This window comes from Hemitrygon akajei, unplaced genomic scaffold (assembly GCF_048418815.1).
Source record: "Hemitrygon akajei unplaced genomic scaffold, sHemAka1.3 Scf000128, whole genome shotgun sequence".
Classification (NCBI taxonomy): Eukaryota; Metazoa; Chordata; class Chondrichthyes; order Myliobatiformes; family Dasyatidae; genus Hemitrygon; species Hemitrygon akajei.
Window position 1 is genome coordinate 1,670,781 of NW_027332014.1, and position 66,057 is coordinate 1,736,837.

Here is a 66,057-nt window from a genome sequence, read left to right on the forward strand (position 1 = left end):
GAGTTTTAGAACAAAACAGTTTGAATTATTCATTAGGTTTGACAAAATATGTCATAAATTCAAGCAATCTTGTGCCTGGTCATCCTAAAATTAATAACTTCCAAGCTATCACAGAGACTTGAGAGACATCCGAGAAACGGTACCACAGTATAAAAGCCGGGATCAATAGGCTTCGGGACAGCGTCATCTGCCAGGCCATCAAAGTGATAAACTCAAGCTGAGTTGAGTGTTTTTTTAATGTTATATGGACTGTTCTACTTATTATAAATTACTAGGATTGCAAATTGCACTTTTAGACGGAGACGTAACTTAAAGATGTTTATTCCTCATGTCTGTGAAGGATGTAAGAAATAAAGTTAATTGAATCACAAGGGGAGGAATACTTCCGGGATTTTCGTGTACAGATGTTTCAAAATGCTGATAGTCGGTTCAACGAGAGTGAAGGAAAAGCCTTTAAAACACAGGACCAGCGTGATAGTATCACGTCTGTGGAAAAGGAGGACACTGTGGTGGGATTGTATGTTAATAGACTGTGAGTGGAACTCCGAAGTAGGAAGAGAAGAGACACTCGTTTGAGAGTATTCTGTGCAGAACTCGCATCTCCAAAACGAAAGCAACACACAGTAACAGTGACAGATCGGAGATCGATATTCGACAGGTGCCATTTTCACACGGCTGTTGTCACAGGCAGCTGAAACTTCTCTGATACTCATCGGCAATTTCTCTATTTGAAAGGTTTAGATGTGACAGAATTCCTCAATTGTCTACAGGAAGGGGACCTCGCACAAGTAGCGGGCCAGCGGACTAGTGAACAGACCATCTTGTGATAATACTAGAAAGTAAAATGGGTCAGGTAACCCTGGTTGAGAAGAGATATGGAACACCTCGTTAAGAAGAAGAAAGAAATATATTTAAGTGTTTGGAAGAAATGATCAGGCAGGGTTACATAAAGTCACAATATAGCCTGGAGGGATTTAACAATGGACTCGGGATCAATTAAAAGAGGAATGAGAAGACATGGAACAGCCACATTAACGTAGGTGTAAAAGAGGAGGATGACGAGAGAGAGAGAGTGTGAGAGATAAGAGATAAAAGAGGAAACATGTGTCTGCACTGTAAGGAGGCAGTGAAAGTCCTTATGATACGTTGCTTCGATATTCTCCAGTGAGTGACATCTTGATGAATGTGCATGCAGTGAAAAAGGCAGGTGTGCTGAGGCATGCAGACGTTTAGAATTCCGAGCTGGAAACAGGGAATACATGAATATAAACCATGTCTTGCTACTGGCAGGTATGCAATCCAGGTAATCAGAGAAAGTAAGCAGAGATATTGTTGAGCATTTGGACATGACATTTGCATCATTACTGGACACAAAATTAGTACGGGAGGATTTGAGAATTGCAAATGTTTTTTTTGTTCAAGAAATATAATAGGGATCGTCTTGAGAACTACAGGCCAGTGCGACTTCAGTCAGTAGTGGGCAAGGTACTGGAGAAGCTTGTTAGAGACAGAATTTAAGGAGAAACGTATTCTGCTTGGTGCTAGACAGCATGGTTTTGTGTCCCTTAGGAGCGAGAATAAATTCAATGAAAAAGTGAAAAATAGGTCGATGAAGCAGAAGAGTCGATATGGGGTATATTAATTCTGTAGGGCATCAGAATGGGTTCCCTATAGTGCACATTTTTCAGAAGGTCAGTGGCCTGGGATCTTGTAAACCTTGGATGCATGGATTCAGAACTGGTTAACCAAAGAAAGACCAATGAGGCCGTGGATGGAGTGTGTTTTGCCTGGAAGACAGTGTGTAGTGATTTTCCGCAAGGAATGTATAATCTTCAGCACACTTTACAACTATATCTAGACTCTGATATCATAGTGGTCTAACCGACAGACTTTAATTTGACCATCCAGCAGGACTTGTATAATTTACGGAGTTAGGGTTGATTTTGAAAGCACACTGCTGAATTCACACAGAAACTGCACTCTATCTAAACTGAAATTACGTTTACTTACTGCAGGGCAGATGTTACGATAACAACAAAACAACTTTTTTTTCCACTGGAACTCTGCAACTCAAGATGAGAATTTCAAAATATTAAGTAGCATCGTTTGTTGCTTTCCAAAGGAACCAGTCTCCCGGAAAGCGAATTTCAAATTTCCAATTCAAGTACACAAATTTGTCATATATCAATTTACCGTTGAACATGGGTTTATAGTACCCGAAATAGATACACACAGAACTCGATCAATTTAACCTTGATTTTACATGGCCAGTGTGGAGTCCGTGTATCCCTCTGAAATCAACACCACAGCAAACAAACACACAAATGCAATCGAAATACGCAGGTAAGGAAAAACAAATATCGAAGCTCCGACGTTTCCTCCTTCCATACTGTCGCTGGTGACTGTCGTATATAGAATAAACAGTTAATTCCTAGAGTGAAAATCCTTATCAAATACTCTAAAGAACAAAGGGAAACCAGGTGTGGGTGATTGCGACCCCTATACACTGAGACCTTATAAAATTTCGGAAAAAAGAAACTGTCTCTGCTATTCACATGTTCCCGCAAATTTATTTCAACCAATGAAGCAGAAATTTGCAGACAGTGAGATCCTCTTGTTAAAGAAAAATAAATTATTCAAACATCCTTTCAATAGAATGCTAACAATCACATGACTACTCTCTGTTCATTCACGCAAGAATTACCGCTGTTGCTCTTTCAACTGAACTCCCAAGTGTGTAATATTTTACATTCTCAATGCATTCACACTTTAAACTATCTCAGTCCTTTTATGTTGAACAGTAAACAAATAATCTATAATAAGAATCATACAACATTTAAGAAATCCTTTCGAGTCTAAAGCAAATGGACGCTAGAAATTATATATCGTCACCAAATTATTATTCAACATATCTACAGGATGACGTCACGACGTGTTCAAAGATCCAACGACCTACACGTTTCTCACCTCCAATCACTGACCAAAGGTAATATTGAGATTAAATGAACGTTTCGTTGTATATTATCAGGTTTAATAATCCCCATCACCGCCGTTAAGGTAACAGATTTGTACACTGTACTTACGCATTTGCCACACGTCCCCACCCGCACTCCGGAACTATGGTTCTTACCGCCTGAATGATGGAGTGAAGGTACATCCGTTTATTGCGTTACCTCCCTTATAATCGCAAGGAGGAATTTTGGATGATGGCTCCTAACGGAGACTCATTTGCTTGCATCTTCTGATTGAGTTCTACTTCTATCTTTAACATCTATTTTACTTCCTTTTCTGAGTTATTTTTAAGGTTGTGTCCTGGAGCTACAGGACATAGAAACATATAAAACGATGAACGGGATGGATAAGATAGAGGCAGGAAAGGTGTTTCCACTGGAATATTAAACCAGAACTAGGAGATACAGCCTCAAGATATGACAATGTAGATTTTGGACGGAGATAAGGAGGAAATATTTTCCCAGAGAGTGGTGAATCTACAGAATTCTCTGTCCAATGAAGCATTGCAGGCTACTCCAGTAAATATACTTAAGACCATGTTCGGATAGATTTTTGTAAAGTAGGGCAATTAAAGGTGACGTGGAAAAGACAGCTATGTGGAGATGAGTCCATGTTCAAATTGGCCATGACCTTATTAAAAGGCCGAGAAGGCTTGATAGGCCAAATGGCCTACCCCTGCTCTTATATGTTAAGTTCTACTGTTTTTATTCTTGCGTTTCCTATGGTCCGATTTTGTTAACACGTCCAGCGGTATCCTCTGATAATATCCAAAAAAAACTTAACGGATTATTTAATTATTCACTTTCTCCTCTATCTTTGTATTTATGAAATTTCGAATGTTAAGAATGTAATTCTGAGGCTTCATAAAGCTGCTATGCGGTTTTTTGATATGTTCCCTTAAAAACACAATCTAATCCAATTTCTTTATTTTGTCGTACCTAGACTTTACACTGTTCTCTGATGATCAGTTGCCTGCAACAGCTTACTATGATTATCAATGGACAATAATCTCCCTATATCTTGATCAATATTTCTCAGGTACAGAGGTACAATGACGGTAGGGCATTTTGTAATCTTCATTTGGATTCCTGGCCCTGTGTCCTTTCACTGTGATTTTCTCTCTGGTCACAAATAGGGAAGGGAATCGGAGTAGTGTCAATAGTAATGGGTTCTTTGTATGCTGGCAGGAAATGTTTGGAAATAGGCTGAGTTTCATCGCCATAACCTTATGGAGCTGCGTCGCTACGTCCATTAACCAACTCCTGTTTCAAGCCCAGCACCTGTTTAGTATTTCTCTGTGAATGAGGATGTTAGCCCAGCAACTTTTCTATCGGCTGTAGACAGTGCATTTGATCTCCAGTGTTAACGTTTCTTCGCTGATAAAAATTCCATCATGACATTCAAAATGTGTATAAATGATTATACATTTTACTCAATCCTTCCACTTCACTACAAACAAAAGTGCTTCTTATCACTCACTCTTTTCTTTCACAGGCCTTCTAAAACTGATTCAAATGTATTAGTTACACGCTCCTCGCACGCACCTTCCACGCAAATATATTGCCTTCCCATCAAGGCTGACAGCTGCTCTTCAGGACGGGTCACCATATCATGGAAAACATGATTGTTTCATCTAATCAGTCCCTCTATGCTTCGCGGTGCTGCCGCGATCCTACTAAATTCTCAATTAAGCATCCTTTTGCTCAGGCTTCGTTTAAATTCCTTGCCTCAGATCGTCCCATGCGTAATCATCCAAATCTTTATCACAGTGTTTTTAATTTTCCTTCATTCATCCAGGACCAGCGATATCTCCACACTGAGGAGAATTCCACGTGACCGTTGTTATGACTGATGAACAGACCTGGTGGACAATGGTGTGAAGGGTTAACCATTCCCAACCCCGCCTCCTGAGAACCACGAACTATTACTGTTGTTATGCTGCTCATGAGAGAGAATGATGAAAAACATGCAAGAACATCTGCTACAGATAAGAGAGGGGACAGAGACTGTTGATTTACTGTATTATGACTTCTGCGAGGGTTATTTATCTTCTACCATTTTGCTCATCAACATTCCTCAGTGGACTGTAGGAGTGGACTGGTTTGATAAACACAGTCATTCAAAATTGATGTATAGCTGAGCCCCCGTTGATGGGGATAAAGACAGGTCTGGAGAGACACCCTTCAGACACGCCAGTGGACACTGATTGAGTGTTGGAACCCACAAGAAAGGCGGGTTCTTCGAAGACCGAACCAGGAGGTCGGTCAGTAAGGTTATCAGTGTAAAAACAGGGCCGGTGGGGGCTTGTGTGCGTGTCCACTCATGCCAGTGTGACGAGTCCACCACAGAAGAACGGTCTAGCAGAAGGACGGAGAGGTCATAACTGAATGACCACAACGACACGACGGATTAAGAAAGCAAAGGAAGGTTTCGCTGCTGTAGCTGTTACAGTTCGCTTGCTCGCTCTCTCTCTCTCTGCAACGATTACAATACAACAACCATAACTACATCAGCACTCATGAACTGAACTGAACTTTTTACTTTTCTATGACAATTCATTTACCCCTAGACATCAATACAGCTTGTTTTTTTATTGATTATTATTATTCCTACACTTCTAGGTTTATTACTGCTAACTTGATTTATATGTATCTTTGCATTATTGATATGGTTTTGCTTATTTTTATTAATAAACACCTTTAGTTTGGTACCACCAGACTTCAACGGGTTCTTCTTTCTCTGCTGGTCTGACACCCAGTTACGGGGTACGTAACACAGTGTAACAATCAGGATTAAATTTTGAGTACGGAAGTTGTTGAGCCTTTCGGAGCAAGTTATCATTTCATTATTAATCTAGAAGTTTTGTTGATAAAAAAAAGTGTGTGCAGCTGCAGCTGGGTCTTCAGAAGGTAAACTGAAAGGAACTGCCTTACGTTGAGTCAATTGCGGAACAATGGTGTCGATTTAAAAAGTGTACATACGCTGTGGAGGAAGCTTTCAAACCCAAGGTCGAGAGAAGCACAAAAATAAACAATCAATTATTGTTGAAAGTTCAAAGTAAAAATTATTATCAAAGGACGTAAAATATACAACAATATATCTGCAGGCATATTTAGCAAATCTATAGACGAGTATATGGATGAATAAATACATAGATAAAATATTGAAGAAACGACAGTTGCAAAAAGAGCAGAGAAAAGAAAGCAATGATCTTAACCGTACAGCATATGATGAGAGAGCAATAGTCAAGAGTAAAATTCGATTTGCCCAAATATATGTTGAGAATGATAATGCCGTTAATGCTAAGATTGAACGCAATAGATATTCTTTCTTATAATTGAGCAGTAAAATAAAAGTTAAGGAAGAAGTTAAGTATATTAGGAATAAAAGAGTAGTGCATTATTCAGAGAAGGACATAGTCAATACTCTTCCCTCATATCTTGTCACCTTATTCATGTTGAAAGATCATAGCAATATGTCAGTAAGAGTAGAAACACATAAGGTTGCTTTAATATTGGCCAGCAGAAGTTAGTCTAATGAAGGACAGGAGGAGCAGTCAGACCAGTTGTACTGATTTACAGCCTCGTCACCCACCTCTTTTTGTGGATTTTGAACTGATTCCTGCTCTTGGATAACCTAATTAGAACAATTGAATGCCGATACAAGAAGCTTCAGGTTATGAGCTGGTAAACATGTGACCATTCCCAGACAAGTCAGGTAAAGAGCGTGGACTCTGAACTGAATCTGGTTCTTGGACAATCTAATCAGAGCAATTGAATGTCGACACAAGGAACTACAGATCATAAACTGCTAAATGAGACCATTTCCGGAGGGGTAGATACTTATTATGTAAAATGTCAGAGAAACAATCTGTGATCTCGTTAGACAATATCTGTTTTGCCTTAATTAATTAGCTTAGACCAGTCAGAGTTAGAAGGCAAATGGCACAACGATGGTTGTAGTCCTATATAATAACCAGTAGGAAGCTGTCCTTGGTCAACTGACCTTGAGACAATGCAATGGAGATCAATTGATGAGGAAAACTATAAGAGAAAGGAACTCTAAATACACTGGGGCAACAACTCTCCAGCAACCAGAAACCCACCATCGCGGTTAAGAAGGACCCCAGGGAGAGATGAAGATTGGGACCACCAGGAACGTATGGGCAGTGTAATCAGTTTTCTCTTCATTGACTGTCCAGGGAGGCTCGGGAATCCTAGTAGGGTGCACACAAGTACATAGTTTGTAAACCCACGTGCTTTTTAGTTGGGAAATAGAAGATACTTCTCAGTAAATGCAGGTTTTCTCTGCCTCACAAATCATTATTGCAAGCGGTGATACTTGTAATAGAATTGTCATCCCTGCCTGGTCTCGATTGTGAATCTCTTTGTTTAGCTGGTCACTCGAGACTGACCATGTGCCTGAAGTATTTAGAGATCTGGTGCTAACACAGGATAAAGAATTCAGGGGATTGTGCAAATCCAAAGTACTTGGATTGCTTTCATTAGAGTGGATACTTCGAGAAATAGGTGTTGAAGAAGTGGCCGGAAAAAGACGAAATTGTCCCTCACAGAGGTTGGTAAAACTGGGAACTATGTTGCCACGAGCGGCTGTGTATGCAAGGTCATTGGGTGTGTCATTGGGCAGAGACAGTTACGTTCTTGGTTAGCCAGGACGTCAAAGGGTATGTGCTGAAAGCAGGGGAAACGGAATGTCTAAAAGAATTAGATCAGCCCATGATTGAATGGTGGAGCAGACGCGATTGGCCGAATGGCCTACTTCTGCTCCTATACCTTAAGATCTTACTGTCTTGTGGTCTAACACAACAGCAATAATATCAAAGATATGAACATTTCGCGCTAGAGAATATCCCTATACATTTAACTACATTTTTTCTCATCAGAGATCGATAGAAAAACCCTGAACATTAAATTAACTAGGCATCTTGTTTTTCAGAGTGTTCTGCTGGAAAGTTGAATGAGTATCAGGACATTCGACCCCTCGGTTCTTTCCCCCCATTTTCCATCATCACAACTGAACTGTAATAACAGCGGCCTTAGACTTGCTTTAGCGAATTTAAACAATGAAATTTAATGGGCCCTAACACTGGGTGAAAACACGTTGAGGTAAGTTCAGATAATAACACACTCATAATCTGAATTTCACCCTTTTCAACATGTACGCTGCTCTCTGTTTCACGATGCTGTTCTTAAAATACGCAAATACTCATTTTACTTAAATGAATCTTTGTTACATGTGTTCCCAATCAGAAATATTAATTCAGTGCACGATAACAAAGGCCACGTTTCTCTAGGAAGTTTTATCTGCTGCAGAGAGTAATCACAACCTGCTTTCTGGTTCAGTTTAGTTTGTGGTCGGCGCTTTCATTTATTGGTCTGCTGGTGTTCAGTTTATTGTCAGACTACAATCTCCAGAGACTGTAGAGAGCAAATACCGCTGTGACTTTCTTGCACAGACACAGACAGAAAGAAAGGCTCTGTGAATTGTGACCACATGTTATGCCTTTGGAATATATGTTTTCATGAACTCTAGATACTTCCCCTTCTTCAGATTTAACTGCGTTCACATTGAGTAGACCTGCACTGAGTTCCAGGTGACCTGCGGCTGCTTAGGAAGATTAGAAACCATGGAATTAGAGAGGAGTTACTAGCATGGATGGAAAATTGGCTGGTCGGCAGAAAAAAGGTAATTGGGATAAAGGGATCCTATTCTTGCAGGCTGCTGATTACTAGTGAAGTTCCACAGAGGTCGGTTTTGGGACCGCTGATCTTTACAATGTGTATCAATGATTTGGTTTCCGGTATTAATGAGTTTGTGGCAATATTTGCCAATTATACAAAGATAGCTTGGAAAGCGTGTAGTGTTTATGAAACAGAGAGACTGCAGAGAAAATTAGATAGAGTAAAGGAATGGGTAAAGAACTGGCAAATGAAATACAATGTTGGAAATTGTATGATCGTGCACTTTGGTGGAAGAAGTAAATGGGCTAATATTATTCAGATATGGAGAGAATTCAAAGTGCAGGGATTCAAAGGGACTTCGTAGTCCTTGTACAAGATACCCTGACGGTGAACGTCCACGCTGAGTTGTAATGTTGGCTTTCATTTCTGGAGGTATAGAATATAAGAGCAGGGATGTGATGTTGAGGTTCTATAAAGCACTCATGAAGCAACCCTTGGGGTTTTGTGTATAGTTTCGGGCTTCTTATTTTAGAAATGATATATTGGCATTGGAGAAAGGTTCAGAGATGATTCACAAGAATGATTCCAGCAATTAAGCGGGTTACCGTAAGAGAAACATCTGCCAGGTCCTGAGCTGTAACCACTGGAGATCAGGAGAATGGCGGGGCGGGAGCGGGGAATCTCATAGAAACATTCTGAAACTTAGAAGGCATGAACAGATTAGATATAACAAAGTTATTTTCCATGGTAGGGGATTCTAGGACAAGAGGGCGCGATATCAGAAATGAAGGATATCCTTTTAGAAATGAGATGTGAAGGAATTGCTTTCGTCAGAGGGTGGTAAATCCGTAGAATTTGTTTCCACGAGCAGCTGTGGAGGACAAGTCATTGGGTATGTTTACTGCAGAGATAGATAGGGACTTGATTAGCCAAGGCATCAAAGAGTACGAGCTGAGAGCAGGGGAGTGGGGATGACTGTAAGAAATTGATCAGCTCATAATTGCATGGCGGAGCAGTGTCGATGGGCCGAATGCCCTGCTCCTGCTCCTATATCTTATGGACCTATTGCCTTTTGCGTCTGTGACAGCAGCAATCAATTCAAATCACGACCATTTCGCGCGGGTGAATATCGCTAATGCCGCATCTATTTTACAAATGCAACTACTGTTCATCATCAGAGATCGATAGAAAAACCCTGCACATTAAATTAACTGGGCCTCTTGTTTTTCAGAGTATCAGTAACCTGCAGCTGACCGGTTAGATTCCATGTCTTGAGCACAGACCAAGTACGCTGTGACGAGGTTTCGGATGTCTTCTCCCATGGAGGGTCACCAAAACCGCCGACTGTTGAAGGCCTGATTACGCCTGATACCAAGGTGACAGGATACCGTAAATAATGAACTTGCTCTGTTGAGCAGCTTGCATAATGGATTCAATGTCCCATTGCGCTACACCCACGAGACTGTGAGCAGCGACGATGATATCGTGTACCTCAGGGGTCTGAGAGGAGGGAAATCTTCGGAAGAGGGCATCAGGTTTTCTATTCTTGGAACCGGGGCGGAAGGACAGAGTAAAATTGAATCTTGAGAAAAACAGGGATCAACGAACTTGACGGGAGATTAGTCGCTTGGCTGTACGGTTATAATCCAGATTCCGGTGATCAGTCCAGACTAAGAATGGCACCTTGGCTACCTCCAGAGCTAGCTCCACAGCCAGCAGCTCACTTTTTCCGACATCGTAATTCCGCTCCGTGGCAGTGAGGCGGTGAGCGAAGAAGTCTCAGGGGTGTACCTTCTCATCCTTGGCCGAGCGCTGAGACAGAACAGCTCCTAAGGTCAGACGCATCCACCTCCAAAATGAACTGCCTGTCGGTGTCGAGTAGAATCAGGATGGGGGCAGAGGTGAAACGTTCCTTCAGGGCAGAGAATGCGTATATATTTTTAATTGAGTTTTTAAATGATTACAGAAAGAAAGTGAAAAAAACTATCAACTGTTCCCCTGTCCCCCTAACCCCTCCCCACTAACATATCCCTATAGAAAGAAAGAAAAAGAAAGAGAAGAAGAAAGAAAGAAAGAAAGAAAGAAAGAAAGAAAGAAAGAAAGAAAGAAAGAAAGAAAGAAAGAAAGAAAGAAAGAAAGAAAGAAAGAAAGAAAGAAAGAAAGAATGCCTGGATATCAGAAGATCCCCACATGCTCCACGGAGTTCAGAATAACTTTAGTATATATATATTTATTTATTTCCCCAAATAACCAATAATTTTATCTTCGGAGCACCTATATATTTAATCCTGTCTTTTGTAAATAAGGGTGCCATATTTTGAGAAATGTTTCATATTTATCTCTTAAATTATAAGTATTTTTTTCAAGTGGAATACAGCTGAAAATGTTATTCTTCCAGCTATCTATACTTAAGTATGAATCCAATTTTGGCTACCGCCAATTCAATTTTTATGAATTCTTTCTGATATTTATTCAATTTGGGTTTCGGTTTTGTCCCTTCAATATCACCTAATAAAAATAATATTATGTGGAAGTTGTGTTCCAATAATTTGTTCCAGTAAAACTCTTAAAATTGTCCAAAAAGGTTGAATTTTAGAACAAGACCAAGTAGAATGTAAAAGAGTACCAATTTCCTGATTACATCGGGAACATTGATCAGATAAATTAGGGTTTAATTTTTTTTTTATTTTTTGTGGTGTAATATATAATTGAAGTAAAAAATTATATTGCACTAATCGTAACCGGACATTTGTTCCATTTGTCATACTGCCAAGACATAGTCTTGACCAACTAGTTTCTTCAATTTTAATATTAAAGTCAGTTTCCCATTTTTGTCTTGACATGAATTCCTTGTTTAATTGCCTGTTTTTGAATCAAACTATACGTACAAGAAATACATTTTTTATTTTTTTTTCCTTTTTGAATTAATTCAAAACCGGCAGAGAATGTTTGTACAGCAGCAGGGGACCAGGAGAATCTGACAGCCGACGAGGAAAGAGCATTGAGTGGTGCAGTCAGTGTACTGTAATTTCTGATGAAGCAGCCATGGAAGTTAGCAAAGCCCAAGAGGCGTTGCACATCCCGAGGAGTCGAAGGCTGGGGCCATTCAACCACCGCCTTGACCTTCTGTTGGTCCATCTGAATGGAGCCGTCTGAAATTACATACCCCAGGAAGGAGACATTGCGATAAAACTCACATTTCTCAGACTTCACAATGAGGTGTTTCTCTGGAAGGTGCTGCCGAACTCTACGGATGTAGCCTGTGTGTTCAGCAAGGCACTTAGAAAAAAATAAAAATATCGTCGAGATATACAAAAGCAAATTGGTTCAGCATGTCCCAGCGAACGTCATTTACCAGGGCTTGGAAGACGGCGGGGACATGGGCGAAACCGAATGACATACCCTGATACTCATAATAGCCTGAGGCAGTTTTGAAGGCCATCTTCCACTTATCCCCTTCGAGGATATGGTCAAGATGGTAGGTGTTACAGAGATCAAACCTGGTGAAAAATGAGTCACCTTGCAGTAGTTCAAATGCCGAGGTCATGAGCGGAAGAGAGTAATGCTTCTGAACAGTGACTTCAGTCAGTCCCCGGTAATTAATGCGTGGACCTAAAGAGCCGTCCTTCATTTCCGCGAAGGAATAACCGGCACCAGCAGGGGAGGAGGACGGCCGGATGATGTCTGCATGCCTGCAGGCAGAGGATGTTGAAAGTACTTCCCCTTGCTTCGGTTTCAGCTATGGACAGGGAGTACAGGCGGCCCCTTGCGGAAGATTCAGGTTAATGAATTGAGGAGGGATGGCACTAAGGTCCGAAAATTCCTCTCGGATCTGGGTTTGGAGACAAGGGGATCTGAGCATGGCGGAGAGAGTAGGAGTGAGAGAATGGGTTCTAGGCTACAATCTTGCGACTCAGCCAGTCAATGTGGGGGTTGTGTTCAACTAAACAGGGATGGTCCAGGACAAGGGGAGCGTAAAGATTCATTAACATAGTTAAATATTCATGATGGTTGCCAGATAAACTGAGACACACCGGAACCGTGACAACGGCAATATTAGCCATTCTATGGTCTTTAAGGGGGTCGACCATTAATGGTGACCGGAGGGCAGACGTGGATACTCCCAACCGGGCAGCCATGCCAGAATCGAAAAAACACCCGTGCGCTCCAGAATCGACCGAGGCGGAAACTGCTCGGCGTTGCACGGCAGAATGCAGAGAAGCAGGAATGAGGGTGAGTGATGTCGAGGAGGGCAGGACAGGGGTCACTCTCAGCAGTACCCCTCGTTCTGCTTGTGAACGCTTGTCTTTTACTGGACAGGTGGATATGAAATGGCCTGGATGGCCTTAGTACAGACAGGAACGGGTGCCGATTCTTCTTTCTCGTTCAGTCGACGACAGGCGTGTACGGTCAACATGCACAGCTTCGGGCTCTGGAACGGGAATTGAAGAAGGAAGTAAACGGTAGGGCAATGTAGATTGGCGATGAGCTTGGAATTCACCCAGTGGGCGCAGGGTCCCTTTGGAACCCTTCCCTCTACGACGCTTCTGAAGGTGAACATCAATACGAACTTCCAACTCCAGCAGGGCTTCAAAGGTGGAAGGAAGGGCCTGGGTGATCAGCTTATCTTTGATCTCTTCGGAGAAGCTGTTCATCAGGTGTTCTACCGTGCCTCTGAGTTTTGGCCGCTGGAGGTGGTAGGATCCGGAACTCTATGGCAAAATCTGACACAGATCTGAAGTGCATATGCAGCACTTCACGGAAAGCCTCTCTCCCATGTTTAGAGCGATCAAGTACTTTCTCACCTCCCCAGAAAATAACAGCCAGCTACTGGAGAAAGGGGAGCCTGCCTCCCGGTCGGCTATTCACCGTTCTGTTTGCCCGAAAGACAATTGGGTGATGACCTATGTTACCTTGGCTCGATCATTTGGAAATGTTGCAGGTTGAAATTCAAAAATGAGGGTGCACTGGGAAAGAAAGGAACAGCAGGTACCGGGCTCACAAGCGTATGTTTCTGGAGGAGGCGTAGGAGGCTCTTGGAGGGGATTCAGACAGACAGAATCCAGATACTGGTTCAGGAAAGACTCAGGAAAATTCTCTGGCAAAATCTGGCAACAAACAGGTGAAAACACAGGACTGAAATACACTGAACAATAAGCAGAACGGCAGACGATAAGTGGAGCACAATGAGAGACAGGTGGCAATGGTAATAATGAGAAACAGATGAGAAACGGAATACTCAGTAATACAGGGGTCGTAGTAGAGCAGGAGCGAGGACCGGAGCACATGGCAATAAAACACCACAGACTGATAGCCGGTGGGAAATATACAAAAAGAAAGAGCTCAACTGGAGGTACTGACAGAAACAGTCCCTGCAAGTCTCCCTTCGACATTTACCAATGAAGACGGATGCAAAATACATGTTCAGTTCGTCCGCCAGTTCCGTGCCCCCGTCCCACATTATGAACCCTCTGGCGTTCCAACATCCGCTCTCGCCTCTGGCCTCTATTTTAGACTATATTTTACCGAAAACACTTTTGGTATCCTCTTTAATATTAACGAGTAGCTTACCTTTATACTCGAACATTTCATTCCTAATAACCTTTTTAGTTACCTTCTATTGCTTTTTAAAATATTCCCAATTCTCCCACTTCCCAATAAAGTTTGTTCTATTACATGCCATCTCTTTGGTTTTTGGTTGCTTTTCACATCTATTATTAGCTAGGGTTGTCCATGTGCCTCTAGAATACTCCTGCTTCTTTGTGATATTGTGTCTTGCTCCTTCCGAATTGCTTGCTGAAATTCAAGCCAATGCTGCAAATCCATCATCCATACCAGTGTTGTTATTCAATCAATACTGCTCAACTCCTCTTGCTTGCCTCTGGAATTCCCTATACTCCACGGCTTTACTGATACTTCGGACGTCAGTTTCTCCTGAAATCTCAACGTGAATTCTATCACGATCACTCACCCCTGAGTGCTCCTTTGATTTCAGCTCTGTAATCTTTGTTGAACCCTTTGGGCTAAATGAGGAGCTGCTCTAAAAACTCACCTCGCAGGCGTTCCAGAATTCCCACTTCTTGGGATCCAGTACCAACCTGATTTTCCCAATCTATCTCCTTCTAAGGCTTGGATTTCATTTTTTTTACTAACAGAGTCAAGCAAAACCCTCTGCATAAATTCCTGCTCTTTTAATACATCGTGTATTCTTGGATATTAAGCTGCCAGATTTAATCCTCTTTTTTTTTGATGCCCTCTAATTGTTACCTACCTGGTTACCGACCTTATTCTTGTACTGCGTGTGTCCATCACCATTTTCTTTCCGTCCGTCCTTTCCGTTGCATCTCATTCCATTAACTGTAATTTAACCTTCTCATCGCCATGTCCTTGCAAGCAGTATCAATGTACATTGGTCGCCGCCATAATCCAACATAACCGTAAAGTTTTTTCGGTTTGATGAGCGTTTGAAACTAGTTGAAGAAAAGCTCCAGACACTTTCACTGGAATCACAAAAACAACAAGCAAGTATTTTGGCTTTTGAAGAAGCCGCCCGCAAGAAAGATCGTATAATTGAAAAAATACAAGAAGAGCAAACTTCGACTTCTCAACAGATGGATCGTTATAAAGTTAAAATTACTGATTTGGAAAATCGCTCTCGAAGACAAAATCTTCGATTAATTGGGATTCCGGAAAAATTTGAGAGAGGTGATCTTACCGTTTTCTTCTCTAAATTTCTAATGGATGTCTTGGGTCCAGAGGTACTGGACTCTCTCCCGGTAATCGATCGGGCACACCGTGTCTCCCGTTTTCGGTCGGATTCAAGTTTGAAACCACGACATGTAATTCTTCGGATCCATTACCCTCATACCAAAGACCGTTTGATTCGGGCGGCTCGAAAAAAAGGTATGATCAGCTATCAAGAGTTTAAATTTCGCATTCTGGAAGATTATAGCCCTGAAGTCTTAAGGGCGAGAATGGCTTTTAGATCGGTTATGTCGAAATTTCACCAGAAAGGCTGCAAGCAAGCGCTGTTATTTCCAGCACACTTGAGAGTCACTCTTGATGACAGAACTTTTCGGCTGTTTAAATCTCCAGCGGATGCTCAAAGCTTCCTGGAACAATGACATTCTATCGGGCTGTCTAATGTAATTTAGCCTATAGATTTGGATCTGTTACAGAATGATGTTTGGTTATTTTTTGGGGGGTATGGCTTACATGTATTTCTTATATACGGTTAAAGCTCTTTTTGCTCGGTTCATTTTGACTATTATTTTTCCATATTATTAATCTATTAGCGTTGAAAATAACTTATTAGGTTTTTTTTTCTCCCTTTTGCTTTTCTTTTTAAGCTGATATACACTTTTTTATACTCTTAACATTTAAATAATAAGATTTAAAAAAAATAAAATGTCGTTTCTTCTTCCCGGCAGACTTTAGTGCTTGGAACGTCATATGTGTTTTGATGTGTTTGAAAGTTTTAAACTTTCATTTAAAATACCAATCCAGTATTAGTCATTTATGGGTTTTATCGTTTTAATTCTTTTTTAACCCTTTTGTTTATATACATTTATAATACTAATTTTATATTTTAACTTTTGTTATACCAACCCTCTCTTATAATGTGGGTTGTTTGTATTTTTTTAAACTTTGTTGCGTCTGAGTTGCCGTGTTGAGACACGGGGGTAATTTTAGTATTAGATTGCTTGCTTGCCTCTTTTTGGCATTTTCCTGGGGTTTTGAGGGTGGAGGGAGGGGGAGTTTTCTTTTTTCTTTTCTTTTTGCTGGCTTTGTGCTTAGTTTTATTTCAAGGGCTTATATGAAACTACAAAAATGGTCGCAGTGCCGTGTCTTCCGGTTTCTCCTTGAACTTACTTCCTTCTTCCGGGTTCATGAGTTCACATTTTTTTCAAACTTATGTGTTAATTGTAATAAATATTGTCAATATGGATAGGACTATTAACTTTGTTTCTTGGAATACTAATGGTTTAAATCATCCGATCAAACGGAAAAAAATCATTCAAGGTATTCCATAGAATGAATGCTAATGTTATTTTTGTACAAGAGACTCATGTAAGGAAGGTGGATAGTCAACGGTTGTTTAGGTTTTGGAAGGGTCAACCGTATCACTCAAATTCGCAAGCCAAAGTGAGAGGTGCTTCCATTTTTATAGATTCATCAACTTCTTTTATACATCATGAAACAATTTCAGATCCGCAAGGTAGATTTTTGCTTATTGCTGGTCTACTTTTTAATCAAAAAGTTGTTTTAGTTAATGTTAATGCTCCAAATTTTGATTGTCCTGTATTTTTTAAATGTTTATTTACATCCTTTCCTAATTTGAATCAATATAGATTGATAATGGGTGGGGATTTTAACTGTTGTTTAAACCCTTTGATGGATAGATCCAAGCCCACCGAAACTCTACCGAATAAATCGGCTTCTCTCATTAACTCTTTTATGATTGATTCAGCTATTTGTGAAATTTGGCGTTTTTTACACCCTAACGATAAAGAGTTTTCATACTTTTCCCATGTTTACCATAATTACTCAAGAATTGATTACTTTTTCATTGATCACCATTTACTTACAGATGTTATGGATTGTAAATATGACTCTTTTACCATATCTGATCATGCACCTTTGAAGTTATCTATTAAGATGATGGATTCATATATTAGTACTAAAGGTTGGAGGTTTAATCCTGTTTTATTGCAGGATCCTGACTTTGTCAACTTTATTAAACAGCAAATTGATTTGTTTCTCTCAACAAATTTTACAGCAGAGATCTCTAGTGGAACTCTGTGGGATAATTTTAAGGCATATATTTGTGGACAGATTATTTCATATTCCGCTGGAGTTAGGAAACGAACTAATTCTAAAATATTAATACTAGTTGATAAAATCAAAGCAATTGACAAGATTTATTTAATGACCCCTAGCAAAGAACTTTATAAAGAAAGAGTGGAACTTCAAATGGAGCATAGCTTACTATTATCCTCCTCGATTGAAAGTCAGTTAATTGAATCAAAAGCCCAATTCTATATATATGGAGATAAGTCTGGTAAATCACTAGCTAATCAATTGAAAATTGTTTCAGATAAACGACAGATTACTAGGATTCGTAAACAAGATGGTACTTTGACGATCGATCACAAAGACATAAATAAAGCCTTTCAAGATTTTTTATAATTCCTTATATCAATCAGAATGTACTAAAGACTCTTCTAGAATAAATGAATTTTTAAGGAAATTGAATATTCCAAAAGTAACTGTTGAGGATAGTGTATTTTTGGATACACCTATTACGGAGTCTGAAATAGAAAAAGCTATTTTTTTCAATGAATTCGGGTAAAGCTTCTGGTCCAGATGGTTTTTCTACAGAATTTTTAAAATATTTTTCTTCCATACTTTCTCCTTGGCTTTGTAAAATTTTTAAAGATGCATTAAGTATAGGTAAACTACCACAATCTTTTTATGAAGCTTCTATGTCTTTAATTTTTAAAAAAGATAAAGACCCTACTGAATGCGCATCCTATCGGCCTATATCCTTGTTGAATACGGATTTTAAGATTTTTAGTAAAATTCTGGCTATTAGTTTAGAAAAAATATTACCTCGGATTATTTCTGAAGATCAGACTGGATTTATTAAAAATGGCTATTCATCTTTTAACATTAGAAAATTAATTAATATTATTTATACCTCTCCATCTAAAATACCAGAATGTGTCATTTCTTTAGATGCCGAAAAAGCATTTGATAGAGTCGAATGGCCATATTTATTTAATACAATGCAACATTTAAATTTTAGTTCAAAATTTATATCATGGATTAAATTAATATACCATAAACCCCTAGCTTCGGTTTTTACCAATAATCAAAGATCCCCTTTTTTCAGCTATTTCGTGGTACAAGGCAAGGTTGTCCTTTAAGTCCTTTATTATTTGACATTGCTTTAGAACCCTTGGCTTTAGCTAGTCGTGATTCACCCAATATTTTCGGTATTACCCGTGGGGAGACGACATATAAGGTATCATTATATGCGGATGACTTGTTATTATATATATCTTACACTGAAAGATCTATTCCTGCTATTTCTTCTTTGCTCGCTCAATTTAGTAACTTTTCTGGTTATAAATTGAATTTTAATAAGAGTGAACTATTTCCATTAAATATGCAAGTTCCAATTTATAATCATGCACCATATAGAATTGTTACAGATTATTTTACTTATTTAGGTATTAAAATTACTAAAAAACATAAAGATTTATTTAAAATTAATTTTCTACCTTTAATCGATCAAATTAAGCAACATGCTAATAGGTGGTCTCCATTATCTTTATCTTTGTTAGGCAGAGTTAATGCCATTAAGATGATGATACACCTAAATTTTTATATTTATTTCAAGCATTACTAATTTTTATTCCTAAATCTTTTTTTGACATGGTTGACTCTAAAATATCTTCTTATTTGTGGCAGAACAGAAATCCTAGACTAGGCAAAACATATTTACAGAAGCCTAAGAAGGAGGGCGGCTTGGCTCTACCAAACTTAAGATTTTACTATTGGGCAGTTAATATACGGTATTTAATATTCTGGACACAAGAATTGACTACCGCTGCTTGCCCACAATGGGTAAATTTGGAATGTAAATCTGTGCAAGATTTTTCATTGATCTCAATCTTAGGATCTTCACTTCCTTTTTCGTTATTTAAAATGAATAAACAGATAACTAATCCCATATTCAAGTATACATTACGAATTTGGTTTCAAGTTCGTAAATTTTTTTGGCTTGAATACGTTTATGCTATAATATCTATAATATCTAACTACTTCTTTCGGCCTTCATCTATAGATCAAGCTTTTCTATTATGGAAAACAAAAGGTATAACATTTTTTCGTGATCTGTTTTTGGATGATAACATTATGTCCTTTGAACAGATATCTAATAAATATAATTTACCTAAAACCCATTTTTTTAGATATTTGCAAGTCAGAAATTTTCTGTATAATGAATTAAAGTCTTTTTCAAAAGAATGTCCATTAGACATTACAGAAAGAATTTTAGCCCTCAATCCTTGTCAAAAGGGTTTAGTAGCTATCATTTATAATATGATTATGAGTGTACAGCCAGATGTATCAGAAAAAATTAAGAAGGAATGGCAAGAAGAATTGCATTGTCCTATATCTACTGAGAAATGGGAAAAAAATTATCATTGGTAAATTCGTCCTCTATTTGTGCTAAACATGCCCTAATTCAATTTAAGTTTGTACATAGAGCTCACATGTCTAAAGATAAACTTGCTCGATTTTATTCTTATGTTAATTCAACCTGTGACAGATGTCATTCTGATGTTGCTTCATTGACTCATATGTTTTGGTCTTGTCCTTGTTTACAAAATTATTGGAAAGATATTTTTAATATTATTTCAAGAGTTTTAAATATCAATCTCCAACCGCATCCTTTTATTGCAATTTTTGGTTTACCAATGATAGATAATAATCGTTTATCCGCTTCATCTCAACGAATGATTGCATTTGTTACATTAATGGCTAGAAGATCTATTTTACTGAATTGGAAAGAAATTAACCCTCCAACTGTATTTCAGTGGTTTTCTCAAACTATTTCTTGTCTGAGTTTCGAAAAAATTAGAAGTGTGGTTTTTGATTCTTCAGTTAAATTTTAGGAAACTTGGAGACCATTTATTCAACATTTTCATATGAGTTAAATGGTCTGATCCTAAACACTGTTATTATCCTTAATTACTTGGATGGAGGTTCGGAGTTATCGGCACTACTGTATGTATTTAACATTATGCAATTGCCCATGTTGGTTAGTTTTTTTTAAAGTTTTCTTTTAGTTTTTTTTTTGTTTTTTTTTTTCTTTTTCGATTCTTTTACATTAATACTATGAGTTTGGGAGGCTTTATATATTGATTATTACATATCTGATTGTCTATTTAAACTACTAATTATTTACTCAAACGTTTTGTATTCATATTTCACTTATGTTTTTCTTAAAATTAATAAAAAGATATAAAAAGAAAGAAAGAAAAGAAATTAATGTCTGTCTCTCAGAACACTGTAATAGCAAAGTCTAGATATAGATGTAAAGTTAACTAAAGATTATACCTTCCATGCGGAACATCACTATCCACTGTCCTCCAGGCAGAGTGCACTCCATCCACTATCTCATCAGCCTTCGCTTGGGTAGACAGTTCAGAATCTATGATAGATAGATAGATAGATAGATAGATAGATAGATAGATAGATAGATAGATAGATAGATAGATAGATAGATAGATAGATAGATAGATAGATAGATAGATAGATAGATAGATACTTTATTCATCCCCATGGGGAAATTCAACATTTTTTCCAATGTCCCAGACACTTATTGTAGCAAAACTAATTACATACAATACTTAACTCAGTAAAAATATGATATGCATCTAAAATCACCCTCTCAAAAAGCATTAATAATAGCTTTTAAAAAGTTCTTAAGTAGTTTACTTAAATACATTGAGTCCTAACCCCGGCACTTTAACATATCTTACTCCTGGCGGTTGAATTGTAAAGCCGAATGGCATTGGGGAGTATTGATCTCTTCATCCTGTATGAGGAGCATTGCATCGATAGCAACCTGTCACTGAAACTGCTTCTCTGTCTCTGGATGATGCTATGCAGAGGATGTTCAGGGTTTTCCATAATTGACCGTAACCTACTCAACGCCCTTCGCTCTGCTACCGATGTTATACTCTCCAGTACTTTGCCCACGACAGAGCCCGCCTTCCTTACCAGGTTATTAATACGTGAGGCGTCCCTCTTCTTAATGCTGCCTCCCCAACACGCCACCACAAAGAAGAGGGCGCTCTCCACAACTGACCTATATGCAGCCAGTTTTCACTAGATCCCAAGCCACCTGACTTTCTGAATGTGCGAACCATAAGAAACCCAGTCTAACACCTTCCAAGATTAATATATCCCTCATCGACTCTTCTGACTTGACCTGCCTATCTTTTACTTTTTCATGGAATTTATTCATGCTCATTAGGGACACAAAACCATGCTGACTATCGCCAAACAGAATACTGTTCTCTAAGGAACCTCTTCAATACCTTACCCACTACTGACCGAAGGCTCACTGGCCTGCAATTCTCAGAACTCCCTCTATTACGTTTCCTGAACGAAGAAATAAAATTTGCCATTCTCCAATCCTCTCTAATTTTCTAATTACCTTTTATTCTAATTACATGGATTATATCCCTTCTAGCACCGGGAAATGGTTTATATTCATGTTTACCCAGTTTCCAGCTCTCAATTCTAAGTATCTGCATGCCCCAGCACAACTGCCTTTTTCGCTGTATCCACATTCATGAAGGTCTCACTCACTGGTGAATACCGAAGCAAAGTATCATAAAGGGTTTTCACTACCCCATGCACTACAGACACGTTTTATTTTTATCCCATATCTCTCCCACTCTCTCTCCTCATCCTCCTACTTTTCACCTACCTTAATGTGGCTGTCCCATGATTTCTATTCGCCTTTAGATTATTCTATGTATATTATTAAATACCTCCTGGCTACATTGTAATTTTCCATAGCCCTGTTTGCTCATTTCGTCCAAAATCTTAAGTATATTACTTTCTTGCTCTTGATGAGGTGTTCAATATCTCTTTATCAAGCAGGGTTTCCCGACCATTTCCTTTCCAGTACCTGCAGACAATTGAGGAATTCTGTCACAACTAAACCTTTTAAACAGAGGAATTGCCGATGAATATCTGTAAATTTTTTGTTGCCTGTGACAACAGCCGTGTTAGAATGGCATCTGTCGAATTTCTATCTCCCGATCTGTCACTGTCTCTCGGTGTTGCTTTCGTTTTGGCGATGCGAGTTCTGTATAGAATACTCTCAAATGGATGATTCATCCCCTCCTTCTTCGGAGTTCCACTCAAAGTCTATCAACATACAATACCACCGCAGTGTCCTCCCTTTCCGCAGCTGTGAAACTATCACACGGCCCCAGCGTTTAGAAGGGTTTGCCTGTACTCTCTTTTATCTGACAATCAGCATTTTGAATCATCTCAACCCCGAAAAGCCCAAAAGTCATTCCTCCCCTTGTGATTCAATTGACTTTATTTCTTACATTACTCACATGCATGAGGAATACAAATCTTTAGGTTACGTCTCCGTCTGAAGGTGTAATCCTAGTAATTTATAATAGTTTATAATAAATATAGCAGTCAATATAGCATCAAACACACTCAAATCCGCCTGAGATCACACCTGCCTTTTTTCTTGCTGCATCCACTTTCAGAAGGACTCACTCACTGGTGAATACCGAAGCAAAGTATCAGTAAGGACCTTCACTGCCTCCTTGCACCCCAGACACATTATTCCTCTTTTGTCGCTGATCTCTCCCACTCTCTCGCTCTCGTCATCTGCTGTTCCTCATCTACCTTAATGCGGCTCTCAGGCGTTCTCATATCCCCTAAACCCATTGTTATATTCCTCCTGGCTGCATTGAGACTTCCCTTAGCCCTGTCTGATTCTTTCTTCTCAAACCTAAGTATATTCTCTTCTTCTTCTTCTTCTTCTTCTTCTTCTTCTTCTTCTTCTTCTTCTTCTTCTTCTTCTTCTTCTTCTTCTTCTTCTTCTTCTTCTTCTTCTTCTTCTTCTTCTTCTTCTTCTTCTTCTTCTTTTCCATATCTCTTGTCAATCAGGGAAACTTTACGGGGCCATCCGTTCCACGCCTCAATGAAAGAAGCCAATACTCTACCCCAATCCAATGTTCCATTAGCCATCTCCATATTTCTGTTGTTCATTTGAGGGAACACATCACTTCCCAAGTTCCTACTGTTACGTTCCCCAGTAACCGGGTAGTTTTCCAGCAAAGATAGATGGAGCCACCGAAGCCTGATGCTACTATTTTCAAACGTTTTTATTTATAAAGGGGCATAAACGTATGGTTAATACCAAACATTCAGATCATATACGTCGTCACAACTCAATCTAAAGCACAGGTATAGTAATAATCAATCAGAAATAAGCTCTACAGTTGTCTAGGGGTAATGTAGATATATATTGTTTACTGGATATTTAAAAGTCTTTTTGCGGTCACTGCAGTTCCACCATCCGCCGTCGGTTGTGGTGTCGCGTTGGTGCACTTTTGTTAGAAAGAGAGAGAGAATGACACATTTACCCGACAGGTTTTCCAACCTGTAGGAGGTAGTCGGAAGTCTCGTTGGGGAATGGATTCTCATCCGTGGCTTCCCCTGTAGCTAGGCCGTTCTTCCGTGGGGAAGTCGCCAATCCCAGGCAAGGGAAGGACGCACACGAACCCCACCACCGGCTGTCGCTCTCTAAACGCAGTCACAGGAATTCTCGCGTATCTTCTCGTGCGTCTGGCGCCCCGCCTCGGCAGCCCACCTTTTATCTGGACTGGCAGGGTTGTAGATGTCCATCAGGGTAGGGGGGCGAGGCAATCCTTCCCCTTTCACCCATCTCACATTGCCCTGAGATTTTGCACGTAGGCCAATTCCTTATCCCGCAAAGGTGTCTCCCAAGACAATGGCTATGTCCGAGGCTTTTGTCTTGTTGAGCGACCAGCCCACTTTGCCCGAGGGCTTTACACGTGGTTTTCATGAGACAATAGTCAAAGAGTCGCTTTATTCTGCTTCCCTGGGGAACGTGGTCTTCAGCACGTCTCCCTCTCTCTCTCTTGGGTCATTTGACCCCCCCTTGACTAGGGCTCTTGCGAATCTCACAAAGGAGGGGGCTGGGGTCATAACACTACATAATAGCATCAATTAAGTACATTCCATTCTGTCTGTTCCTATCCCAGTGTAAGCTATTCATAAATGTGGAATAGCTATGCCCTATCGATCTGAAATACTGATCCGTTTCGCGTTCTTGTACTAGATCCAGGATGAACTGATCGGTAGTCCGCCTGCCCACTTATTATGCCAGGACTCCTTCCTGGACACATCTGAGAAATTCAGTCACTTCTAAACCCTTTAACTTGAGAAAGTTTCAATGAATATCAGTGGTTTATGTTACTTGTCACAACAACACTGTTAACACAGCCATAGTGGGGTGTGTCAGGAATGGACAGGAGGAGGAGTATAGGAAACTGATACAGGACTTTGTGATATGGTGCAACTCAAACTACCTGCGTCTTAATATCACCAAGACCAAGGAGATGGTGGTGGACTTTAGGAGATCTAGGCCTCATATGGAGCCAGTGATCATTAATGGAGAATGAGTGGAGCAGGTTAAGACCTACAAGTATCTGGGAGTACAGTTAGACGAGAAGCTAGACTGGACTGCCAACACAGATGCCTTATGCAGGAAGGCACAGAGTCGACTGTACTTCCTAAGAAGGTTGGCGTCATTCAATGTCTGTAGTGAGATGCTGAAGATGTTCTATAGGTCAGTTGTGGAGAGCGCCCTCTTCTTTGTGCTGGCGTGTTGGGGAGGAAGTATTAAGAAGAGGGACACCTCACGTCTTAATAAGCTGGTAAGGAAGGCGGGCTCTGTCGTGGGCAAAGTACTGGAGGGTTTAACATCGGTAGCTGAGCGAAGGGCGCTGAGTAGGCTACGGTCAATTATGGATAACTCTGAACATCCTCTACATAGCACCATCCAGAGACAGAGAAGCAGTTTCAGCGACAGGTTACTATCGATGCAATGCTCCTCAGACAGGATGAAGAGGTCAATACTCCCCAATGCCATTAGGCTTTACAATTCTACCGCCAGGACTTAAGAACTTTTTAAAAGCTATTATTAATGCTTTTTGAGATAGTGATTTAGATGCATATCATATTTTTTTTTACTGAGTTAAGTATTGTATGTAATTAGTTTTGCTACAACAAGTGTATGGAACATTGGAAAAAAAAGTTGAATTTCCCCATGGGGATGAATAAAGTATCTATCTATCTATCTATCTAATACGGCACCTGTCCAAAATCTATCTCCCGATCTGTCACTGCCTCTGTGTGTTGTTTTCGTTTTTGTGATGGGAGATGTGTACAGGATACTCTCAAAGCAGTGTTTGTTCGCTTCCTACTCCTAAGTTCTACTCACAGTCTATTAACATACAATCCCCCCACAGTGTCCTCTCTTTCCACAGCTGTGATACTATCACACTGTCCCTCTGTTTCAAAGATACGTCTTTTACTCTCTTTCACCCGACTATGACCACTTTGAAACATCTAAACCTTGAAAAGTCCGAAAATCATTCCTTCCTTTCTGATTGAAATGACTCTACTTCTTACATCCTTCACATACATGAGGAGTAAAGATCTTTACTTTAAGTCTCCGTTGCAATGTGCAATCATAGTCATTTATAATGAATAGAACAATAATTGTAACTTAGAAATACACTTAAATCAGCTTGAGTTAATCAGTATGATGGCCCGGTGATTGAAGCTGCCCCGAAGCCTGTTGGTCCTGGCTTTTATGCTGTGGTACTGTTTCCTGGATGATTGTCGTCTCTGCGATAGTTTGGAATTTATTCATTTCAGGATCCCCAGGCACATGATTGTTTGAACTTATGACATATTTGCCAAACTTATTCTTTTTTGAAACTGTTTTATTCGAAAACTCTACTAAATTGCAATTGGACCTGGACGTTTCCACACAGTTGTCCATTTCCCAAGTTCGGCTCCCAAGTTACTACCTAGTAGCATCAACTAAATACATTCCATACTGTCGCCTCCTATCCCAGTGTAAGGTTATAGTAAATGTCCAATAGTGGAACCGCGAGGAGACCTGTAACCTGACCTGTTTCATTTTCTGGTACGTGATCGTGGATGGACAGTTCTCTATTTCGCCTTCCCTCTTATTGTCCAAGGACACCTTCCGAGACGCAACTAAGAAATTATGTCATATCTAAACCTTTTACCCTATGGAAGTGCCAATGAATATTCGGGAGATTAAGTTGCCGATAACAACAGCCGTCTTAGGATGTCACTGTTCAGAATCCATCTCCCGAATTGTTCCTCGCTTCTCCGTATTTTTTTTGTTGATAGGATTGTGGGAGGTGGGGTCTCTACAGAATAATCCTTCTAAGATCAACTTACAGTCAATCAATACATAATGTCTCCACAGTTTCATCCGTTTCTGCAGCTGTGTTACTACCATACTCTCCCTGTGTTGCAATGGCACTCCCTTTACAGTCGGGGAGGTTTTGAACCCGGGAAGGTTCAGAAGCCATTTCCACCCCTGTGGTTGTCAATTCTCCGTGATATATTGGAGTGTGCTACAATATATTTAACAAATCAAGCCAGCACAATTAACGCTTGTCCAGTTTTCTACCTTAACTGCAGAAGGTATGCAATATGGATTTTGCAACCTCTGGATTATCAGGCAAATGATTATTTGAATGTACGACTACCCTAATTATATTTAAAAATGTTTTATTCGAAAACTCTTCTAAATTGCAATTTGGACGTGGTCGTTATCTACACAGACGGCCATTCAATGTAAAGACATAATTCAGACCATTCTTCAGCTCTTTTATAAATTTCCTCTGTGTCAGTGTATAGATACAAGTATTGGTGCACATACTCAGAACTTGGAGCATGAGCCCAAATTGTTGTAGGATGTATAAAGGGGAACTAAAATATCTGTCCTCATAAAAATAATTTACGGTTTGCCAATTCGTGGAAAAAGTTACATAGGGTATCCAAAACAATATGAAATTGACTGATATTGCAAACAATAAAATCATCGATTTTCTGCGGTTTTCCATCTCGGCATCCTTCTGATTATCACTGCTGTTCCGAAACCCTCTGCGGACTCTATTTGCCGCAATAATATGTCTTACTGTTAACCCATTGAACACAAGAATTAAGCCGATTGGTAACAACGGTGTTAAAATGCTATCCAGCAATTCGATTCCTTTCCACACGGGTAAAGTAGAGTATTCATATGAGAAGACGCAACGCCACGGTATGTTGTCAATAATGGTGTGCAGTTCAACGGCAAAGTAAAACGGGACACTTCTCCCGCAGCTCACTATAACCACGGTCACCATAATCACCGTTGCTGTTCTCTCAGTGCAATATCGTTCCCCGAGCTTTCGACAACATATTGCGATGAAACGATCGAAGGTAAAACTGACCGTAAACCAAACAGAACAGTCCCTCGTCACCACAGTCAATACTTCTGTCAAAGCACATACAGGAGTGATGAGCAGGGATCTGGAATAAATGTAGATATTGTTGGTCTGTTGCAGTAAACCGAAAACTATAACCACCATCAGATCCGCTGTTGCCATTCCAACCAGGTAACGGGTGATGCATTTGGAGAGTCCGCATTTTCCCCGAGATAGGATCACAATCGCCGTTAAGTTAACTACAGGAAATTTGGAGAAAAAGATACAACACGGAATTATCGTCAGCTCCAAATGCCTGATTGCTATGCAGGGTATAGATTTTTTATCAGTGAAAATCATAAATTCAATATATGCGGACTCCGTCAGTGCACTCCTGCCGGAGGACAATAACGGACAGAAGTGGCTGTGGGTTGGCGATTTTTAGAGAATTTAGAGGCGGGGATCTGACTTCCATGACTCCCGTACCGGTAAACGGTCCATCTGTACATAAACAACAATATTTCCATTATTTGAGTTAAAATTGCTGAAGCGATTATTTGCAGTGAAAATATGAGATTCAATGCATACATTATAATTTAGTGGTTTATGGAAGATCAGACATGAGTGCCGACATTCGACTGGCCTGGCAGTTCAAAAAACTTATCATCTGGAAAAGCGAGCAACATCGGTTCAGAGAAACAAGTAAGGTGAAACTATGAAACTATGGTAAATTCGGCACCAACATAATTAACGAAAGAGGAAGAAAAAAACATCACATAGAGAAAAAAAACATATGGAAACTGAATAACAAAACAACCAGATGCTTGAGTCCTCAATTCTAGAAAGACATCTCAGACGACGGTCGCACTTGTGCTCTGTAACAGTCCAAACAGCGCAACGGGACTAAAGCTAGGAGACGACGGCACCATACATAAGGCGACCAGCTCCAGTACCTTATCAGGGACACCGATCGCTACAATTGCAGGATAGAAAATGCCCGCGATGTAGTAAATCGCTGGATATCCCATATTCTGTCAGATGAGATTCAGTTACACGGAACTTTCCCACTGCTCATATGGATTGGTGGCAGGTTTTACAGAGTTATATGCAATTCAGAGTAATTCCACTGAGGCAGTAAGCGTGGTTATGACATGAGTCGCATGAGGGACAACCAGCTATCCACACAGTTACGTTAAAGTGTTTTTCTCAGTTTATAACCGTGCCATGAATTCGTATCCCCAAAGGATGTTACAAGAATGATAACATGAACGTTGCCAATGTACTTTCCAAGACATCTGACGGCATCTGCTGAAATGGATCATTTTATGATCATTGGTGTTTCTAACATTGACAATCATCCTGAACAATCTTCATGGACAAACAACTTCAAACAGATTTATTTTGTCCCATTCAGCAGACCACATTCGCTTCTGACATTGAGGGTGGGGCATTAGCTTGGCAGGTGAAATGTAGCACATTTTATTGAGAGGGAAGGTAGGTTCATTTTTTCTGTTGCTTATTCGAGTCATTTCGAGTCATTTGAATGACGAAAGTCACAGTATCGCCTGATAACGCATCCAAATAAAACAGATAGATAGATAGATAGATAGATAGATAGATAGATAGATAGATAGATAGATAGATAGATAGATAGATAGATAGATAGATAGATAGTTGCATAAATAGTTAGATAGAATGAAAAGGATTACATTTACGACACAGATAATTTGATTCACTTTCTGGGCATTGAGGAGCAACTGGGATTATTTCCCTTCTTCCAATGGACCCACTACTGCAATGAACAGGACTGTCACAAGTCTACAGGCACATCACTGACAATATGGATGGCAGCAGTGCTTACTCTGACACGACACCGGCCACATGGATAATGTATCTGCTTGTCGAGATCCCTGAATTCGGCAATATTAATACCACATTTCTTTCGGTCCCACGAACTCTCACACAAAGAATGTCACTGCTTATTCAGAATCATCTCCAAGTATACTGGTAAATTCATTGCTTGTCCAACATCAAGATGGACATATCGAAAACGAAACGTTTGACTATTATTCCATATCAATATCCCTCTTTATAAAAAAAAAGTTCTACAGCACAATCCAGTTATTGATGATGCCCTGCAATCAATATTCACACAGTCGCTGCTTATCAGGATATATTGGTTAAACGTTTATGTGTCAATGACAGCTCCCTTGCAGCAAATAAAATGTTGATAACACACAAATTACAAACTGCAGAATCAATACCTCAAATGTGTAATCACTAACGGCATTTATAGTACCTGCACAGCAGGAGATGGCTACGTAATCTGGACAGTATTATTAATGTGTAATCATTAATGGCATTTATAGTACCGTGCACAGCAGGAGATGGCTATATAATGTGGACAGAAGCTCCGTGCAACTTATCGTTCAGAGGTGAGAGTTAACACTTCATGGAATATAATTAACGTCATTTCAAGAGTGGCTGTAATATGACCTGAAAGATATTTTCTCTATTTAAAACGCTTTCCGTTTAATCTGCCAGGAAATGCAGAGGAGGCTTGAGCCAAAATCAGAACAGAAGAGCGGATTAAGCGGGGAATGATAACTTCCATAACAGATCACAAAGTAATAAAGCAGAATAACACCAGAAGCCTCAAAGCAAGGGACAAGGGAAATTAAACGTCATTTGCGACAAGGTAAACGTTATGCAGGTCGAGTGCAATCTGCAAAATATTGGTTGAGGCCTATTGGTTTGATTAGTGAGCAAAGATGGTGGTTGAAAACTGGGGGCTGCAGAGTACGTGTATGGAGCGAGTGGCAGGTGAAGCCTATCGGCTGGGCGGAGACAAGGATATGTCAGCGAGAGAAGGCCTGATGGAAATCCGACCACCATCACCCTCCATAGCCCTTCCCCGACCACCTTAGCTGAACTGGATGGGTCCGCTAGAACTTATTGATGAACAATTAATCCAAGATGGTGTTACGAAGGAAGATATTGATTACTAAAAGCTCATTAATCATTTACTAACCAACAGCAAGAACTGTGGCAAAACTTGCAGCAGAAAGTCAGACCCCGATTTCCTTGGAGAGCATTCCCGCTATCTTTGTATTTCAACCTCTGCCAATAATTTGGAATATTTCATGGGATTACGAATTTAATCTGGATGCCATGTGTTTAACAGCATTTGCCGTGTACACGCGACTAAAAGTAATCTTTGGTCACTTTGTGCATTTGTTTTAATATTTCCGTATATAGGATGAAGTTCAGGCCAGAACATCGAAAAAAAAAGGATTCCGGAATTATCGGAGTGTGAATTCTCGTGACCTGGACATTGTCATAAGAAAACTCTCCATAATATTACTCTTCACTCTATCGGGCACCTTCATGTTACTGAGTCTCACAGCATCTGGGGATTATCTTATCCCCTTTTTTCGCCATGTATTCAGATCCCGACCATTATTCCTCCGCAGATATCATTGAACAAATCGGAAACATGCTGACGCACATCATTTCCTTTGTAAACATCGATCTTTAAGCATTTACCCACGATAAATTCAGAGAGGAGTCAAAGACTTTGATAATGTCCCCATGCACGAGCATTCTGACATTGACCATGACCAATGCAATTCAAACCAAGTCGTCATATCTTCGGTAGCTTTTGGCTCGATTTCATGTCCTCAGTTACCACTTGCACCATTCTATCCGGAATGCCGATTGTTATTGAGAGAAATAAAAAGTGACATCAAAACGAGGTGACTAATTCTTCCTGGCTAATTGCATAATCTATACATTGTACACAGTGATTGTGCATAGTGTAATGTAACAGGAAAAAATTCAACGAGCAGGATCGAAGGAAGATGAGTCCTAAGGCAAATATTCCATCGGGGCCACCGTGGATCATAGTCAGAAACTGAAGTCAGAGTTAAGAAGAGTTTAGGTAGACGTGTGTTTTACTTTGTTTTTTCGCGAAACAACACAATTTAACAGTCAGTAGTTCAATTGTTCAATTTAATATCAGAGAATCTATAAAATATACAGCATGAAATTCTTGTTCTTCGCAGATATCCACGGAAACAGAAGCATACGCCAAAGAATGAGAGACGGAACAAAATTTAGAACCCGAACGCATCCCCCAACTCGCCCATCACAAGCACAAGCAGCAGCAAAGCTTCGACAGTCCCCATCCTACACTTATTGCAGCAAAACACACCGGCACCCTCCAGCTATCAAACAAGCAATAGCAAACTGCCAGGGGGGAAAAAAACGACATGATTTTACAGCACAACAAAAAACTAATCATTAAAAAAGGACAAGTTAACATACCGCCACTCTCTCTCTCTCCCCTCCCCCTCCCAGTCCCCCTTCCTCTCCCGCCCTCCCCCTCTCCCTCCCTTCGTAATAAAGGAGCAGAGAAGTGCCGCAAATTCAGATAGGAAACTAATGCAGCAACAAAAACAGAATCACTGATGGAGGACGTTAAAGAATGATCAATTTCTTCGACTCGAGAATCGAAAACACACCCCTTCCCAACAACTCGAGAAAGAGAGCGCAAACGGGAAATGCGAGTACAGAGGCCTCCAGCGGGTGATCCGTTATTCGCGATATTCCATTTCCTCCCGAGCTGCTTCAGGCAACGACACCTGCATAGAATCGGTTTCTTCCGGAGTGCCGCTATGCTCGGAAGCTGGAATATGCGCTTGACTGCGATGCCGCGTCCTAAGGATATTTAAAGACAGCCGGTTCGTAAGCCCCGAGAGTGGACACCATTGTCGTAAAGAAACTAAACTTGACTGCTCCTGTATGACAGGCAATTCCCCGAACTCCACCCACCTTGAAAAGGAACAGGCAGAGGTTAGAGGTTGAAAGGAAGCTGTTTCTGCAAATTAGCTTGAAGAAGCCGCTTTTTCGTGACATCACCCAATCACGCCCCCCCCCCACCCCCGCGGCCTCTCAGGCATTTTCTTGTCGGGTACTGAAAGAGGGAAGAATCGGGATGTTTTATCCGAATCCTGGTGACAGAGCAGCCTTTCACCAAATACAATGGGAATGAAGAATACACTCGATTATGTTACTGCAATTTGTGAAGAAAAATCATGAATAAGTTCATGTGACCTCTCAGTATATGCCATTTTATTTTAACCTTGGTAGGCTTATGGGGTCACTTATCTGACGCTGAGTTGGTCGTGATTGAAAAATTCAGGCATGAAGCTGACTGTTTATTCCGGACGCAACCCAGTGCTCATTACATACCTCAAGCGTTGAATAATGTTTGTTTTCATACGAACAATGGTAACAGCAGCATCCCGCTGCTCAGAACTCTCCACAATTTAGTGAGGCCGTAACAGCCATTTAGCACAATAGCTCAGGTTCCATAGGTCGCCGGTTAATGGACTAAATGTCCTGACCATATCTCTTTGCGCATGACACGGATGAAGTGTCAAACTCGTCACAACATCAACGCCCGACCAAACGCGGTTTCAGCTCACATCCATTGGTGAAGCTTAGGAAAACGATAGCGGCATTTTGATGACACTTTCGGGAACAGCTCTGTTTCTATCTTCGAAATCTCCTTTTCTTCCATTTGAAGGTTCATTTGAAGACCCTGACCTGGGGTTACACGGTGACCTCGGTTCTTTGTGGAAATAGGAGCTGCCTCGTGGCCGTACGACCGGCCGCTTTTCGATAAACAAAAGATGCGGCCTATAAGACTAGCGTGCATTCAGGGTTCCGGTTTATCGTGGCTCTGGAGGTGGGCCGATTTAAGGCCGGTGCTGCCGCCGCCTCCTGATGCGTCGTGGGAGACGCAACAACGCAAGAAGCGAGCTGGCTGCTGGCCGTGTGCCCAGAGACCCAATATCTTTGGACACAGATCTCGGCAGAAGTGACGTAAGAATCCTTTATGGACCGCAACTGGAGTATTGTGTACAATTCTGATTACCATATTAGAGTCAGGACTCTGTGAAGAGATACAGGTAATATTTACCAGGATTCTGCCTGTCTTAATGTTTATGAGCAGAAGCTAGACTTTGAACGATCGTGTGTTCTCATTAGAAGGCTAGGTCTAGGGGGGAAAATTAATAGAAATTAGTAATATTATGGAGAATTGATACTGTGGTCCGGGGCTCCCAAATGTTATTGTTACGGCCAATTCCATTAAGCAAGGAGTCCGTGGACATGCAAGAAGTGAGATGACGAGATCAAAGAGGATGGGTGGGGCAAGTTTTCCCATCCATTTTCCCAGTATTCAATGTAACCTAAGACTGTCCTCACTATCAACACCACCATAGTTTGTGTTGTCTGCAATATGTTTAGATTGGTTTAACTTCCCATAAGGTTACCTTGAGATACGTGTGCATTAGCGTTCACAACATCGATAAATGAGCGTAATATCCCAGCTGCAGTAAAGCAGGAGCTCTTGCGCAACTGTGTATATGACACACAGAAACAATTACCCACGCACAAGGGGATACCATGAAATTTGTCTGTCATTGCTGGTTTTTATCCACGCATTCAATCATTGACAACTAATGGGCATTGGCAGAATGGAAACACCCATGCCCTTGAACATAAAATCCCATAAAAAGTAGAGAATACAGCCCAGTCCATCAGGGGCAAATATTTCAAAGCTATTCCACACACATCAGGGGCAAAGATCTCAAAGCTATTCCACACATCTAAATGAAGTGTTATCACAGGAGGGCAGAATCCGGTGCCATTAGGAATCCCCACCTCTCTCCTCCCTGCTGCCATCAAATGTTGGTTCAGGAGCCTCAGGTCTCACACCACCATGTCGAGAAATTTACCAACACTCGAGCATTAAGTTCTTAATCCAAAGGGGATAACTGCACTAAGTTCCATTTATCCATTATTTAAATGTACCCCCAGCCAATTGGTTCACCTGAAGAACTCTTCATCTCATGTTCTCAATAATTTGTGCTTGTTTATTATTATTATTTCTTCTTTATGTATTTGCAGTTTGCTGCCTTCTGCACTCTGATTGAACACCTTAGCGGGGTGGTCTTCCATTGATTCTTTTCTGATTATTATTCTGTAGATTTATGGAGAGTACTTGGGAGAAAATGCATCTCAGAATTGCCTATAGTAACATAAATGTACTTTAATGATAAAATATACTTCGAAGTTTGAAAGGATTAACTTGTTTATCAATAAATTTAGAAAATGCAGGATAACGACTCTATGGATAATTATGCATTTTTGCTTAGGTTCCTCCACCTGTCACCATTCTAGGTTCACCAGCACAAAATTTCCCCACCACCACCCCAGCCGTCAATATACTGGATGCAAAGGTACATCGGATGACTGCAATCCTGGATTTCCCGCATCATGTCTTCTTCCTCTTCCTGAGTTCTCTGTTCCGTTTAACTTTTCAACTTGGACAGGACGTACTTGCAAGGCGTCTGCTCTCTCAGCATCTCACGTACCTGTGGAACAGGGCAGTCCAATGATGTGGAATGTGTGAAGAATCATGTATGATTTCAACTGTCAAACAAGAGACAATCTGTAGATGCTGCAAATCCAAGCAACACACACAACATGCTGAAGGAATTCAGTGGGTCAGGTAGCATCTATGGACAAGAGTAGAGACAATGATTTGGCTTGAGACACTTCACCTGGAATCACTTATCATCAAGGATCCCCACCATCCAGGCCATGCTCTGTTCTTGCTGCTGCCATTGAGCAGGAGGTACAGGAGTCTGAGGTCTCACGCCACCAGGACAAGACAATTATTATCCTTCAATCATCAGTCTGCTGAACCAACGTGGACAACTTCACTCACCTCAATATGAACTGATTCCGCAACCTATGGACTCACTTTCACTGATTCTGCAGCTCATGTTTTCAATGTTATATATTGATCTATCAGAGCCCCCTAAAAGTATTCAGCCCTCAACTCTTTGTTCACATAAATGAGTATTACAACCAGTGGTTTTGGTCAGTTTAACTGAGTATTTATGAATCACATGCTCCTTTGCCACTGTAGAACCTCTGAACAAGGAGAATTGGAAAGTATGAATTTCAACAATATTCTTTTCCATGGATACTGCCTGGTCTGCTGAGTTCTCCCAACATTTTGTGTGCAATACGCATTGTGTTAGGTTCATTAGCCTTTGTTGGACAGCAGAATGCTTCCCTCTACCCGCCATCATCCACTGAAATCCATCACTTAACACCATGGGAATCCCTGTCCTTCACAAGAACCACATTCCCGAAACACTGGGAGACTTCATCACTTTCAAATCAGACCATTCATGTTCCATTAATCGCTAACCAACCAATCATCTTCCAACACACTAGAACCAAACTTCTTCACAACTCATGGAAATCAACCTGTGTGGACACCATGGGAAGCATTTTCACTTTCGCACCAAGGAATCTTATTTCCAAACCAATGAGATCATTCACTCTGCATGCAAGGCTATCCTTCTCCTCGTAACACATTCCCTGCCCTAAAGCAGAAATGGCTTCTTCCTACAAAATATGCATTTTACTTTCCTTTGATTGGGGATCAAAGCAATTATTCAAATCCCTCCCCCTAGGAAAAGAAGAAACAGACACATGGATTGTATAACGCAATTCCAAAAAGTAAGCTAGAGATCACTTTCAACTCCCTCAATCTGGGGCATTCAACAGCCCCTTCAAAACAGCTAAATTGCTTTTTCATATATCAGAAAAAAACTAAGCATATTACAGACTGCCTTTCGCATTGCAATGTGCTCCCGTCTCTCAAACAGAACAATGTTTTTCTCTCCCAACCCAGACCCCTTTCCGAACCAGTTCCAACAAAGATTATTTGAGCTGAAATGTAAAGTCTCTTTCTCCTTCCCTGCGCTGCCTGTCCTGACCAGTGAATCCAGCCTATTTTTTGTGTGCATTCTTCAACCATCCTCCTACACCACTGGAAGGAAAAAACTGAAACGGGTGGAATTCCCACCTACTGCCCAGCCATAACTGCAAATTCCATTTCACAAAACAAGTGGAATTGCTACTTCCTTTACACAAGTTGGGAGATAATCTTCATTCCAAAATTGACGGAAACATTTCAACTCATACCATTGAATACCTTCTACTCCACAAACCTGGGGAAACAGATCTGCTCAAAGCGAAGGTAAAACTATCTTATCGAACACTGGACTATTCAGTGACCACCACGCCGAACTCTGGCAGATGCAGCTGAGTGGAGATACCGGTCATTGAGAAATGTGATGGTAAACTCTCTGGTATCTGGAGTGGGGCTGACTGACGAATGGCTCATTATGAAATGTAGGGTGGTAAAACATTGATGATAAATTTAGTAATATCGATTTGGGAGTGAAATAATTTCAAATGTGACGGCGAATTAAGAGTACCATCTGTACTTCCCAGAGTAGGGGCAGGCAGCATTCCCTAAGAAGCACTGGAGTTGGCTGGTTACCGGGTATTGTCTGCAATTGGCAGACTAAATGAGCAACAGGTATAAGCATAACTTGCAGAAAATACAAAGGGTAGATGGATAATCATACAATTTTAGCATCAATTTCCCACCATCATCCCAGATTCCCCATCACCAGCAACTCTGTCCATTATCCAGTGAAACGTTGAATGATTGTAATTCAGGATCCAGTGTATCAACTACTTTCCTTCCTCTTGCATTCTCTGTTCTGTGTAACCTTTTCACTTGGACAAGACATACTTGCACTCTCAGTTTCTCACCTGTTGAATAGGGCAGGCGATGTGAGGGACAGATGAAGAAACATTGTGGGACGGCACTATGTGGGGATGATGACTCAGACCAGAGTCCCCCCTCACAGCTCCCCCATCTCCTACAGAATCCATAACTGGACATCAGAGATTGTTTCTCCTTCACACCGAATAACACAATATATACAAAATACAACCTGAAATTCGTTCTCTTTTCAGACATGCACAACTACAAGAAACGAATGTCAAGAACCGTGAGAACCTGAAAGCCCCATCGCTTCCATGCATAAGCAGAGGCAAAAACAACAACACTCCCCTCTCCCCATCCCCACACTGGCTTCAGCAAAAATATCAACACATCACCACCCCCCACCCACCATGCGAGCAATACAAACTTTTCTACAGAAGTGCTTTGCCATCGCCTTCTCCTGGGCAGTCTTTAAAAGATCCTAGCCATTATTGATAAACTTCAGATTCCGTCCGTCTGTATTTGCATTATCAAGATTTGTGATCTGCACCAACTGCTCATTCACCGCCTGCACCCAGGGTTTCCAATGACCCTGAATATGGTGCGTAAGAAGGTGTTATAACTTATCCAAGTGTAACCTGCAGGCCAGCAGAGGCAAAGGGCACCCTAACACCTCATTTGGTTGAGATGTATCTCTAAACTGCTTCGCAAAGATAATTGCACTAATCCCTCAAACCAGTTAAAGCCCCTTCCCAGCAACAGAAATCTCAGTTGTATCTTGAAATGAAGGGGAAATGCAGGCTGGGAAAGGGCAAGCTATGAAAAGGTGAGTCAGTCAATCTGCAGTGATGGAGAGTTTAAGTAGCTTTGATTGCGGTAGGGAAACAAAGTTAACTACATCGACAGCGCTTCTCCCTATAGATGCTGCCTGGCCTGTTGTGTTCCACCAGCATTTTGTGTGTGTTGTTGTGTTAACTACACATGGCAATTTGAGAGTGGCAACTGCCGCTTGCATTCAATGAGAAAGAGTGGGCATAGGGCATAGGAGATGAGAGGGGAAAATTTAGGCCTACTGGGATGGGGTGGTACAACCACAGCTACATTGGTCAGAATTCTCAAACATGAATAAACGTTAAGTTAATCTCACCAGACGGAGATAATCCTCGGAGCTTCCCTGGTTGTTCTGCCCAACATATAACACTTGGACCGTGTTGATCATCTTCTCACAATCCTCCTTCGTTGGGAGCCTTTTGACTAGAAGATCAAAACAGTTTTATGTCATATTTCCACCCGGCCTCTCCCAGAAGCAGCAACCCCCACATTTATGGGGATTGTGCAGGTAAGATCGGAAACCACATTGCCAGAGGTTGAAGTACATCATGATCTGCACTTAAATGCAAAGGGGCTCATCAGCGGCAGAGTGTTGAGTGGGCTGGGATGGATGGCAATGGATAGAGACAGGTGACAGTAAGGGTTCTCATCTGAGTTTAATTTGAATGCAACTGGTGGGATGAAGTGATCTTCACAGATGAGACGTACGGACTGTCAAAGAAAGGTGTAGTGTGAGCTGTTTGGAGTAAAAGGTGGGGGCATACAGTGAGAAGATATAGAGACCATCAGAGAGCAAGGGTGGTGGTGGAGCACAGAAAGTATGGACTGAGGAAATGTAAGCAAAGGTGTGCTGTGATATTTACACAAGGGATGCAATAGTTTCAGAGGGGGTCTCCAACAATGTGGCACCAACTCTGACTGGGGACTCTCCACCAAACCACCCCCACACACTGACACAATATACCTGAGCACGGTTGTTTCTCTTGGGCAGAGGATGTTTCCGGAATCCGTGTTCTAGTTGATGACTCGCTGTGTCTTTCACCTTTGGAGGTCAACAGATGTAGACAAGAAAACAAAGAAAAAATAAAATATATCAGAGTGAGACAGGAGTTGGAGTAATGGCGGATTTCCAACAGCCGTGAAATTGCTTTCCCAAATAAAATTGCTTTCCCAAACAACTGTTACTGCCTTCAGCACGAAATAGAGTGAACTTCCAGGTGGCCATATCCTTTTCAGTAATCCTCACCACCACCTCACAAGCTTGCAGACCCTTTTGGTGCAATGGTCATATCGAGACCAGGTTCTCCAGTCACAGCTCTCTGGAGATCCCATACTGTGTCTATGTGCAGGTCAGAAACAAGTGAGGTAATTGGACAAGAACACCGGAGAGATGCGAGGTAACATCATGTAACATCAATGATTAATCAGTGTCAAACAGATTACAATCTCAACCTGAGATACACAATCCATTCACACATCCATTTTCTCTTAACGCTACTGTCTCACCTTGCATCCCATTACTCAATGCTCACTGCCCATCGCCATTTCCCAAGGCACCAAAATCCCTCTCAATTCTCACCCACTCCACAGTTATCACCTCTCAGGATTCACTCTATATTACTCTGAATAGTCATTCCAACTATCACTCCGTTCTCCCTGCTTTATTTCCTCCTCAGTCACTCTATCATTTAGATACTCCATCCTATGGCTGGTCACACAATCCCTCCATCCTATCTCACCCTTCACTTAATTCTTTATTGCATACTCTGCTGACCATCCTGCCATCTCTATTGCTCCACTCCAGAATTAGTAGGCATTCTTTCCTCTATCTCTATCAGTGTTCCCCTCCAGTCCCAGTTACTCAATCTTCACTTTCTAACACCAGCATTGCCTCAACTCTCTGAGCCTAGCAAAACCGGCCTTATTCGTCAGTTCATGATACTATCTGCAACACATTCTCATACATTTTTTCTTTCGTCAGAGTTTGTTATTTATGGTGTTCCACAAGTTTGATTACAGCTCATTATTTTCCAGTAAATGTCTGCAGAAAATATAATCTCAAGGTGCACACGTATTTACTTCGATAACAACTTTACGTTGAATTTTGAACCTCTCTTCACCCTATTTATTACTCCATGATACAACCTGTCCAAAAGGACCTAACATTGCTTCAAACCATTCTCCAACACTCAAGTCCATCAATGACCTCTAATGCAGCAACACATCAAATTCTGCCCATTACTGGAACATGATGTGCCATTGTTGTCACCAGCTGTCCTGTATCCTTCATTTCCCATGTCCCCTATCCAGCCTGCTCCTGAGTATCCATCATTCTTCATTGATAACCTCATCAGTCTCCTATCCTGTCAATCTCCTAGCCCTCAGCTACCCAATCACAATTCCATCCATTTGATAAATTTTTCCAAACCCGGTGATATCTTGACACGCCTATTATTTGATATTCATGCTTCTGGCCGCATTGTCATTCGTGAACCTACTGTTGGTTGTTATTGCTGACTGTCTGCTCAATCACCCAGTTTGGAATCAATCCTGAAGGGATTGGAACCATTCCAATGGAATACTTCAATGTCATTGTCCATTAAATCCCAGGTTTCTGCCCTTGATTTCTGGCTAACAACCCATCTCACTCGGGTTCATGAGCTCAACCTTAGACCAGCATGCTTTCAAACCACCATGGAGATGGACACTGCCATTCTGAGTGATTTAAGATGATGTTGATACGTGGCAGAGAGGGGAAAGATGAAAAACTGATACAATTCACCCCTTCTTTCCAGGATGTCCAGCAGGTGAATTAATCCATGAGACATTCTTGCTCAGAGTGGGAGAGACAGAATGAACCCCATAAGCACAAGGCTTGCTACCTGTGGATGTGTCTCCCGCTCGGACAGTTGAAGGTTCCTGGGTAGGTTCTCCAGTTGATGAATCGTTGGCTTCTTCACTTGTGGATTTTTTGATATCTGGAATTAAATAACAGAGGGTGGAGAGTGTGGACTCTAGGAAGAGTAATCAGTCTGGGCAGCAATTGGGGAAACAGAGGACTTGATACAAGCAGAAATTAACATACTTCTACCTTCATCTTTCCCTCCCAAACAATTGATAATCCCTTCCTTCCGATTAGGGATGAGTTTCATAATGAAATGTGGGACTCAATATCCCCAGTAATGACACCTGAGCTTGAACTCCCCACTGTTTACATGGACAGTCGCAGACTAGGTTCTTTCTTGTCATTCCTGCAACTTCTACCATACATCATGGCATGATTCCCATCTAATATTCCTGATTCCTCTCCTCTTGATATGAGCTGAGGTGAGATTTTCAATGTCTTTTACCTGAGGATGTACCACTTGTTGGATTAAGGGATGGTTCCTGGAAGATCTCACTCGTCAATGTTCCTTTTGGACATCCATTTGTGGGAGTTTCAAGGTCTGGAATTAATGAATAAACAAGGGAGAGTGTTTAGCATTAGACTTGGAGCATTTACCAAACTTGTTTCACCAAAACCCCCTCCACAGATTGTCATTCTGCCTCATCTTCACAGTCTTGGCATATATTAAATTAGTGGAATGATCCTGTGCAAAACCCTACGCTTGATTGATTGCAAACACTGAAACATGAAATTTCATCCCCTGGTGAGGTGCTGCTCAACCCTGGACCAAATTGAGCTTCTATCTCATTTTTTAATAATTTTTGACAGTTGATCTGGAAAATGAGAAAAAAAAAACACCAGGAAATTTATAGGATTAATAACAATTTGAACAGGTTCTGAGGATAGAATTTGACTTCAGAGAAGAAGGCAGACAATCCCAGGATTATATTCATCAACAAGTGGTGTCTAATCTGGCAGCACAACAACACGTAGACATTGAATACAAGTCATGCCCCACTCTCCTGTCTCCTGTCATTCATCTCAATATATCTATCCCTCACAACTGAAAACCTGACTATCAAATTTGTTCCTTGACTATTAAAATTCCTCCTGAGTCATTCAAATTCCTCTCCTCAGTCCTGCAGCTCGGCATTCACGTCCCTCAGTCATTTTAATCTCACACATCTCCTATCGCACTTCATTAGTATCTATCCCTCACATCCAGCAACTTGGTACATTCAGTCAAATTCGTCTTTACAGTTCCGTACGTTGTCATTTCCATGCTCTGCATTCACTTCCCTCAGTCACATCACCCGGTTCACCCCACAGACTAGTCAATGCTTCTCCACAGAAACTTGGGGGAGGCTATTTTTCTACAAACCCTACAACTGACACGTGATTATGAATGTGGACAAAGTCACAGGGTGCTTCCGTACTGTCGGTTCCCAGGAGAATCCGTATCTGTCTTAACTCAGGGACACATGGTAAGTCTAAAAGAGGAGATATTGAGCTAGTTTGAGATAGGACGAGACTACAGCATGCACCAAAACCAGCCTTCCATCATACGAAAAATGCCCGTCACACCCCGAACTGTAAGGTTATAGATCACTTACCCAGCCACCAGTTCCTGTATTCCGCATCCTCCTCCCATGAGAGGTCCACTCAGCTGACCCAAGGCATCCCATCCAGATGACCCCAATCTTTCTAGCAGATGCTGAAACCCTCTTTGAAAGTTCCCTCCATTCCCACTCTGAGACACTCCTTCCTTATATGTCAGACACTCCAGAGTAATTCTCTCAGATGCAACATCCAGCGATACTCAGATCTGACTCTATATGCTACAGTCACTCAATTATCCACAGCATCTGTGCATTCATTTACCTTCATGTCTATTTCAATCCACGACCTTACGTTCAGCCCACTCTCCCAAGTAGCATTCCCAGTGTCACTGCTGCTCATGGTAAACATGAATATTTGTGCCCATCCCCATTATGCAACTCTACAGTTACTCTATCACTCCTCTCCCATCTTTGCTTCCATCTCTCCAGAATTCAATCAGCACATTTTCCTTCCACGTGTCACTCCCCCTTACTCCCTCCCTCAACACATTGTTTCCTTCCGCACCCCACTTTCCTCAGCCACTCCATCACCACTTTGGTCCTCTCCCACCAGTCTCTCCTCTGTCACCCCACCAGTTAGGTAAGTCTATCACCATTCTCCCCTCAGTCAATTCCACACACTTCTTGATTCTGGTTCAATCAATTGGATAGTAATTTTAGAGAGGAGACTTTATCAAACAATCCACACAACTGATACCTGAGTTTGTATCTGGGTCCGTGATCATAGACAAATTATTGCCTGGCTCAGGTGTTGTCTCCTTTGTTTTTGCGGTTGGTACAGACGTTGGATCTGTAATAAACAGGGGTACATGGTCAGAACAGAGGAGCAGACAGTTGACCACCCAGATGGGACTTAATTAAAGAGAACAACCAACAGTAAAAACAGAACTGCAGGTGCTGGGAATCTAAAACTGAAGCAGAAAAAACAGGAATGTTCAGTTGTTCTGTCTTCATCTCAGAAAAAGAACTGAATCAGCATTTCAGGTTGGCGGTCATATGTCAACAGTGTTTGAAACCAGACCTATAAACTTGCTGTTATCAATGTGTCCTCATTTACCAAGCAGAGTGCACTCCTTGAGTTATTAGAAGACATTCACCTTCCTCACTTATCACTTTCCACATCACTCCTTCCCACTATCCTACTGTGAAGATGAATGGCATTGATCCCAACACCAACAAAGACAGATATATGAAGCAGATAGTACAGCGCTCCCCTGTGGCTATCCCCTCAGAATAATTTGTTTTGATACTGTTGAAGAAGCTGATCACTCAAGGAAAACCATCAGCAGCAGAGATTTCAGTGGTTCAGGCTGACTGGGGAATGATCATCATCATCATGATCACGCGCCATGCTTTATGATGTGGGCCATGATGATCTCTATGGCCATGAATGCTCTTGGCATGTTTTATTTTCTACAGAGGTGGTTTGTCATTGCCTTCCTCTGAGCAGAGTCTTTACAAGATGTGTGGTCACAGTCATTATCAATACTCTTCAGAGATTGTCCTCCTGTGTCAGTGGTCACATAACTAGTACTTGTAATGTGTACCAGCTGATCATATGACCATCCATCATCTGTTCCCATGGCTTTTCATGGAAAAAAATCAGGTAGGTGCAGGATCCTAAGACAGGTAATTTGGAGAATGCCGATGAGATGGATATTTGTAGCAGCTTGTGTTTGAGCCCACGAAGGGCAAAACAATCCTGAAGTGGGTGTTGTGTATTTAAACAGCTTTAATTGGGGAGATTAAGGTTAAGAACGCTTTGGAGGCAGTGACCATTATATGCCGGCATTCATTCTGCAGTTCCAGAGGCAGATGTAGAGGTCGGATGTGTCATCATTACAGTTGAATAAAGAGAATTCCAAAGACATGAGAGAGGAGACAGCTTTCAATAAGTTTTGTGCCTCTTTCCTGACTTCCAAAAGAATGTTCCATTTAAAAACTCAGAATCCAACAGAAGCTATAAAAAAAAACACAAAACAACTAAAGTCCCATAAGGAGAGAAACAGGAGATAGGCTATCCAATAACATAAAAGAGGATTAAAAAAATCAGATATATAAGGGGGTGAGAGTTGAGACTGGATATTGGACGACTGGAAAATTACACTGGAGAAGCAGTACTAGGGGATAAGAAATGGCAGTCGAACTTAAAAAAAATGCATTTTTTGCAGCATTCCCTGTGGAATACACTATCAGCATTGAAGAAACTGAGAGTGTCGGTGATCAAAAGTGAGTGCAGTTGCTGTTACTAAGGAGAAGATGCTTTGATACCTGAAAGATTTGAAGGCAGGCAATTCACCAGATCAAGTGTACTACAGCCCAGTTTTCTGAAGGAGGTAGCTGCAGATAATGTGGAGAATTAGTAGTCTTTCAATCTTTCAAGAATCACTAGATCGTGGAATGGTTCCGGAGGACTGGAAATTTAGAAAAATCACTCCCTTTGTAAGAAGGAACAGAGGCAAAAAGAAAGGAAATTATAGGCACTAGCCTGCTTTGCATGGTTGGTAAGATGTTCAAGTGCATTACAGAATGAGGTTTCGAGGTTCTTGGAGGCACCTGATAAAATATGCTGAAGTCAGCATGATTATCTTCAAGGGAAATGTTGCCTGACCAATCTGACGAAATTCTTTGAAGAAATAATGGAGAGTCAGTGGATGTTATTTATTTGGACTTTCAAAAGGCCTCTGACAATGTGACACACATGTGGCTGCTTAACAGGATAAGTGCCACTGGTGTTACAGGGAAAACAGCACTATGGATAGAAAAATGGCAGATTACCATAAGGCACAGAGTGGGAATAAAGGGAGTCATTTTTCATTGGTTATTGGTGACTATTGGATTAAAACCTACAGCATATTGAAAGACTAGATGGAGTTGATATGAAGAGAGTTTTCTTATTTTGGTGGGGTCTAGGACTGGAGGGCATATCTTCAGGATAAAGGGGTATACTTGATGAGGAGGAATTTATTTGCTCAGGGAATGTGGATCTGTGGAATTAATTGCCACAGATGGCCATGGAGGCTGAAATTGGGTATATTTAAAGTGGCCATTGGTAGATTCTTGTTTAATTAGTGCAGGAAAGGTTAGTGGGAGAAGGTCGGAGAATAGGGTTCAGAGGGAAAATGAATAAATTATAACTGAATAGTAAAGCGGACTTGGTGGGCGGAATGACCTAATCTTTCTCATATATCTTATGGTGCAGTTGCTGCCTCAGATCCTGAGCGATAATTTCTGCTGAATTCTATAAAGAAGTTGCATGATCTCCTAGTGATCATGCATGTTTTGCCTAGTTTCCTTTCCCATCCTAAGCATCATTTTCCTTTTTGGCAATTGGAAAAAGGGAATGATATGCTCCTCTTGGTGTCTGATTGCGGAAGAAGAGATGTTAGCTCAGTATGAGGGCTGGAGGATGGGTGATATGGTCCTTGGATAGATGGAGGGGACTGCTTAGTCCCTCATGAGAGGCAGCAGAGTTGAGTCAAGCTTAGATTTCAGCAGTCATGTGGTACAGACAGTGGATGGTCCATGTGAGTCTCAACGTGGGAGGGGACAATACATGTCAGACAATGAGGTTGAGATCCTGACATGGCAGATTGAGTTGGACTGTGGGTACAGGGGAAATGACTGAGGCAATTTACTGATCATGCAGTAGACTGAAATATTCAGCATATTGTATTATGATCATTTGGCATGTCTCAACATTTCAAAAGAATCTCCTACCCCTCCCTACCGTGCATTAATGGAGAATGGTAACGTACCTGTACAGTAAACTTTCTTACAGCAGTCTGTCGGCTTCAGCCAGTACACAAAGAAATCACCACAGTTTCTGACCTTGATTGTCCGATTTGTTTCACAAAAGTTTGACCAGAATCTGAAGCAGACAGTCCTGTTGACCTCACCCTCTTTCACGCTGGGATGGCGTCCTGGGATGGGGTGGGGGGGGGAGGTTTATAAATATTGTAAAATATACCTTTCTCCACAGTACCATGAGAAACATGCAACTGGACCCACTGCAAAGCCATTGTCACAACCCACTGTCCGGACCGGGCTCAGGCAGTGTGAGCTGCTGTCCTCCCAACAGCCACACATCGTATCAGAGGAAATCTCCTGCTTGGAGGTCCCTTGTGGGTGGCTGTTCAATGAAACACTGAAGCTGACAAACTAATGAATACCTCCAAAGAGAATCAAAGACATTTTCAAGCTCAGAAAAGAACTAAAACTGATAACAATCACTTGTTGCAGATGTTAAATTTCATGTGTTTTATATATTTTCTAGGCACATTTAAATATAAACATAACTTGGAATTTGACAAGAACCAGGAATTTTAAAGTAATTGCAAACTGAAAACTAAGGAAGGGGTTCAACTGAAAGCATTACAGGTTTTGTGGAAAAATAAATTGATTTATGAATTACTTCATGAACTGTGGGCTGCATGGAAAACACTCAACTCCCTGGGTGCTGCTCCTCCACTGAAATTGCACCAGGTCTCAGCTGGAGTGGGCTTAACCAGCAGATCCAGAGCACAACTGGAGGTAGCAGGAATATCCGGGAAGCCGGTGCACCACTGCCAGATTCCATGTAGAGCCAGGGCTTCAGAGCGGCTGAAGTGACTGGGGAGCATTTCTCAGGGATGTAGAGATCTGTTTCCATACAAGGGGGCATCTGACATGATCCTTGTCTAACGTGACCCAATGCGATATGTAACTAAGCCCCGCTGTTGCACACTATGACCTTACCGTTTAGCCAGCCTGTACTTGTCCCGGAGCACCTTTTCATTGGAACGACAGTCTCAGGAATCCTCCACCCACCAGAACTGAAAAACAAAATAATAGCATATCCGTCCTCAACTAAGCATCTACTATGAGAATGAGCAGGAATTGGAGCCCATTCCATTGGTTTAATATTTTCCCTCATCTCAGGATACCCCATTTGACCTTATGCAGATGAAAGAAATCTTGACCAATACTGGCAAAATGCTGCAGAGACACAGCAAGTTAAGCAAAGTAAAGTTTATTATCAGAGTGTACATTTTTCACCACATGCAACAATGCTTTTCTGCCAGTATACTTAGCAAATCGATAGAACAGTAACAGCAAACAGGATCTGTCAACGTCAGTACTGTAAACTATGATTGGTGGAAGGGGAGTTAGTGTGGAGGAAACAGGTAGGCTGCTGAATGACTGAGACAGATTAGGAGAATGGGCAAGAATCTGGCAAATGAAATACAATGTTGGAAAATGCATGGTCATGTACTGTGGAAGTAGAATTAAGCGTATGGTCTACTTTCTAAACAGGGAGAAAATCTAAAAACCTGAGATGCAATGGGACTTGGGAGTCCCTGTGCAGAACACCAAAAGGTTAAGTTGCAGGTCAGTCGATGGTGAGGAAGGAAAATGCCATGATAGCTTTGATTTCAAAATGTCTAGAATACAAGGATATGATGCTGAGGATTTATAAGGCACTGGTGAGGCCTCACCTGGAGTATTGTGAACGGTTCAGAGCTGCTCACCTTACAAAAGATATGCTAGCATTGGAAAGGGTCCAAAGGAGTTCCCAGGTATGACTCCAGGAATGAAATGGTTTTCATATGAGGAACGTTTGATGGCTCTGGTTCTGTACTCGTTGGATTTCTGAAGGATGAGGGGGGAATCTGATTGAAACCTTTCAACTGATGAAAGGCCTAGACAGAGTAGATGTGGAAAGGATGTTTCCCATGGAGGAGAGTCTAGAACAACGGGGCATAGCCTCAAGACAGAGGGGCGCCCTTTCAAAACAGAGATGCAGAGACATTTCTGTAGTCACGTGGTGGGGAATTTGTGGCAATTGTTGCCACATGCAGCTCTGGAGACCAGGTCATTGGGTGTATTTAAGGAGAGATTGACAGATTGTTGTCTGGAATGGTATCAAAGGTTACAGATTGAAGGCCAGAAAATGGGGTTGAGGAGGTGTAAAAAAAAGATCAGCCATGATTGAATGGTGGAATAGACTCGATGGGCTAGATGGCCTAATTCTTCTCCGATGTCTTATGGTCTATGGTCCAAAGAGGATCTGTATGTCAACATCAGGACTGTAAACTACAAATAAACTGTGTAAATGCAGATAATAAATGCAGCATCTGTGGTGAAGAATGAACGTCTGACGTATTCAGCTGAGACCCTTCATCAGAACTGGAAGGGAAGGGAACAGAAGCAGAAGGTAGCTGACTAACCCCCTTCTCTTGTCCTCCCTGCCCTCGTGCCCATCCATCACCTCGCTCTGGTTCCTATCTCGTTCTTTTACTCCACTGTCCACTCTTATCAGATTCCTTCTTCCTCAGCCCTCTGCCACTTGTAACAATCAAACCTCAGCTTCTCATATCGTCCCTAATTACACTCTTCTGGTCTCATCCAATACCTTCCAGTTTGTAGTACAACTCCCCCCATCTTCTTAGATTATTCCTTCCTTTATGAACAAAGGCTTTGAAATAAAATTGTATTTGTTCCTCACCATAAACTCTACTCGACCTGCTGGATTTCTCCAGCATTTTGCATGTGTTGCCACTTTTATACTTTGTGCTTTTATCTATTCAATCAAAGTTTCATTGTCCGTGAATAGGCTGTGAGCTCCCCTCTTCCTACATTTATTCTCTGCCACATAACTGACTAATGACGCCAGATTTCCTGCATCCACTCCCTTTTCTATGTTTCTGTGTATCCACAAACTGCCCTATTTTTATGAGCAACGACTCCAATCCCTATGTATTCATTCCTTCCAATGTTATGTAACTGATGTCCCAGAAACAATGATGTTTATGCACTCTGCCACATTCCTGTAAACAAATAAGTCAATCTCCCTTCACATGCGCCTTGCTTCCCTGTAAAATTAGTTTTCATTGACTCATAATTGTCTGCTCCCATTACCTCTTAAATCGGTACCATCCTTCAGTCCGGATTTCATCATTCATGTAATTACTGCATTCTTCCAATGAACAATCCGTGCTTCTCCAGGGCTGATCCAGGATAGTGTGGTTTACACACGGATCGCCAAGCGTGGAACCTGCAGCAGGAGTATGCTCAGTGTCAAGTGTATAAACAATAATGTTAATTAGGATTATTAATTAACATCAGTGTTAATGCCTCTTGTAACTCAACCCCACCTCCACCCATCTCAGCTGTACTCTCTAAACTAATGGTCATCTACTCACATAAACACTGTCAGTGCAGTTTCACCTTTCAGCTCTCTTTATTGAATCGGTGGCGTTAACACTGAATCATGTAGTATAGAATCATCCGTGCTGACAGTGGCCACCCCTCAGTCCTATCAGGCCTAACCTGGTCCATAGCCCTTCTTTGACCAAATAATTCTTACTCACCTGGACACAAATTCTGTCAGCAACCAAACTCTGAGACAGTGCATTCCAAGCACTTACTGCTCCGAGAGTTAAGGTCTCCTTCACAAACCCTCTAAACTAAAGTTATATATTCCGTAGTTTGATCTACCTCTGATAGATGCCCATTGGACCATAAGATAGAACTGCAGAATTAGGTCATGAGTCACATGAAGTCTTATCCACAATTTCATCATGGCTGATCCCTAGACCCTAGTCTCCTGTTTCTCTCTCTTTGTATCTCTACTGTCCTGACAAATCAAGAATCTATCATCCTCTGTCTTATATATACATAAAGATGGCCTCCAGAGTTTTCTATGGCAATGATTTCTACAGATTCACCTCTCTCTGGCTAAGAAAATTCCTCATCTCTGTTCTAAATGGTCATCCCTCTATTCTGAGGCTGTAAATTCTGGTCCTAGACTCTCCGACCATACGTAACATATTCAGCCATCACCCTATCAAAGCCCATCAATAATTTATAGGTTTGAATTAGGTCACCCATAATTCTTCTGAATAATATGAAATACAGCCCCAGAGAAATCAAACACTCTTCATATCAGAAGCCATTCAATCTTGGAATCATTTTCGCAAAACCCTTTGGACCCTCTGCAGTTTCAGAACATTCTTTTCAAATCTTTCTATTATTATTATTATTATTATTATTATTATTATTATTATTATTATTATTATTATTATTATTATTATTATTATTATTATTATTATTATTATTATTATTATTATTATTATTATTATAATTCAAAAATAGCACAAGTACACCAAAGTAACAACACTTCAATGTTGATATATGAAGAACGTTCTTTATATATGAAGTGCCCAAACCCACTCACAGTACTCCAACTAAGTCTTTACCAGTGGTTAATAATGCCTTAAAATTACATTCTTCTTTTATTTTCTTGTCCTCTTGAAATTAACGCTAATATCGGATTTGCCTTCTTCACCACCCTCAACCTACAAATTAACCTGCATAAGGACTCTGCATCTCATATTTTTGATTTTATTCTCCATTTAGAAAATATCCTGATCTTTTATTTATTCAATTAAAGTGCATGATCATACACTTGCCGACACTACAGTCAATCTGCCACTTCTTTGCCCATTCTCGTCATCTGTATAAGTCCTTCTTGCATCTTTTTTACTTCCTCAAAACTACCTGCCGTCTACGTAACAACTGTAAACTTTCAACAAAGCCATCAATTCTGTATCACTGATATGGAAAAGGTTACCTGCAGTCTACCCTTCTGGTACCTTTTTTATCCACCAATCTTATATTCCTGTTTCACCTCGATTGCTCCAGGAGAACAAGCCTAGCCTCTCCACACTCTCATCGTAACTGAAACACTCCAACCTGGTGATGTGCCATTGCATCCTCCCATGATCTGCATAACAAAACTACCACCGATGTCTGACAAGGTTTTTTATAAAAGTTTTGTATTCTGTATCCTGAGTAATGAAGGTTTGCATCACATTTACACTCACAAATTGAGTGACTTATTATTTTTTTTCTTTCTATATTATCATACGTTGCATTGAACAACTGCTGCTAAGTTAACAAATTCCACAGCATATGCTGATGATACTAAACTTGATTTTGATTCTGATATGACATGCACAGAGTGCAAGAGTTCAGTATTCACATTGGAACTCTATGAGTCACTCCACCAAAGAAAAGATGCAGTGGTAAAACTGAATGTGCAGAATCCACCTACAAGGAAACACTCTCTTGTTTGGAGATGTAATACTTAAACAGAGACTAAGCTGTATAATATTGTGATCATGTAATTTATAAGGATGAGCCTCATGTGCAGACAATATGCTAAATCTGGCTTCAGAACCACATCCTGGGCAGTTTGCTTCAGAGGGACATAAAAGGCAGGGGGCACTGCTGGTACTGATGAATCAGGGCATCCTGGAATTCCCCATCACCCCTTACACCTCTGTGTGAATGAGAGCAGTGACATACCTGTACAGTACACTGTGTGATCACTAGGTGCCGGCTTCAGCAGATACACAAAGTAGCCAATGCAATTTTTGACCTTAATATCCAGGCACGAGTTGTTGCTTTGACTTGAACCACTTGTACTCATGCCAGATTCAGGTATGATGTTTCCATTCCTGGTGAAACAAACCCTTCTCTTCACCTCCCCCTCTGTCACAGAGGGATGGGAACCTGGAATAAGGTTTACACAAGTTTAATTGTCATTCAACTGCACATGAATAGCTTCGCATACAGCCAAACAAAACAGTGTTATTCCAGGGCCAAAACACATTGCTAACAGTCATACACAGCACAAGGCACATATAACATATATAAAATAGCAGTTATACAATCACACAAAACTTATGAGTTAATGTTTGAGCTATACAGGACCCTGATCAGACCCCACTTGTAGTACTATGCTCAGTTCTGGTCGCCTCACTATAGGAAGGATGTGGAAACCATAGAAAGGGTGTAGAGGAGATTTACAAGGATATTGCCTGGATTGGGGAGCATGCCTTACGAGAATAGGTTGAGTGAACTCGTCCTTTACTCTTTGCAGTGATGTAGGATGAGAGATGATTTGATAGAGGTGTATCAGATTATGAGAGGCATTGATCGCCTGTATAGTCAGAGGCTTTTTTTCCCAAAGCTGAATTGGCTGGCATGAGAGGACATAGTTTTAAGGTGCTTAGAAATAGGTACAGAGCAGATGTCAGGGGTAAGTTGTTTTTTTTAAATGAGAGGGTCTTTTAAGAGACCCCTCCCCACCCCTCTCCTTTCCCTTCCCCTCCCCTTCCCTCCTATCCTCTCCTCTCCCTCCCTCCCTCACCCCAACGGTACCACAACAATGACCTCGAACTACACTAATCTGAACTGAACTCTGCTTCACTTGAAGACTGATCATTTACCCCTAGACTTCGATAGAGCTTGGCTGATTCCTATTCCTATATTTCTGGGTATATGTGTATATTATCATTGCTAACCTGTTACATTTATATCCTTGCATTTAGTGCATTGTATTACTTAATTTGTTAATAAACTTTAGTAGTTTCTAGTAATTACAGACTCCAACGAGTGTTCAATTTCTGCTGGTTTGACAACCCAGTTACAGGGTACGTAACATAGCTCAATGTCCAGAGCCTATGAATGTGGCAAGAGCAAACCACTGCAGTCCAGCTAATCTTCCAATTAGTGACAACTAGAGGGCAGCACCGAGGTCAGCTTGGCTGTCACATCAACTGACTCTGGCACTGACTCCAAAGCCTCTCTCCTGGAAGGCTGCAAACTTTGGCACGATGCTTGCTCCTCAGTCCTGGCCTTGTGATCATAAGGGAAATGACCAAAACAATCACAGGATATTAGACTGCACACCACCTTCGCACACCAACTCCAACAGCTTTCTGTAGCACGGACCCCAACAAGTTCAGTTCCTCCACAAAGCAACAACACGCTGATGAAGTAGACCGATGGTATTTAAAGTAATTCTGAATGTCCAGCTTGTAATTGAAAAAAAAAGTACAAATGAGGAGTAAGCTGGAAGCATTGAGAACTGCATTTCACAAAAATCAGTCCTCAGGCGAATCAGGAACCCACTTGTTGCAGCCCATAGCCTCAGAGTGGTCAGCAGGCAGGCCCACAGTACCACTGCCTGGAAACACCAGGAGGGTGGCATTCCACTGCCTGACTCCATGAGGATTCAGGGCCAGTGTGTGGTTTCAGTGACTGTGGGAAGCAGCTAACAGTGACTTGGAGATCAGTGGCCATGCTTAGGACGTTGTGCAGAGACCTGGGCCATCAGTTTGACGCTCCCTAAAGCAAAATGGAATCCCTACTGCTGTGAACACTGAACCTACCTTCTAACCAGCCTGGGCACTTTCCGCAGCAGCAACCCACTGGATCCTCTTCCTCGGGAATCCTCCATTCGCCAAAACTGTAATAACAATTGGAGAACAGGCTCTTCAACTGAAGCAACTTATTCACTGAGAGAATTGAATGCTATTCACAGCCTGTCTGCTTTGAATCCTCAGCAATGCCTGCTAATTTTCTTTTTTGTTCTCCATTCCTATCTTCCTTGTTTCTCTTTCTGTCACGAAGGCACTGTGCAGAATGCATCAGCTCCCTTATCCCTACAGTTGCCTGCTGCCCTATTGTGATGACTGATGATCTGGTCACCCAGCATTTCCCCTTCCCACACCCTTCAGTTGCCCTTCGTGCTGAGTTTGAAGTGATTATTTCCACATTACCTGCTGAATCTGTACCATCCCTGTTCAAGACTTGTGTCAGACGTACATTTTTCACTCCTGCTGGGCGAATTCATACTCCTCCAGGACTGATCCAAGATGTTATAATTTACACAAGGTTCACCCAGTGTGGAGTCTGTAACTGAGGGACAGGGTAACGAGGATTAGTTTAAAGTTTACCTGATATCATGAAACCTCTTTTATACCCAGCCACTTCTCTCATCCCCACAGGACAAGCAACAGTCTTGTTCTCCAATCAGTGAACAAATCCACAAATCAATGGTAAAAACCTTACCTCATTTCAAAACTTGGCTCCATTGCACTTAGTCCACCAGGCCCACAAACTCACACCAGTGATAATCTGATGGGTTACAGCAAGAGCAAATCCAGCCATTCTCTATATCATTGGTGAGAATGGGTCAGCACATTCTCCATGGGCCAAAATGTCAGTGTCCCTGCCACATGACTCTATAACTCTTCAATGTAAACAGTGTACAAATGCACCAATGCAACCCACTGACCCATCAATAAAAAAGAAAAACGACACCAAAACAGTAATATAAACAGAGCTAAACATTGCCAGTGACGTCAGCATATCCCCTGTCTCACTGAGGAACCGGATTTTCAGTGGATGTGGATGAGATGTTTTCTAGGTTGGAGGCTGTAGTCTCAGAATACAAGGAAATCCATTTAGAACAGAGATAAGGAGCAAATCTTTAGCCTAGAAAGTGGTGAATCTGTGCAATTTGTTGACAAAGGCGGCTGTGGTGGATAGATTATTAATTTGATAGATTTTTAATTAATCAGAAGATGAAGGGAGCAGAATGGAGCTGGGAGGGGAATGATTCAGCAACGATAAGATGATGGAGTACTTTTGATGGACCAAATTGCCTATTTCTGATCCTATATCTTACTGTCCTATGGTGTTCACTAGTCTCAAATAACTACTTTAGGTCCCATTCTGTGTGTTCACTCTGGCCATCAGCATTCACAGCAGAAAACAAGAGCTGCATTCATGTGTTGCTGTTCAACATGGGAACCCTGCAAGACGTGGGAAGCCCTGCAGGGAACAGCCAACCTTGCCTAGTGTAACTAATAGTGTACATGGGATATCAGGACAGATTCCAAGCCTCATAACAGTCATCTATCTTTGATGTTTTCTGCCGGAGTGCTTGGTGTGTTTTAACTGTGTTAAGCACAATTCAACAAAGCTAGTGTATTTCAGCTGGATTTAAATTTTCACAAGGTTTCCATACCTGAAACATACAAACATGGGAACAAACTGAAAATGCAAAGAGAGACCACACTCTTAAGGACAAGGTCCTTAGCATTGTTGCTGAGCAGAGAGATATTGGGATCGCAGTTCATAACTCCTTGAAAATGGTTACTCAGGTTGCTAAGAGGGTTGTGGTAGTTTATGGAAAGTTTGCTTTTATTAGTTAAGGAACTGGGTTCAAATGTCGGGAGGTTATCTTGAAAAATAATGCAACTCTGTTTAGGCCACATCTGGAGTATTGCACACAGTTCAGATCGTTCCACTATAGAAAGGATGTTGAGGCTTTGCGGAGGGGGGCAGAAGAGGTTTACCAGGATGCTGCTTAGTTTAGAGGGCATGTGCTATCAAGAGAGGCTGGATAAATTTGTATTCTTTTCTCTGGGGTGTGGAGGCTGAATAGAGATTTGATTTAGATCTATCTGAATGGGGATGGAAGAGGAGTTAAACACTTGAAACCGTGGAGGTGGGGGGGGGGAGTGAAAGGAATGGCAGATTGCGACCTAGAGTAGTGATATGAACCAGAAAGCAAGGGAAAGAGTGGATATCTGACAAGGTGGAGCAAGGAAATGAGGGGACATCACTGGATGTCTAGATTGAGGGAATGGATGGTTGTGAGAGGGGCCATGGAGGGGAACGTTAGATCCTTGGTGGAGATCATGTGAAAGACGGGACATATGGGCCCCAGGAGAGGCAAGATAAAGGAAACAATCTGTTTTAAAATCAACAGCAGATGTTATGAAAGATGTTGTTTTGCTGCAGTAGTATATTGCAATACACAGTAATAAGAATTATCAATTACCATAAGAAAAATATATCACAAATAATTTAAATAAGTAGTCCAAAAAGAGGTAAAAAGAAATAAGATACTGAGGAAGTGTTCATGGGTTAAATGTCCATTCAGAAATCTGATGGTGGAAGGATGATGCTGTTCCTGAAATGCTTAGTGTGTCACATCAACCTCAGGCTTCAGCACCTCCTTCTTAATGGTAGCAAAGTGAAAAAGGCATGTGCTGGGTGATGGAGATCCTTAATGATGGATGCTACTTCTTGTAATTGCGTCTGTATATTGAGCCAAGTATAGATCTTCAGAGATGCTGATACTCAGGATGAAACTGCTCACTATTCCCTTTCTGATCCCTCAATAGTGCTGGCATGTATTCCCTCACCTTGCCATTCCTGAAGAGCTACAATCAATTCTTTGGTCTTACTGGCATTCGGTGCAAGGTTGTAGCTGCAACAGCACTCAACCAGCTAATCTATCTCACTCTTACACATTCCCTCGTCACCATCTGGAGTTCTGCTTTGTTGCTTCAGCTGTGCCTAGCCACTCATTTGAGGGTGCAGAGAGAGTAGAGCAGTGGGCTACACACACATCCTTCAGGTGCACCACTGTTGACTGTCATTGAGCAGATTTTATGTCAGCAAGGGAGAGATGTTAAGGATGCAGTGATGCCGGGTCGATGGAGAAGGAAGAGTTGTCTGGGCCACAGGACATCAGTAGGACACTGAAAGAAGGGAAGGAATAGATGGCAGAGCCTTTATGGAGGCAAGGGGCTCAGTCTGGGGGAAGGGAGGAACTATTCTGTCCTGAGTGAGAGCAGTTTTCATTTTCAGTGAAAGGAGTTGTTATCCGAAAAGGAAAGGAGCTAGTTTGAATTGAGGTCACAAAGGCTCCACACAGTTTATACTTTGTCATACTGTTAAACAGGTGGTTCCCAGGCTGGAACATTTCCCCGGTGCTGCTTCAGCCACCACAACTATCCAGGCATGTGTTGTCGTGTTCAATGCAATTTCAAGGCATGACCAATGCAGACAGGGCAATAGGAGGAGTGGGTGTGGGAATTGGGAAGGTGGGGCTCCTGGCTTGAACTGCACCTGTGACTAGCCACACAGTCGTGGGTGTAGAGAGAGTAGAGCGGTGGGTTCTAACATCAGATAGATGCTTCAGGGAGTGAAGCAGAGAACGTAACATGTCAGACAGGGGAAGTGAATTTCTGTCAAGGTAGAGAATGCTCGGCTGAGGGAGGAAAGGTTCGGCCTAGCATCTTGCCTCACTCTGGAGGTCAGAACAATCTAAGTGATCTAATCACTGATGGCCAAGTTGAAAATTCAGACCACTTCAGCTGTTGAAAGGCTCCAATGGCCCAGAAATTCAATGGACTTCACACAGAGCCAATATGAAGAGAAACAAACCTGTACAATACACACTATATAAGCCCGGTGTCGGCTTCAGCTTGTACACAAAGTAAGCTGTGCAGTTTTTGACTGTGATTTCCATTTGCTTGGTGCAAGTTTCTCTGTTTGGGTTATCTTTGAGCCAGTTGAAACAGATAGTCCTGTTCACTTCGCCTGCTCCAACATCAGGATGGGGTTCTGCAATGAGGTTGAAAAACAATGGAAAATGAACCCACTTCCATGTTGGGATGGGGACCTGGAATGAGACTTACAAACACTGTAAAATGATTGTGATCCCACCTCGGGACAGGGACATTGAATGAGTTTTATAAACACTCTGAAATGTACCAACTCCCACGGTACAGCAAGGAATGGGAATCAGTGCCTACCGAAACAGAGTGGTTCACAATCCACAGCCCGGTCCAGCCTCAGTCAAATTAACACCCTCTTCACCACAACCTATGCACCCTGAGGTCACTTCAATCTGGTAATGTCCGATGGACAGTGTCTCCCAACCTGCGGTCCTCAGAGTGTTGAATAATGGTAGGAGCCCATGGCATAAAGGAAGCTGTGAAGTCTTGTTCTACAGGTTCATGTGATCATAGACTAGAATCACTAGCTCTGTCCCTGATGTGCTTTGATATCTGATGTATCCTCAGCTCAGCAGCTGAACCGCCATTACACAGTTCAATGTCATTAAGTTCCAGGGATATTCAAATGTTTATTGGCATAGAAAATGCACAAAACCTATTGTAATGGAGCTAAACACATGCTGCTTGACTTGCGAAGTCCTGCTTCCGATTGTTTGTTACTGATACAGACTGAACTCCCTCCCCTCAGAGCTGTGCAAGAAGACTTTTTTTATATCTCTTCTTGCGGAAGGCACTGATCATGTTGAATGCTCCACTCCAGAGGTTTGGGAATGCTGGACAAATGGAATTATTACAAGGGGGTGATATTTATGAAAGGTAAGAAAACGGAGTTGTGTGGGGACTTGTCACATAACTAGAATGGATAATATGCTTTATTTTAGGTTCCCAGTATCTGCATCTATTTTTTTTAAATTTGAAATTGCTGTAACATTCTGACTGATTGAATCTTCCAGTCATTCACAAGCTCATGGACATGTGCCATGTCCCTTAGACTCCAGGGCTAGACTTCAGGAGGGCATGAAGTGGCCACATCCCGCTGAACATCGGCGGCTCCTCGGTAGAGATCATTAAGAGCATCAAATTTCTTGGTGTTCACCTGGCAGAGAATTTCACCTGGTCTCTCAACACCAGCTCAATAGCAAAGAAAGCTCAACAGCATCTCTGCTTTCTGCGAAGGCTGTGGAGAGTCCATCTCCCACGCCCATCCTCATCACATTCAACAGGGGTTGTATTGAGAACATCCTGAGCAGCTGCATCACTGCCTGGATTGAAAATTGCACCATCTCGGATTCCAAGACCCTGCAGCGGATAGTGAGGTCAGCTGAGAAGATCAGCGGGGTCTCTCTTCCTGCCATTATGGATATTTACACTACACGCTGCATCCGCAAAGCAAACTGCATTATGAAGGACCCCACACATCCCTCATATAAACTCTTCTCTTTCATGCCTCTGGGAAAAGGTACCAAAGCATTCGGGCTCTCACGACCAGATTATGTAACAGTTTCTTCCCCCAAGCTATCAGACTCCTCAATACCCAGAGCCTGGACTGACACCTGCCCTATTGTCCTGTATATTATTTATTGTAATGCCTGCACTGTTTTGTGCACTCTATGCAGTCCTAGGAAGTTCTGTAGTCTAGTGTAGTTTTTATTTTCTCACTGTGTTGTGTTTTTTTTTTACATATTTCAGTCTAGTTTTTGTACTGTGTCATGTAACACCATGGTCCTGAAAAAAACGTTGTTTCATTTTTACTATGTACTGTACCAGCAGTTATGGTCGAAATGACAATAAAAGTGACTTGACTAAAGTCTTCTAAGCTTCCCATTAGTTCTAATATTCAAATACGATGAATACACTTACAACTAAAAGATCAATGAGGACCACAAACCTGTTGTGGTTTGAAGGTTTGTGTACCTCAATGACCCAGAGAGCCTCTTTGGCTGGAGTCAGATCTTTATGTTTTGGCTCTTGGTAGGGTCACCCATGCCTGACAGGTCAAAGGGTAAAGGCCAGAATAAGGTGGTCCACTGGTCCTCCAGGTTCAGGAGAACAGCTCCGAGCTGACCACCCTGCAATGAAGAATCCAACATGTGAAGCGACGGAGAGCCTTCATTGCTCCCCTAAACACCAGTGGTGTGATGAGCAAAAGAGAACTCTTACCCAAAGAGGAAATTTGGGAAGCGGTGCAATATTTCAACTGTAAGCGGATAAGTAGGCTGATCCACAGCACAACTGCCAGACAACTACTGCAAACCCACCCCTCTTTTGAACTTCATGAAGATCTATGATTGGTGTGAATTCAAAGAAACTGTGAGGTACCACCTCAGTAAGCCCATGTCTGCTCCTGCACATGAGGTTGCTGCCTACCCTATTTCAGCTGACTAAAGACCTGCTCCAGTCAACATAGCTCTCCAGGTCAAAAGAGACTGAGCTTGTCAATCCTTCTCGACTCAATAATAACTGTGGTAAGTTCTTGTAGACCTACCTTTTAACCAGCCTGTATTCCATGCAGAGCAGCGAACGAATGGAATTGTAGCCTCGGGAATCTTCACATTGCCATGACTGAAACAATGATCATAGAGTCAAAACCAGTCCAGGATCTGTGGTCTATTATATCTGCACAATGTCCAGCTCTGGTCACATCACAGGAAACTACGTTTGTCCTCTTGCCCCATACAACTACTTGTGTGAATATCCATTTCCTCATAGATGAATGCAGGAGTTTCCTCTTCTCTGAACCCTTACCCTGGCTCCCCAAAGAAGTGATATCTTCTGAATTCCTGTGTGACTCATTCTAAAACATCTTATCCACATTGATGTACACACTAAATAGCAGAAGGAAACAACTCAGCCCATTAGGTTCGGACTGTATCCTTCGGGACCAATCCTTTCCACACCATTCACCACCTCTTCTACCCAAAAAATACCTACCAAACAAACCTGATTCATTTACAGTTTTTTTTAAATTATTGTATGCCACGTTGTATATCATGGACGATCACGGTTTGTCAATGATTGTTATTGACAATTTTATCTGCACAAGTGGTTTGCCATTGCCTTCTTCTGGACAGGGCCTTTACAAGATGCTGGCCGCAGCCATCATCAATACTCTTCAGAGATTCCCTGTTTGGCATCAGTGGCCGCAAAAGCAGGACTTGTGATATGCACCAACTGCCCATACGACCATCCACAACCTGCTCCTACTGCTTCATGTGTCTGTTTGCTCAGGCTGAGGAACTTAAAGCGCAATTTACCTTCCTAGCTCACACTTAGATTATGGAAGCAGCCTGAAAGAAAATGGAGAATTCACTGAGAGCATCTGAGTAGGATGTAACTGGGAACACGGGAGCTGCTGAACCTCACGAACCTCACCTGCTAAATCTGTACCATCCTTCCGTAAGGTGTCCATCATCCATCCACCGACCACTGCACCGAGTTTCAAAGCAACTCAAGCTCCTCCAGGGCTGATCCAGTATGGTGTGATTTTCACATGGGTCATCTGCGGTGGAGTCTGCAACTGTGGGACAGAAGGATGACCTGCTTTCATCTAATATTGACTGGTCATTCAGCCTTTGTTAACACCCACACAACTCCCCAGATCCGTGAACACCAATCACATGAGATTTACCCTCCAGTCAGGAAGAGCGTAAACCAGATGGGCAATTCCTCTGCCTCTAAGGTCAGTCTCAGAAGTTTCCTAGATTATATTCAGAAGGCAGGAAAGACCATTGCCAGATTGCATGCCTGCTCGTGGAAAAATCACATCAATTTCATTCCCCTCTCATTATTACCCTTCAGCTCCATAACTTGCTCATCAAAACACATTTGCTTCCTATTCCCAAATACCTAAAGTTTGGGGTAATTTATAATGATCAATTATCCAACCATTCCTACAAGCCTTTGTAATGTGGGAGGAATGTTGAGAACCAGGAAGAAACTACATAGTCATGCAGGAAACACGAGAAAATCTGCAGATGCTGGAAATTAAAACAACACACACAAAATGCTGGTGGAACACAGCAGGCCAGGTTGCATCTATAGGAAGAAGCACTGTCGAAGTTTTCGGTCAAGACCCTTTGTCAGGACTAACTGGAGGAGAGATACTAAAGGATTTCAAAGTAGTGGAGAGAGGGAGGAATGCGAAATGATAGGAGAAGACCGGAGGGGGTGGGATGAAGCTAAGAGCTGGAAAGGTGATTGGCGAAAATCCTTCCAGGTGAGGCGACACTTCACCTGTGAGTTGGCTGGTGTGGTATACTGTGTCCGGTTCTCCCGATGTGGCCTTTTATATATTGGCGAGACCCGACGCAGACTGGGAGACTGGTTCGCTAACACCAACGCTCGGTCTGCCAGGGAAAGCAGGATCTCCCAGTGGCCACACATTTTAATTCCACGTCTATTTCCCATTCTGATATGTCTATCCATGGCCTTCTCTACTGTCAAGATGAATCCACACTCAGGTTGGAGGAACAACATGTTATATACCAGCTGGGTATCCTCCAACCTGATGGCATGAACATTGACTTCTCTAACTTCCGTTAATGCCCCTCCTCCCATTCTTACCCCATCCCTGACATATTTAGTTGTTTTTTTTTCTCTCTCTCTCTCTGCCCATCACCCTGCCTGTTCTCCATCTCCCTCTGGTGCTCCCCCCACCTTTCTTTCTCCCGAGGCCTCCCGTCCCATGATCCTTTCCCTTCTCCAGCTCTGTATCAGTTTCGCTAATCACCTTTCCAGCTCTTAGCTTCATCCCACCCCCTCCGGTCTTCTCCTATCATTTTGCATTTCCCCCTCCCCCCACTATTTCAAATCTCTTAGTATATCTCCTTTCAGTTAGTCCTGATGAAGGGTCTTGGCCCGAAACGTCGACGGTGCTTCTTCCTATAGATGCTGCCTGGCCTGCTGTGTTCCGCCAGCATTTTGTGTATGTTGTCATGCAGGGAACATGTCTTTTTTGGGAGAATTCGGAAGGTTCACGTAGATAAATCCCAATATGAAATAATATTCTAAAGCGAAGATGAGGCAGCTGTGGCTGATAAGGGAGTTTAAAGAGCATAAAAGCAACAGCGAGAGCATATAGTTGAGCAAAAATTAGTGGGAAGTTTAAGAATTTGGAAAGTTTGAAGGATCAAGTATTTAAAAGTGTTTTAAACCGTGCCCTGGATCACTGGTACCTCCCTTCCCCAGGCGTCTCCCTCAGCCAGCGGTTCAGGGGCTGTCACTGATCTGGCTCCAGTCACACCTCTGCCCCACCATGACACCCGCCTCTGTTACATCACCCATCTCCACCTCTATCGACATCACACAGCTCCGCCTCTCCATCAGTCCATCTCTCAGTCACACCTTCAGCCACCTCCCTGCCCTGCCCTCTTCTCTACACAAACTCCGCTGGCTGTGCCTGAAATTGCCCAATGCCCCTTTTCCCACCATCCCCATGTTCACTAATCTGTTTGAGTAACAAAAACACAATTTTGCTTTCACATCCAACATAGCCTCATCACTTCCTCCCAGGGTAATATCATCCGGCCTCTTAAAACTCCCTCCAGACCCAGCCTCTCGGAGTGTAATCACTGCATTGCCAGCCATGGCTTCTTCTCAGACTTAAACCTGAAATTCTCTGCTGAAAGATCTCTGCCTCCCCAACTGTCCTTCAATACTTTTTTCCCCATGAAATACAGGCTGTCTCTGCTCAGCTGCAGAAACAATAAATAACATCCACTTCCTCTTACTGTACACAGCACGCAGTTTGTCCCTACAACACATTACTCACCCAGAGAACCCAGGATCAGCAGCAAAATGATCTGTTCATCAGGTAACATTCTGGAAATGAAAGACTGGAATTACCTCAGTGAGAAATGGCACACTAGGGCTGTGGGCTTTCAGTGAGACCCCACAGTAAGAAATTTCATCTCTTTTTTCTCCCTCACTGGGAACCCACGGACAGAGTTGAGATCTCCCTCACTGAGGCACTAAACAAAGGTGAGAAATCACTTCCTGAAACCTTACAGATGGACGAGACAGAGGAGGTCCATCAGCTTTAATTTATTTACACTCTCTTCCCCCATCCCCACACACTGTCTCTGTGCAACACACACATATATAAACGGAGCACAAGCCGAATTTCAAGTTCTAGCAGGTTTGGGGATGTCTACTCACGTGTGAATCCGGATGAGATGTGGGTGTGTGAGTGGAGGGAGATGGGACCACCTACAACCTCCTCACTCTCTACTATGAGTGGTCTCAGGCTCAGCGACAGGTCGACTACTTTCCGCATCGGCTTCTCGAAGCAATGAAGTCTGAGCTGGGCAGTGTAACAGTCGATGTATGTTTTGGAAATGTACGCAAAATAAAACTAACATCATCTATTCTGAGCATCTGCAATGAAGAGCCTATTGTTCCCTGTCAGTCCGTTTCCCCTAACAACCATAGGATCAGTGATGGGTCAGTATTGAGCAGAGGAACAGGAATAGACACAGGTGCTGGAGGGGAAATAGTCACAGGATAACAGTTGTTAGGTTTAAAATGGGCAGAAATGTGGAGTGGAAGGTGTGTGACTGGACATATTCTCTGTAATGGACAGCACACATTAGTGGGAGTAGACGCAGAATAAACACATAGTCAGGTTTGCAACGGATCAGTACCACGGAGCGGACTGTGTTCAGGGCCTGTAACTGAGAAGGGATTTAGAGAGAATTTTATGAAAGATGGAAGGACTGTCATACAAATGTAAGAGTGTAGTCACACTGGTCAACCATAGGGTGTTTATCTCAGACTGCAAGAAGAGCCAGACGTAGTTAGGAAGGCAACTGGCAGGTTGACCTTTAATGTATTGGTGGGGGAGGTGTGTTGGTCAGAGAGTCACGGAGCACTAAAGCATAGAAACAGGAACTTCAGCCCATGCCAGCCTGTTCTTCTCTCTGGTCTCATCTACCTGCACCAATACCACACGTCTCTCATCTCATCCACCGACCCAAACTTTTCCAAAATGTTACAATTGAATTTGCCTCTACCACTTCTCTTGGCAGCTCGTTCCTCTCACACCACCCCCTGAGTGAAGTCCCCACTCAGGTTCCCCTTAAACATTTCATCTTTCCCACTAAACACAGCAGTAAATAAATTCCTAATGTATTCAAACTTCCCTTGTAATTCAGATCCTCGTAAATTTTCTCTCAGCTCTTTCAACTTAATCGATATCTTTTCCTTCTGCACACACTACTTTGAAATCTGCTTCACTAACATAATTTACAACCTTAACATAACATCACAAGTCTTGTAATCAATGCCCTGATTTATGAGGACCATTATACCTAAAGCTCTCTTTTGAACCGTATTTGCCTTTAAGGCTGCTTTCAAGGATACAAATCTGTATTTCCAGGTTCATACACCTCAGAGCTCTAACATTCAATATGTAAGTGTCATCCTGGTTTGTCCTCCCAAATTGCAAAATCTCACCCTAATCTGCAATAAATTCTACCTGCCCCTTTTCAGCCCATTTTCTCAGATGCTCCAGATCAAAGCATTGATACCCTTTCTTGTTGTCCATTAAACCCATAATCTTGACGTCAGTGGCAACGTTGCTGATCCATTTTACCACATTATCATCCGGATTGTTTTTACAGATGACAAACAATGGACCCAGCACTGAACCCTGTGGACACCACTAGCCACAGGCTTCTAGTTGGAGAGGCAACCAACGCACTCCCACTCTCTGGAATGTCAAATCTAATGGACTACGCCATCCGGAATTCCAAGCAAATTAACCTCCTGACCAACATCCGAATGTGGGAAGCTGTATAACGCCTTGGGAGAGTCCACATAAAAACATCCATCACCTTTCCTTCATCAACCTCTTGGTCACCTACTCAAGAAACCCAGTTGGTTCAGTTAAATATGACCAGCCATGTTGACAAAGCCTTGTTGACAATCTCTAATCAACCCTCTTTATCCAAATATTTATATATCCAGTTCTTTGCAATACCAACTAATAATTCACCCACTATGACGTCAGGCTGACTGGCTTATAATTT

The 66,057-nt window shown here is 41.8% G+C and overlaps 1 protein-coding gene across 1 annotated transcript; it reads right to left on the reverse strand.

The window, feature by feature from the left end:
- Positions 1-35,153: 35,153 nt before the first annotated feature.
- LOC140723704 (uncharacterized) lies at positions 35,154-60,592 on the reverse strand (the record flags this gene model as incomplete). The annotated part of the gene is made up of 10 exons (XM_073038261.1): positions 35,154-35,256; positions 38,629-38,735; positions 39,277-39,354; positions 41,195-41,290; positions 41,663-41,758; positions 46,577-46,689; positions 49,719-49,854; positions 52,170-52,376; positions 54,041-54,117; positions 60,516-60,592. Coding segments are annotated over 10 exons (1,050 nt in total), but the record flags the coding sequence as incomplete, so codon positions are not given.
- Positions 60,593-66,057: the final 5,465 nt, after the last annotated feature.